A 72,089-nucleotide genomic window follows, 5' to 3' on the forward strand; every position below is an offset into this window, starting at 1 on the left:
TCTTATAGGCTAGGGAAATGTCTGTATGTATGTATGTCTGTATGTCTGTATGTCTGTACGTCTGTATGTCTGTATGTCTGTATGTCTGTCCGTCAACATCAAAAACTCCAAAACCGCTGTACATTTCATCTTGATATTTGGTGTGTACATGGATGATGGGCTGTAGATGAGATTTTGTTCAAATGAAGTTGTCATTGCCAAAATATGCAAATTAAGTGAAAAAATGTAAAAACAGTCAAAATTGAAAAAACTCAATAACCACTGAGCAGATTACATGAAAAATTAGCATGTAAGTACTTTGGGCTGACATGAAATGATTGTGCACATCTTGGGTCCAGTATCTTGGACTTGCTATTTTTCATGAATTTTTTTGTAATTTTCTCCCATTTTCGGTCAAAAAATCTCCTGCTCTGAAACCACAAGTCCGATTGATTTGAAACTTGGTATGGAAGTGCATAGGAGTGACCTTTCCCAAATTTGGGCAAATCGTGGTGAAATTTGCATATTTTTAGTTTACACGTCCATAGACTACCATGTATAAGGCAGATCTCCATAGACTCCCATGTATAAGGCCACGAAAAATAAAAATTTAGTTCATCATCATCATCATCATATTGCAAAAAGGATGCAGTGACACAATTTTTAGTCCCCACGGATGAAGTCCAGTGAGCTTATAGATTAGACATGTCCGTCTGTTCGTCCATCCGTGAGTCCATCCGTTCACGCAGATATCTCTGATATTTTGACAAAATGTCATGTGACCTTGATGACCTTTGATCTCAAATATACATATTTGTCCATAACTCAGTAACCACAAGTGCTACCACCCTTCATATATGGTATGATGGGACAGCTTATGACGCCACATATTGTACCTCATTAATTATGCACATATCTAATTTTGAGCGAGCCAATAGAGCTAGAGGTCTGATTTTTGGTATATAGGGATAACTTAGCAAAACAATTTTTTGACAAAATGTCACGTGACCTCGGTGACCTTTGACCTCAAATATACATATTTGTCCATAACTCAGTAACCACAAGTGCTACAGCCTTCATGTATGGTATGATGGGACACCTTATGACGCCACATATTGTACCTCATTAATTATGTGCATATCTAATTTTGAGCGAGCCAATAGAGCTAGAGGTCTGATTTTTGGTATATAGGGATAACTTAGCAAAACAATTTTTTTGACAAAATGTCACGTGACCTCGGTGACCTTTGACCTCAAATATACATATTTGTCCATAACTCAGTAACCACAAGTGCTACAGCCTTCATGTATGGTATGATGGGACACCGTATGACGCAACATATTATATCTCATTAATTATGCACATATCTAATTTTGAGCGAGCCAATAGAGCTAGAGGTCTGATTTTTGGTATATAGGGATAACTTAGCAATACACTTTTTTTGACAAAATGTCACGTGACCTCGGAGACCTTTGACCTCAAATATACATATTTGTCCATAACTCAGTAACCACAAGTGCTACAGCCTTCATGTATGGTATGATGGGACAGCTTATGACGCCACATATTGTACCTCATTAATTATGCACATATCTAATTTTGAGCGAGCCAATAGAGCTGGAGGTCTGATTTTTGGTATATAGGGATAACTTAGCAATACAATTTTTTTGACAAAATGTCATGTGACCTCGGTGACCTTTGACCTCAAATATACATATTTGTCCATAACTCAGTAACCACAAGTGCTACAGCCTTCATGTATGGTATGATGGGACAGCTTATGACGCCACATATTGTACCTCATTAATTATGCACATATCTAATTTTGAGCGAGCCAATAGAGCTAGAGGTCTGATTTTTGGTATATAGGGATAACTTAGCAAAACAATTTTTTTGACAAAATGTCACGTGACCTCGGTGACCTTTGACCTCAAATATACATATTTTTCCATAACTCGGTAACCACAAGTGCTACACCCTTCATGTTTGGTATGATTGGACACCTTATGACGCCACATACTGTACCTCAATAATTATGCGCATATCTCATTCTGAGCGAGCCAATAGAGCTGGATGTCTGATTTTTGGTATATAGGGATAACTATAGGAGAGAAATTTTTTGACCAAATATCATGTGACCTCGATGACCTTTTACCTAAAATATATGTTTATGTCAATAAATAAGTAACCACAAGTTCTATGTCCTTTGTATTTAGTAGGATGGGAGACCTTATGACAACACACGCTTTACCTCATTAATTATGTACACATCTAATTCTGGGCAAGCGAATAGAGCTAGAGATCTGATTTTTTGGCATATAGGGATAAATTAGCAATATAATTTTTTTATTCAAATGTCATGTGACCTCGATGACCTTTGACCTTGATTATACATATATATGCATATTTCAGTAACCACAAGTTCTATACCCTCCAATTTTGATAGGATATTAGACCTTAAGATGTCACATCTTGTACCTCATTTATAATGCGCATATGTATTTCTTGGCTGGCCATTACTGCTAGAGGTCTGATCTTTTTTCCCGATTTAGAACCATAACTTAGACATGCCTCATGTGTTTCAAATTGGGAACAACGACATAGACCTATGTGCCCATAGATCTCAACATATACACTCCAGTGATACTTCTTAATGACCACATTTTCCTGCCCCATCAAGACTAATACTCCTATTACAAGTGGGGACTATGTCATTGTAAATGACTTGTTGAGTTAATGGTTGTATCACAGTATTCGATATATCTAATTCTGTATTTTTTCCCTTTTTATATTCTGAATAATTACATTAAACATATTTCACTGTCTCCAGTACATTTCATTTAAGTATTTTCACTTCATGCACTTTATCCCTTTCACACATGTTCAAATATCTGACCAGAGAACAAACACTAAATAGTCCAGGATGGGAGCTACAGTGTCATTGACACTATTTTTTAATGTGATATGGCAGAGTTGTCTTGGTTACCTTTTCAAGGGCATGAACACTTTCTAAAATGCATCTGTATACCCCAAAGGACATTCTTTTGCCTTACTGCACTTTTTCTTCAAGGATGCATGATCTCAAATATCGATAAGTTGCACATATACCCTGCTCTGGTGTTTTAATATACCGTGCATTTATTACAAAAGTGCTAAAATTGTAATGTCATTTCTGCCCAAAACATAACTAACTTTATAATTACTACGACCTCATCAAGTTAACTAACGTGATGATCAGTCGTAACATCGCCAGTTGACGTTGATAAATCAACGTCGGAATGACGGAAAATATAGAACTCTCACTTTATTACCAAAGACCATTTTGTTAATAGGTTGCGACCAAAATTATTGTACTGTCGCATTTTATAATTTGGTAGGAACGACCGTTATCTTGACAGCACTTGGTTAACAAGCAGAAGATGTGGCATCGAGGTGCAGCACTCCTGTAAAAACAACTTAAAAAGCATTCACTGTGTTATTATCTTTGTGAAGTATACGTACACATGACGGTTAAAGATCATAATAATAAGTATGATTTGTATAGCGCCTGGTATCCACTATAATAAAGTGCTCACTGGCGCTGAACAATGAGTGGAAATCACATATACGCTTTCTGGAAAAGTAGTGTTTTGAGTCTGGATTTGAAAATGGTGATACTGGGAGCAGTACGGATAGTGATTGGTAGCTGGTTCCATAGGATTGCAGCGGCATAACTGAAGGAGCGATCTCCATAGGATTTGAGTCTAGTTCTTGGTACTTTAAGTGTGAGGCCGTGACTTGAGCGCAGTGATCTGGGAGGACAGTTAATATTGACGAGTTCAGCAAGATATTGGGGGGCAAGTCCATGGAGTGATTTGTATACGAGAAGTAATATTTTGTACTGTATTCTGTATTTTACTGGAAGCCAATGGAGGTGCATCAGGATAGGGGTGATGTGATTTCGTTTCCTTGTCTGTGTGATGATGTCTGCGTCATTCGATTCGTAACTTTTAAAACTTACCATTCGTAATAGACGAGACCCCGGGATTATATTGAGTCTGCGCATTTCTTTGCTCACATGCCTTTTCCAACTCAACATATCTGTCCGCAACCTATTTTGTTATAAAGAGTCTCGGCCTAAGATAATGATGATATATGCAGACTTACCCAAAACACTAGCACATTAGCACAATCAACCCGAGGAGCATTGGCCTATGGGACTATATGCTGTATGCAATACTTGTAAATTTTCGTGTGATACTCCACGAAAGCGTCTAGCTTCTGATCGACGTGTACGTCGTCAGTGTTGTTATTACAATTCCAATATTTTCTGAAGTAAAGAAATTGCATCTCTTGTTACGTGCAGAGAAAACGAACAAAAGGGTGAACTCAGCAGTTAACGTTTAAACAAAATTTATTACGAAAATAAAACTAATTGCTAAGTCAGGGATAGAGTACAAGCTTTAAAAGTGTACAGACTACTTATCTCAGCTGGGACGGCAAAGCTCCAGTCTCAGAGTTGTAACAGTCAGTCGGATGAATGAACAGTCCTTTGGCTTGCAGGCTTGAAGCTGCACAAAGTCCACAGTATAAATCCAGCGTTGGCAGTGAAGGTCTTGGAAAGTCTTGAGAATGACTACTGCTGGAGTTTAGTAACACACAAGAGACACGATCCCAAAAGTCTGACTGCAAGCCTGCTGTCCCAGTATTTATACTCATGTGCTTACATAAGCATATAAGAACAATCTAGAACTTTTATTGACATGCTAATTACTGTTCTAAAATTATCTCTCTTACACAACTAATTAAATTTCTAGAACATTCCAAACATGACTAATTGAATTCAAGGTTGTGAGGTCATTAAGGGCAGTGACCTTGAGAATGTTCTAGACTAATTGAACTCAGGTCATGATGAGTGTGGGGGAAATGACCTAGATAACTCTCTAAATGACTAGATGGGGTACCTTAGAAAGCGTAGCTTTAGAATAAAAGCAACAGTTTTGACACCGTGAAGGATAGCTTTGCTGGAATGGAATCCGTAAGTTTGGTCATCTAAAACGATAGCTTTGAACATGTTTTGATGTTAATGGCGTAAACAAGATGGCTGACAGCAAAAGCAATAGAAGCGGTGGTAAGTATTTTACCCATTTTCTCAACAAAATCACCAATTCTGTTGTGTACGATGCCGCGTTCAGTGATGTTCAGGTTCGATAACACTTCTGTAAAGTTTCTGCCCCATTTTACAATACTTGCAGAGAAATCTCCGTTCCCGTTTTCAAACTGAACAGGCTATCAGAACGTTCTATTCTAAAACAGGCTATTGGGACGTGCTATTCTAATACATGTACAGGGATTAGAATGTATATGATAGTGTAAAGAAGTAGTCATTAGTGTTGGCAATGTCTGATTTCCAGAGTTAAGACTTTTCAAGATTTCAAAGTTAGCTTCAGATAAGATGAATAGTTATCTGCTCTACTTTCCATGTATGCACGAGAACTTTTTCATACACTATCACATAAATAATCCATGTACATATATTAGAATAGGACGTCCCAATAGCCTGTTCAGTTCCAAAAAGGTAACGGGGATATCTCTGCAAGTATTGTAAAATGAGGCAGAAACTTTACAGAAGTGTTATCGAACCTGACCCTCACTGAACGCGGCATCTTATACGACACAACTTTGTGATTTTTAGCTCATATTTGGTATGTATATAAATACCAAAAAGGGCTTCAATATATGGTGAGTCGGTGGCGTATGTATGTATGTATGTATGTATGTATGTATGTATGTATGTATGTATGTATGTATGTATGTATGTATGTATGTATGTATGTATGTATGTATGTATGTATGTATGTATGTATGTATGTATGTATGTATGTATGTATGTATGTATGTATGTATGTATGTATGTATGTATGTATGTATGTATGTATGTATGTATGTATGTATGTATGTATGTATGTATGTATGTATGTATGTATGTATGTACGTACGTACGTACGTACGTACGTACGTATGTATGTATGTATGTATGTATGTATGTATGTATGTATGTATGTATGTATGTATGTATGTATGTATGTATGTATGTATGTATGTATGTATGTATGTATGTATGTATGTATGTATGTATGTATGTATGTATGTATGTATGTATGTATGTATGTACGTACGTACGTACGTACGTACGTATGTATGTATGTATGTATGTATGTCCGTCACACGCAAAAGCTCCCAAACCGCCACACCTACCATCTTAGTATTTGGTGTACAGTTAGACCCAGGGGTTGAGATGTGACGTTGTTCAAATGAACATGTCATCAAAAATATGCAAATGAGGTAAGAAAAAGGGGAAATCCTGCAAATGTGCATGAGTGGTTGCAGTAACTGAAACAGCCCACACATCTGAGTAAGAAGTTTATGACCTTCAACCTATTTGTATGCAGTGTACCTATTATTTGTAGGAGTGGTGGCAGTAACTGAAACAGCTTATGAGTCATTTCCTGTCATTGTTCATGAACTGTTACATATTAGCAGACCTACTCAAAGACTGCATTGAATCATTCCTCTGCTATGCATGTTGCTAAAGTTGACCTCCAGTACCTAAAGTTTCAGACCTTACTTACTTTTGTCATTCTTGTTTTTCCGATTTAAATATTTCTTGAATGGACCAATTCAAACGGTATTTTTTGTCGAAAACGGGTAAAATATTTACCGCCACGACCACTGCATTTGCTGTCAGCCACCTTGTTTTATGCCCTCAACATCAAAATATGTTCAGAGCTATCATTTAAGATGACCAAACTTACGGATTCCATTCCAGCAACTATCGTTTCCCTACGCATGCTATCCTGCACGGTGTCAAAGGTGTCGTTTTCATTCAAAAGCTACACTTTCTTAGGTACCCCTGGATTACATGACTTGTTTTATAATACTGAACAAATACCATGTTGTAGTTAGTTGTCTGAGTTTAACAGTGAGCTCAGAGACTTTGTCTGTCATAGTTCTTTGTTCTCTGTCAAGCTTGGCATCTTACATTGCACCAATTGCAACTTGTCTTAAACTCTTCCAGACTAATTGCCAGTCAATGATATGTAACACCAGCGCTACCAAATCTGGGATGACATGTGTGACAATGGAACTGAGAAATACATCAGCACTTCTGAATGCTGTTACAAAATAAATGGTTAATGATATATCACGCTGCGATCACGTGATAGAGTAGGACACTTTTTGCCAGGGGTGCCACTCCAAGAAAAAATCTTTGTACGCGTTTTAACAGGGCCTACGTCATTAGGCAGTTTTGGTCTTATAAGTCATCATTTCATAGCTCAGGAAAATCTGAAATGAACATGTACCTGTTTCAATAAAAGTAAATAAGACTTACATGGAAAATTTCTCGCAGTTTTACCTTCGTTATATCTCATCACAACTCTCACAGAGTTTGACACCCCCGGACATCAGGTAAGAAGATCCTCTCGATTCGGAGATGATGTACTGCAGACAATAAAGATTTCTCTACACCTGGTACGCTGCTAGTAAGGCAACGCCCGTTGGTTTAAGAAGACTACTTTTAACTCTAAACAAAGTTCTCTCTATATTACATCTAAATTTTTGACAGAGACTAAAAACTTCTTCTCGTTGCCAATGGCCAATCTTATTACTGTATTTATTTCCGCCACTTTGTTGGTGGTCTCCCACAGCCACTCAGACACAGATCCATTCCACGATGTTATCGGCTACTTGGAGAGTCTCGAACCGAAAACGGAGAAGAACATCACCCTGCAGCAAACCGAAGAGATGAAACAAATCTTGTGGGAGAGGGTCCAGTGCCACAATATAGACTTTAAAGGAATAACCACCTGTGAAAAAGTGAGTAAATTAGTTTTGAGTTCAGTCTTTCAATTGGTTCTTAACTGACTACTAGCTCGTTGTTTAACCTGCCAAATACCCATTGCTGACTGCAAGAGATATCGCAAATTTTAAAACTATAAATGTTGTCGTAATTTCTTTCCAGACTAGGTGCGATTCGAATCGGTGCGCTGTTTGGTTAATTGACAATCTTTATAGTGCGGTGATGGCTGACACCCGACCTCTATGCGCTCACAAGGTCACGGATGAAAAATTAATCGTTTTCTCTGGTACTTTTCTATTCTAATTCAAACAAAAATGAAATACGGTTTAGCCAATATTAATAACTTTTTTAAATTCAAGAATCGAGAAAATCACCTTTATCGTCGATGAACGCTGGCATGTTAGGAGTTAGCTTTAACGATGTATGCATTGCCGAAATGAGCTCAGTCTTTCAAAAATCAGCAACCAAGATGGCAGACGAAATAGACCTACATGGTGAAACATTCCCGTTATTTTTCCTGCGTATATTCATGTTCTTTTGCAGTGCTTGCCAGTTGAAAGCTTGTTCGACGTCATCGGTGCTGATGTAAACTATGGTTTGAATGAGGCGCAATACGAGAGAGCAAGTGTAGTGCTGGTGTATTATTTGTCAGACTTGGGGAACGTGTGCAAAACGATTAGCGACCCGAGTGCAAAAGATTACGACTTCTTCGTTGACGCGATGCTCGACTACGATGGTCACAGCAACCCAGAGAGGCACACCGACCATGACTACGCACACCTCCTCTATGACATCAATATTACATACGTGGCTGAAAACCATGCAAAGGTAAAAAGAAAAACGGAAAAAATAAATATCTTGATAGCTATTTTGTTTGGACTTTGACCGATCGTACGATCGGCAGCTAGCACAGATTAAGTTTAAACATTTTAATACATGTACACTATACTTGTACGGAGCGGCCATGTCATGAATAAAGAGACACACATGACCTTTACATGTTTTCATGAAATCTGAGAAAAAGATCCTTTTGGATGCTTCAAAGTCAGAAAGTATATGTTCTGAAATTGTCCCCCTCAAAGTTCCAACATTTTATTCGATCGACAATGACATAGCCCTTCCGACAAACAGCAATGCATTTGGCGAAATTGACACGAATACATCAACTTAGTAAATGCAATTTGTATAGTGTAATGTACAAGTGAACAAGTAACGGAAAATGTCTCATCGGCGGAAATACGAATTGTACACAGAGCCGAATTCATTGACCGATATTTACGAAAATACAACAAGTTATGAGTTTGTTCACTGAATTGAGATTCAACTATGAGAGCAATATTTGATATGAGTTTTGAAACCTGTTCACCCCCATATCCGAGTAATCGGAAAGATTGGCTAGGTCTACACTGATCATTGATAACAATAGGTTTTGGCGAAACTATTGTAATGAAAGGGTAAACCAAGAGAAGGAAATGATCAGAAGAACGAACTTAGTGTAGAATTGCTGTTATAGTAAAAAGTACATAGATTTAAAATGAAAAAGAAAAAATCGAAAGAAAAAATCTTAGAATCGAAAGAAAGTAAGTAGCCAAGAGAATGGGCAAATATTTCAGTTTTTGTTTAGCTGAGAGATTAAGATGTTTAAATTTCAGAAAATCATAGTTTTCAGAGTGCCGGCAAAAGCTTGAACCGACATAGCGATTTTTCGAATTCGGAAACGTCGCCATTTTCTTAGCACACACGGTGCACTGATACTAACCACCACTCACACCGATCGATCTACTCGGAGCTGCCAAAACACACAGATCGGATTTTCACGGAGGAGTGAACTGTTAATGGAAAGAGTTATTCGGCATATAATTTGGTCGGCCAATGTCAGTTTTCAGTGAAACAACAGAAGAGTACGATTATTTCTCTTTGAGTTCTATGATTTTCACTTTAGCAACCAACCTTAAATATTGCGGTAATTAATTACACTCCAATGCAAATGAGAAACGAATAAACAGTGTAGGAAGTTGCATTTAAATTTGTGGCTGTATAAAATCTTAAAGTCAACTGAAATGGTTAAATTCCAGGTAAACCATGCTATGTCGATGGTTTTGGTGAGTTGATACGGTACGGCCATTGAGTGAGTGAGTCAGGGTGGAAGGATGTGATCACGCGTTAGTTATTGCTTGTGCATTTATTGCAATCACGTGCTTCCTGTTCATGCAATACTCCACGGTCCGATACTCGAGGACCACGTTATAGGTCATGGCGTCAGAGTTTTGATAAAATTCAGACTTAAATGTCCAATTGGTGTTACTCAGTTGATCAGAGATTGTCGTATTCTGACCGCTGGTATGTGCGTGATTTTGCGTTTTCAAGATAGGCCTAATATTCCCCCGGTCAGAACCCATGACGTCAGCAAGCCTAACGCATTATAAACTATGCACTTTACTTTGGTCTTGACATGCTCTTCGGCACGCCAAACATTCCACATTATGGTAGCAACGTATACGGTATGATACGAAGAGTAGATAAAAGAGTCGGGGCTGTAATTTAAAGGTATCACCATTATTGAACTTTGGCAATGCCGTACAAAGGGCAAAAAGCGACCCTAAAACCTCATAAATTAAACCAGTCACGCAAACAAAAAACATGTTTGGTCCCAATATGAAGATCCATTGAAATGTCTACTAAAGATAAAATTGATTTGTGAGAACTATACAGCCACAAAGAAAGTATTAAATTATTTTGAAGATTCTCAGAGGTTGTCTATTACCGAGAATTTCAACAAATAACGGAGCTTGCATGATAAACACTCAAGTCATAATTAACAAACAAACAAACAAGCAAACGGGGCTGAGTTTGATTCTGACCCGAGTATCCGAGTTGCGACCTGGGTAGCTTATGTTGGCGTCATAGGACACTATTTAGCATGCGCGGAACTGTGACCCGGGAGATGCGAAACGAACGACATACCCGATCAACCCTTTTAAACAAACATGGCAACAGAGTTGAAAAAATTTTAATTTTGCGTAATTATTTTGAAGATTTTGACGAAGACTTAGACCCTTGTATATTGTTTGATATCGGATAAAAACTGTCATGTTTTTAATCGATTATTTTATCAGCAAGTCAGGTCTGCATATTATTTTCTATTCGTCAGAGCAACATTTTGAAAACTCCGATGTGACGATGTAGAGGGACCGTGTTCTAACGTTTTGCATATTTCTTATATCGCCAGCTGAACGATGTGCAATTTAAGAGCATAGAAAGGTACCTTTCACTAAAAAATTACGGGAAATTGGCAACAGCTTAATGCAATAACTACAGGTAATGATATTATTACTTTTATTTGCTGAAACTTACGTAAACGCGTAAAATATATTTATTTACTTTATCTGTTTGGCGGCCATTTTGCCGAGTTGCAACTCTACCAACCCAGCTTCCGACGAGGGAGAAGTCCGAGTAGGGTTGAAAGGTCAAATGACGTAATTTGCGTCATCAGAGTAGCTCCGCTGATTCGTTCGACTGCAACTCAGGTAACTCGGGTCGCTACTCGGGTTACAATCGAACACAGCCCCAGCCTACGAAGAGGGGAGCGTAGAGAGCGCCCTCAAGCGACGAATCTTCCAGTCTACTCCGTACCGTCGCCCACAGTATTTTATACTGAGACTTTGACTTGAGATTGAACGAGCATTTTGATTTTGAATACATCCTCTTCAAAAGAAGCATGCCTGCAAATTTACTCCAATGAAAACGCACAATACATTATTTTTGGTGGTTTATTGTTGTTAATTAAACGCTCCAAGCTGGCAGCAATACTGTGACGAACCTCACAAAAGGGAGGGAGAATGAGAGATCGGAGAGATCTGATATAGATAAATAAATAGACAGACAGACAGATAGATAGACAGACAGATAGATAGACAGAAGATAGATAGATAGATAGATAGATAGATAGATAGATAGATAGATAGATAGATAGATAGATAGATAGATAGATAGATAGATAGATAGATAGATAGATAGATAGATAGATAGATAGATAGATATTCGATAGTGCGTGACAGTGAGAGGAATATTGTGCGCAGACAGGTGAGTAGAGTGTGTCGGAGACAGTATGTACGATAATAATAGAATTAACGAAAAAATGATTGGCATTCTTCATAAGCCAACAGGAATTTTAAGCTAAGTTAAACGTATTCAAGGGCAGATAACAACAGCAATGTTGGAGTTCCTGTTCTAAACCTAAACCCAACATCAATAATTTTTCATTAACTTGCAAGTGCAGGCGTGTAGTTTGTATTGGCATTATACACGGCCTTGATTTAAAGGAATCTTGAACCGACTCTTTATTTTTAACCACTGTATACCACGATTGATCAATTGGTTCCTTCAACAGACTATTCGTTTGTCGTTTTCCGCAGTGTTTTACCTATCAAAGTGCATCCATGAAGTTCACATGGACAACCACAGCGTAGGTGCGGACGCGGATGAGTTGGAAGAGCTCTCAGCCCTAACAGTTTCTTATCTGTTGTTCGGTTACTGCATCGGTGAAGCAACAGAAACCGACCCGGATTCCTTTATACACGAAGTGTTTGATCTCTATGACAACGATGAGGGCTACATATCATTGCACTGTAAGTAGGTAGATAGATGCACGGTTACGTGATGTGATCTTCCTGCATGCCTAGCGCCACGTGACCTATGGAAGAGCGGCGATTTTTTGTGATCTCTCTGCCCTCTTATATCAAGTGGTTGAATTTTGACAAATATCGGAAATTATTCATAACACACATTCGTTACGAAGGCTATGGACTGTAAATTTAATTTTTTGCAAATGTGATAATACATATATATTGAAATGTGGCATATTATTGTATTTCTCTCGGATTTTTCCCTCTATTATCCACCAAACAGCCTTCGAGCACCTGTTGGACGACCTCGGGATTGGAGGAGGAATGGACGATGGCCATGTGCATTCCCTTGCAATCGAACACAGCGGATTGGATACCGATATGACGATAGGGGCGGTACCGGTCAAAGCTGTTGATGCTATTGAGACGGATGCAGAGGCTGCGATTGATGAGGACGGCCACGATCACGGATACGATGACCACGACCATGACCACGAACACTCCGTTAGTATTAGGGAGCGTTCAGTTATTATGGCCGGGGGTGGGCCGGCAAATTCTTCCTGCGCATCAGTCAAAATAAGTGAACCCCCTACCCATTGTACCAAAAAATTGATGAACCCCCCTTTCAAGATGACAAAAAATTCATGACCCCCCCCCCCCCCACATTGCTTGAGTAAATTAGCTGCACACACAAACACCTCAGGGGTATGGAGTGATAGAATCCCCCAAAAAAGAGCTTAGATTTTTTCTTACAAACTCAAAAGATGTTAATGCTCAGATTTCCCATTCTTACTTGTTATAATTTTGAAATTACCCCTCAAAGGGGTTGGACAGAAATTACTGGTGGATCGCAATATTTTGCGCATGCGTTTGTGTACTTATTTTCATTTTGGATTTAATTAAAAATCAGCTGTTGATAATGTTGATTCACTATACATAGTATACATATATTTTCTCATACATGTATGTGGAATCTATGTAATACTTTCTCAATGCAAAACTATATCTATGCATTTATACATATTGATAATTTACATAAATGTACTTAAATGAAATAGGGTTGTTACAACTGGCATGTGGACAAAAAGTTTGACCTTAGAATTTCACCAATAATGTTCATCCACTATACATGGGAGTCAATGATGAAATTGTGTATAATTTTTTTCAATGAAAAACTTGGTATACTTGTGCATATACAGACATTCACACTGCATGAAAACGCAATAATACAGATAAATTCACATTAATGAATTGACTGTATTATTGAATAATACACGTGAATTCACATGAATCCACGTGAAACAGGCTAGCTGAATACAAGCAATGGATTAATGACTGTATTCACCTGTATATGCACTCTTCAGCTAAAATACAGGCAATAATACATGCAAATACAGTAAGAATTATTGGCTATTCATGCAGTGTCAATAATTAACATAATTGTACTTGATTAGAATATGATGATTAAAGGTGCATATTATGTGTACAAGAAATCTGATTATGGAATTTCACTGAAAATGTTCATCCACTATACATGGGAGTCTATGAGGAAAGTATGAATGATTTTTTTCCAATACAAAAACAGGTAAACCATGTATTCATGTACTCTCGATTATTGATATCAATGTACTTGATTAGATTAGGGTGGTAACAAATGGATGTGTTCGCCAGAAATTGGATTTTGGAATTATACCAAAATGTAGATTCACTGTACATGGGAGTCTACGAGGAAAATATGAATAATTTTTTTCCAATACAAAACTATCAAAATCTGTGTATTTATAGACATTTGATAATTCATTTTAAAGTACTTAGTTAGCCTAGGATGGTTAAAGGTTGATATGTGTGCAAGAAATTAGATTTTGGAATTTCACCGAAATGCTGATTCATTATACACTGGAGTCTATGAGAAAACTAAGAATAATTTTTTACAATGCTAAACTAAATTAATTTGTGCTTTTATAGGTGTTTGATAATTGATACAAATGTACTTGATTCAAATAGGGTATTTAAAAGTTCAGATGTGGACAACAATTATGATATTGGAATTTCACCTAAAAGTATTATTTAACTTTTCATGGTACTAGTAGTCTCAGTACAGGTAACTTGCTGTATCTCTAATATGTAAGTAATAGGAATTGTTCATTGCCCTCAGTGCAGTGAGCTTGATTTACAATAAGACAAGCCTCAGAGTTGTCAAGTCAAGATGTTCATGTGACAGATAATTATACTTTTGTTCAGATTTACAGGTGAATAACTTCAGAGAATGAAATCATGCAACGAATCATTTTTATCTCCCAGAATATTTCTGAACACTGAAACTGCTTTTTGACGTGACGGATACTTATGAAAATTAAGTGACCCCCCTCTGAGCTGTTTGAAAAATACATGACCCCCTTTGCAGTTTTCAAATTTGAGGTGACCCCCCCGGATTTTGCCGGCCCACCCCCGGCCATAATAACTGAACGCTCCCTTAGGGACAATCCATACAACCTTCATAGCCAGCGATTATTTATTTGAAAAATGTTTATGGACATCCATTCTATCTCGATTTTATTACTTTTTAACGTAAATGATTTTCCACACACTTTAAGTAACGTCGTATGTCTCAAGTCAACTTTTATAAAATGTACCAAAATTTACAATTTAGAATACCCTCGGCTTTTGTTTCTGTATTCTTGTCCCATTTAATCATTCGAAAGAAATTAATCTTTAAAAATGGATTATTGTAGACAGATAGATGTACATGTAAATTAGGACAGCTCGCCGACAGTCACTAACTTAATACAATTCAGTGTGAATTTTGTCTTCTTGAACATAGAAATATGACATTAAACTGGTCCAATAATCATTTCCATTCAAGGTAATATATTACCAGGTCCATGGGACAATTGTGATTTACAAATTTAGACTCTCATTTCCTTTGACAGTGTTACAGTGCTGAGGAATTATTTCACATATTTAGCGTCGACGAGAGTGTTGGAGCAAGTGAAGATGAGTTCATCGAGTTGTGCCCTTCATTGATACAGCAGATAGTAAGCCATGCGTGCCATGATCACGCCGAACCGGTAGGACCGGCCCCGGCAGAAGGTAAGATACCTGCTTGATTTCTTTGACACGGATCTTCAAGGTAGAATGCGGTAAACACCGGTAAATTTTAGTCAGTTTGTTGTTTCTCTTATCTTAAGATGGGGCACCGGTATCTTTTAGTGTGTTTGCTATGGGTGTGTTTTCAATCTTTCCCTTGACTTTTGAGGAAAACGCTCGGCACACATTTTCGAAATGCGGAGAGACGTCAAAAACAAGTCGCGCTATCAGCGCGCGCCCGGTGACGACACCGATATGCAAATTAAGTAGCTGAAAGTTCAAAACCCTAATGCTTTTTAAATCTTTACATTTGAACCAAAATACTTGCCCAGGGTGTTATTTAGGGAACCCGGCTAGGACTTGACGTATTCCTTTTCCGAACGGAATGATTTGATGTTTCTTTTTCACTGGGGGGCACCCTTGCAAAAATCACTGATTTTGAGCGTTTCGGGACCTACATTTTTCCCGATCGTTTCATTGATCGTGTATATAACCGAGGTCAAATATATGCATGGTCACCCATTAAATTCAGTATCTTTCAACATGTCGAACAATATAATTAGTATCTTGTATCGAACAAGATTCATGATAAATGGCCGACTTCATCAATTCAAATTAATAAACGAGTGTTTTCGATGTGCCTACTAGAAGTCCGGAACACGTACGAATTTCACATCCGAAGTTGTCCAGTGTTTTTACTTCATTTTACCATAGACATAGAATTGCTCCAAGTCTGTGGGCATATAAATATCAAAACAGAATAAATTCGGAATGAACCTCAGCAGACTGAAAGGCTATGTGCAAGGCTGGTGCTTAGATCGTGGAGTGAACACCTTGGCCGGACAGTAACTGTTATGGGGAGACAAGCCGAGCGACTGGGGGCCAGTCTACCATAGACAGTCTTCCCCTCTACTGTCTTTGATTTTACTTGTGTGCTGTTGTGTAGTATGATATAACTCCGTTGCCGCGTTGAGGTCAACTCGGTGACCAGACTCAATATCTGATGATAATCCGAATCACCTGGGGATGGCTGATGTGCCATGGCTGTGACACGTTATGCTGATGAGCATTGCTATGAGGATGTCTTGGTCGTAAGCGGGGATAAATTGCCGTATATACCAAATCTGACAGAATATATGTACTTTTCGATATCGAATTGTAAAGTAAAACATTTGAATCAACCTCAGTTTAGATTTTAATTGCACTACTACACACAAACACAAATGAGTACACAAGTCAAAGTTTTGATGCACCATTGTCCTAATTTGCAATTACATTTCCTATGCAGATAAGATTGTGCAGAAGGAATCAATTTCTTGTTTTAAACTTTTTATATTATGTTACTGTATGGTAACGGATAATGTGTTTTCCAAGTCATATTCAGCAATATTCTTGTTTTTTACAAATTTCAGATGCAGCTGGCTTAATTATTTCTGATGATCAAGATCATTTCATCACAGCTGCAGAAGAAAATGATACAAGTAAGTTGCACATATTTTATATTTCTTGCTATAAACATGAAATTTATTTTCTACACTATACAAATGATTGCTGGCTTTTCTTCTGTTATGCTCTTAGCTTATTATAATATGATATAATGATTTGATTGTATTCAACATGTTCTAGATCCTAAAGTTCCCACTTTAAATTGAATCAACCACAAAAAGACAAAATTTTAAAATTCAGGTCTAGATATTCTGAGTTATCTGACCTAAAATTACTATTTCACAAACACTAATACTACAATGGATTATGAAGTATATAATTATGTGAATTTCTACTCATGGAGAGAGATGTACATAAATTTGTAAGTATTTGAAGTTGTTCAGACAAGGATAGCATATTTTACTATACAACTGTAAGGAGTCAGTAAAACACGGAAACATGGACAAAGAATGTGGATGTTGTCCTCATTTTCTGATCAACAAAATCAAGAATTTCTGTCATTATTTTGCAGATATATGATGCATAGTGGAGTTAACCTTGAAATCTACAGGAGTATCAAAATTATCTGCCGTATCAGGAAGCTTCAGATCTTGTTGAACCGGACAGCCTACCAAATGCCCCATAAGATATTTATGTCGTTGATGCTTTGAAACATAGACCCTAGGGTCTATATTTTTGAAATTATAATTTTGTTTTATTTTGTAATTACAAAAGAACACACCTGAATGTATGAGAGGCATGTGAATAAACAAGTAAGGTATCACTTAAAGAGTAATATATATTTGTGACGGAGCCTTTTATTGCTATTAAAGCTTACTCAATGTGGATTTAACTCATTGCTACTACACTACACATAGGTAAAATTGTCTGAAGTCTGCTAGTATTATGATGTGAATAAAGCATTCTCAATTCAAAATATTCACTTTTCTCAGTTCTATACGACCTTAAGTAGTTTGTAGAAGTGAGTTTTGTTAATCTCCATTCTGGAACATGCCACTGTTTTTCTGAAGATAACATTCTACAGAATGAAAGGTTTTGTAGATAGTTATGATACAAAACACGAATGATAAGACCAGGTGACCAGCAAACACATTCATAAATACTATCACAGAAGAAATAACAAAGAAAATATTTTCACCTTTATCACGTTTTACTAAGATAGTTGGCTCGTTCATAAGTATAGACTGAATTTCAGGATTCATAAAAATGGAAATAGAAGGAAAGAAAAAAAATTGAATGTGAAAGTAACTTTGAATGGCTATTAGAGGGAGAAAGGACATCTTATGAAATAAAGTGTGAAATGAATCTGAAAAGTGACCTCTGGATCATAACACATGTAAGTTTGTGTGTGTGTGTGTGTGTGAGAGAGAGAGAGAGAGAGAGAGAGAGAGAGAGAGAGAGAGAGAGAGAGAGAGAGAGAGAGATTTCAAACAATTCTTGTATGCCATCATGTCAGATAATGTGCTGCATAGTTGTTGTTTTCTGGTTTCGAAGAAAAACTCACCCCTGTCAAAAAGCTGCTACAATGTCTATATGTTACAAAAGATCAGTTTATTTTTAGGTGCCCTGGGTATGTGACCATGATCAGGAGAGCTGAAACAAATGCTATTGACTGCGTACAGGTCGAGGTCTCTGTTTTCCCAGCGTTATACGGCCTCCACCACAGGCCGTATAACGCCGGGAATACACAGACCTGTACGCAGGGCTACCGCCAAAGTTGAGAAATACTAGTAAAAATGTGTTAGAGCCGCGGTGATGAGGGAAATTTGGTAGGTAAATTGACTGCATGTTCATCTCAAATTTTCGTAAACGAAAGTTCATCAAAATACATTTTACATAGTTTGTGGCAAAAAAAGAAAAAGAAAACATACCATGATGGTATAATGACGAAACTACAGTCGACACTCGGTGGAGGTCCTCTCACCGTACACCACCAAGTGTAATGGCAGAGTAATGAGCCGGATGATCGCGAAGCTGGGCCCGTAAGCTTCGCTGTGAACCAATGTAAGTACCACAAAGGGACATGCCATAAAATTTTCACTAAAATCCCATAGCAACGGGGAGGCTTCGATGAAGGTGATTTGCAGAGTTATGTACTGTACAGTTTGTCGTATCTCATAAGTAATTGCGTATCTAGCCGTGGTGTTTTCAGACGGGATTCCTGCCTTTTACGGGCTGGTTTGTGGCGGGGTTAAAATCATAAAAGTCAAAACCAGCCCGTAAGGCAGGATGAAAACACCACAGCTATGATGGACCCACAGCTATTGCGTATCTAGCCCTACGAGTATGGCGAGTGTCCGGCTTTGGCTACGCCGCCTCCCACCTCCATCGGAGGACACTCTCGCCATACTCGTAGGGCTATTGCGTATTCTGCTCTGCACCGCCGACGTACGGCACAGTCGTTTGGTGAACTATTCTGCTCTGGGACTATTCGCCCCATAGACGAGTGTACAGAAGCGAGAAACACCTCAAGTCTGGAAACAGGATTGCTATAAAAATCACGCCATGTCACATTCCGTGTCCGATTTCACTGTGAAAATTAGCAAGTTCATCTATCATGTAACCGTCGATCGTTCCCTAACATTCTCAAAATTCGTACCTTGTACTTAATTTGCTTCAAAAACGCTCGTTTCGTGTGATTTTCGGCCGAATTCGACGGACACATTGCTAAAACATAAGCGTGAGCAACATTCCGGTCACTCACAGTGGACGTTGGGCACCTCCACTTTACTGATGTTAGCGCCGCGTACCCATGAGGGTGACTGGAAGGTTGTTCATGCCTTATGTTTTTGCGATGTGTCTTCTGAACTCGGCCGAAAATCACACGAAAATTCATACCTGATACTTCATCTGCTTACAAAATGCTCATTTCGCGTGATTTTCGGCCGAGTTCGAGAAATCTCCGTTCCCGTTTCAAACTGAACCGGCTATCAGGACGTTCTATTCTAAAACACGCTACTAGTCCTGTTTCATAAGTCAGGTCCATGACATATGTACCAACATCAGTGATTGGTTCATCTGGTAATTTAAGGTTCATTTGCGTTACGCTGATTGGTGGGACTTCATGCGTTAGGTCTCATTACTATGTATTATTCAGTTTACAGCGCCCTGATTGGTTAATGTGTAGGTCCGGTCCTCCAGTGTTCACTGCCTCATTATGCAATGTCCCATGCGCTTCCTGGTTACCGCTGAAGTAATACGTTGTTCGTGATGTTTACGGATCGGCCGAAAGTTACAACGAAAAACGCCCGACAAACCTTCATGCGTGTCCCTTTAAGCATTACAGGCATGCTGGCTCTTTGTTTTCCAATTGTTGGTTACCTACAAAGTTAACGCTTTTGATTTTCATTTTGATTTGACGGGGGCATTGGCCGCATCGACAACAGTGAGGGCTGTGAATGACAAGAGGAAACAATAGAGCTTCAAGGCATTACGTAACAAAAATTACGTAACGGTTTCAGGCGTCAGTAGCTCATTTCAACCATCTACCGCAGGGAATAGGACAAAATTTCTCCTGGCAATATTTAATTCATGTATAATTCACAGTATCACATAAAATGCCATGAATAGTGAAGGAACTCTCGAACAAGGTCAAATCTAACTATATATTATGACAAATACTCGGCATGAGTACCTTTCTTATACTTGAATCGAGCTGCGACCACGTGCAGGCATCATCCAAAAGTACACGGGACATTGCATAATGAGGCAGTGAACACTGGAGGACCGGACCTACACATTAACCTATCAGGAAGCTGTAAATTGAATAATACATAATATACATAATAATTAGACCTGACACATGAGGTCCCTCCAATGACTGCTCCGAAAGTGGACCTTAGAGAAGCGGATAAACCAATCAGAGCACAGGGCCTCATAAGTGCCTATTTAAGTCAATATTACAGCGTTTTTCTTTCTTTTTCAATGTTACAAATAATCCAGCTGAAGAGCACAACACTTGTGTAGCTGTCTTTTGTGTAGCGTGTATTGGCATGTATAGTGCGTCCTCGTAAATGTGACCTTTAGTTCCGTGACCTCTAGGCCCGGCTCTAGCCATGCCTACTTCCTGCCCTGCCCTCGCTATGCTTACTGTACTAATTTCCCAAGGGAAGCAGCTCTTCACCAAGCCAAGACCATCAGCGCCGCTAAGTACCTGGTTACTTAAAATGCATCATAAATATTCATATATTTATGTGGGCGAGTCTGCATTAATGAGCGTCAAAAAGCACCAGGGCTACCGGCGACCTCAAGCATGGAGCAACATGTTACGGCTCTGGCGACTGTTGTTTTGGCAAAAACGCAGAGCAAAGAAAGTCCGGTAAGTATTCAGTGCGTTGTACGCGCGATCGAGCAAACATCGTAGAAGCCGTCGATGGCTCACGGGAAACATGGTCGAAAATACGTGTTCTTATCTTCAAGAAAGTTAGCAGGCGTACAGAATGAGTCTCAATCGTATAGTACAGTAAATACAGCGACGTCTGTACACGTGGCCAGAAGGCATGGCCAGAGGAATTGGCTAGAGGTCACGGAACTAAAGGTCGTATTTACATATGATCACATTCCCCATTGAGGGCGCACTATACATGCCAATACAAGCTACACAAAAGACAGCTACACAAATGTTGTGCTCTTCAGCTTTATTTGTAACATTGAAAAGAAAGAAAAACGCTGTAATATTTACTTAAATAGGCACTATGAGCCCCTGTGATCAGAGCATGCAGGACATGTGTGTAGGACGTGTAATGTAGGTCATTTTGAAACAGGAATAATGGGACGTGCAATTCTAATACATGTACAGGGATTAGAATGTATATGATAGTGTAAAGAAATAGTCATTAGTGTTGGCAAGGTCTGATTTCCAGAGTTAAGACTTTCCAAGATTTCAAAGTTAGCTTCAGATAAGATGAATGGTTATCTGCTCTACTTTCCATGTATGCACGAGAACTTTTCATACACTATCACATACATATACATGTACATATATTAGAATAGGACATCCCAATAGCCTGTTCAGTTCAAAAAGGTAACGGAGACTTCTCTGCAAGTATTGTAAAATGAGGCAGAAACTTTACAGAAGTGTTATCGAACCTGACCCTCACTGAACGCGGCATCTTATACGACACAACTTTGTGATTTTTAGCTCATATTTGGTATGTATATAAATACCAAAAAGGGCTTCAATATATGGTGAGTCGGTGGCGTATGTATGTATGTATGTATGTATGTATGTATGTCCGTCACACGCAAAAGCTCCCAAACCGCCACACCTACCATCTTAGTATTAGGTGTACAGTTAGACCAAGGGTTGAGATGTGACGTTGTTCAAATGAACATGTCATCAAAATATGCAAATGAGGTAAGAAAAACGGGAAATCCTGCAAATGTGCTTGAGTGGTTGCAGTAACTGAAACAGCCCACACATCTGAGTAAGAGGTTTATAACCTTCAACCTATTTGTATGCTGTGTACCTATTCTTTGTAGGAGTGGTGGCAGTAACTGAAACAGCTCATGATTCATTTCCTGTCATTGTTCATGAACTGTTAAATATTAGCAGACCTACTCAAAGACTGCATTGAATCATTCCTCTGCTATGCAGGTTTCAGACTTACTTTTGTCATTCTTGTTTTTCCGATTTAAATATTCTTGAATGGACCAATTCAAACGGCATTTTTGTCGAAAACGGGTAAAATGTTTACTGCCACGACCACTGCTTTTGGAGTTTTGCTGTCAGCCACCTTGTTTTATGCCCTCATAATCAAAATATGTTCAGAGCTATCGTTTTAGATGACCAAACTTACGGATTCCATTCCAGCAATTATCGTTTCCCTACGCAAACTATCCTGCACGGTGTCAAAGGTGTCGTTTTCATTCAAAAGCTACACTTTCTTAGGTACCCCTGGATTACATGACTTGTTTTTATAATACTGAACAAATACCATGTTGTAGTTCATTGTCTTAGTTTAACAGTGAGCCCAGAGACTTTAATTTGTCTGTCATAGTTCTTTGTTCTCTGTCAAGCTTGGCATCTTACATTGCACTAATTGCAACTTGTCTTAAACTCTTCCAGAGTAATTGCCGGTCAATGATATGTAACACCAGCGCTACCAAATCTGGGATGATATATATACATGTGTGACAATGGAACTGAGAAATACATCAGCACTTCTGAATGCTGTTAAAAAATAAATGGTTAATGATATATCACGCTGCGATCACGTGATGGAGTAGGACACTTTTTGCCAGGGGTGCCACTCCAAGAAAAATTCTTTGTACGCGTTTTAACAGGGCCTACGCCAGCAGGCAGTTTTGGTCTTAAAAGTCATCATTTCATAGCTCAGGAAAATCTGAAATGAACATGTACCTGTTTCAATAAAAGTAAATAAGACTGTTACATCGAAAATTTCTTGCAGTTTTACCTTCGTTATATCTCATCACAACTCTCACAGAGTTTGACACCCCCGGACATCAGGTAAGAAGATCCTCTCGATTCGGAGATGATGTATTGCAGACGATAAAGATTTCTCTACACCTGTTACGCTGCTAGTAAGGCAACGCCCGTACGCTGGTTTAAAAAGACTACTTTTTAAATCGAAACAAAGTTCTCTCTATATTACATCGTGTTAAATTTCTGACAGAGACTAAAAACGTCTTCTCGTTGCCAATGGCCAACCTTGTTACTTTATTCATTTTCGCCACTTTGTTGGTGGTCTCCCACAGCCACTCAGACACAGATCCGTCCACGATGTTATCGACTACTTGGAGAGTCTCGAACCGAAAACAGAGAAGAACATCACCCTACAGCAAACCGAAGAGATGAAACAAATCTTGTGGGAGAGGGTCCAGTGCCACAATATAGACTTTGAAGGAATAACTACCTGTGAAGAAGTGAGTAAATTAGTTTGAGTTCAGTCTTTCAATTGGTTCTTAACTGACTTGCTCGTTGTTTAACCTGCCAAATAGCCATTGCTGACTGCAAGAGATATCGCAAAGTTTAAAACTATAAATGTTGTCGTAATTTCTTCCCAGACTAGGTGCAATTCGAATTGGTGTGCTGTTTGGTTAATTGACAATCTTTATAGAGCGGTGATAGCTGACACCCGACCTCTATGCGCTCACAAGGTCACGGATGAAAAATTAATCGTTTTCTCTGGTACTTTTCTATTCTAATTCAAACGAAAATGAAATACGGTTTAGCCAATATTAATAACTTTTTTTAAATTCAAGAATCGAGAAAATCACCTTTATCGTCGATGAACGCTGGCATGTTAGGAGTTAGCTTTAACGATGTATGCATTGCCGAAATGAGCTCAGTCTTTCAAAAATCAGCAACCAAGATGGCTGACGAAATAGACCTACATGGTGAAACATTCCCGTTATTTTTCCTGCGTATATTCATGTTCTTTTGCAGTGCTTGCCAGTTGAAAGCTTGTTCGACGTCATCGGTGCTGATGTAAACTATGGTTTGAATGAGGCGCAATACGAGAGAGCAAGTGTAGTGCTGGTGTATTATTTGTCAGACTTGGGGAACGTGTGCAAAACGATTAGCGATCCGAGGCAAAAGGTTACGACTTCTCGTTGACGCGATGCTCGACTACGATGGTCACAGCAACCCAGAGAGGCACACCGACCATGACTACGCACACCTCCTCTATGACATCAATATTACATACGTGGCTGAAAACCATGCAAAGGTAAAAAGAAAAACGGAAAAAATAAATATCTTGATAGCTATTTTGTTTGGACTTTGACCGATCGTACGATCGGCATCTAGCACAGATTAAGTTTTAACATTTTAATACATGTACACTATACTTGTACGGAGCGGCCATGTCATGAATAAAGAGACACACATGACCTTTACATGTTTTCATGAAACCTGAGAAAAAGTTCCTTTTGGATGCTTCAAAGTCAGAAAGTATATGTTCTGAAATTGTCCCCCTCAAAGTTCCAACATTTTATTCGATCGACAATGACATAGCCCTTCAGACAAACAGCAATGCATTTGGCGAAATTGACACGAATACATCAACTTAGTAAATGCAATGTATAGTGTATGCACAAAGGAACAAGTAAAAGAAAATGTCTCATCGGCGGAAATACGAATTGTACACAGAGCCGAATTCATTGACCGATATTTACGAAAATACAACAAGTTATGAGTTTGTTCACTGAATTGAGATTCAACTATGAGAGCAATATTTGATATGAGTTTTGAAACCTGTACACCCCCATTTCCGAGTAATCGGAATGATTGGCCGGGTCTACACTGATCATTGATAACAATGGGTTTGGGCGAAACTATTGTAATGAAAGGGTTACCGAGAAAAGGAAATGATAAGAAGAACGAACTTAGTGTAGAATTGCTGTAATATGGTAAAAAGTACATAGATTTAAAATGAAAAAGCAAAAATCTTAGAATCGAAAGAAAGTAAGTAGCCAAGAGAATGGGCAAATATTTCAGTTTTTGTTTAGCTGAGAGATTAAGATGTTTAAATTTCAGAAAATTAGTTTTCAGAATGCCGGCAAAAGCTTGAACCCACATAGCGATTATTCGAATTCGGAAACGTCGCCATTGTCTTAGCACACACGGTGCACTGATACTAACCACCACTCACACCGATCGATCTGCTCGGAGCTGACAATAAACACAGATCGGATTTTCACGGAGGAGTGAACTGTTAATGAAAAGAGTTATTCAGCATATCATTTGGTCGGCCTACGTCAGGATTTAGTGAAACAACAGAAGAGTACGATTATTTCTCTTTGAGTTCTATGATTTTCACTTTAGCAACCAACCTAAATATTGCGGTAATTAATTACACTCCAATGCAAATGAGAAACGAATAAACAGTGTGGGAAGTTGCATTTAAATTTGTGGCTGTATAAAATCTTAAAGTCAGCTGAAATGGTTAAATTCCAGGTAAACCATGCTATGTCGATGGTTTTTGTGAGTTGAAACGGTGCGGCCATTGAGTGAGTGAGTCCGGGTGGAAGGATGTGATCACGCGTTAGTTAGTGCTTGTGCATTTATTGCAATCACGTGCTTTCAGTTCATGCAATACTCCACGGTCCGATACTCGAGGACCACGTAATAGGTCATGGCGTCAGAGTTTTGATAAAATTCAGACTTAAATGTCCAATTGGTGTTTCTCAGTTGATCAGATATTGTCGTATTCTGACCGCTGGTATGTGAGTGATTGTGCGTTTTCACGATAAGCCCGGTCAGAACCCATGACGTCAGCAAGCCTAACGCATTATAAACTATGCACTTTACTTTGGTCTTGACATGCTCTTCGGTACGCCAAACATTCCACATTATGGTAGCAACGTATACGGTATGATACGAAGAGTAGATAAAAGAGTCGGGGCTGTAATTAAAGGTATCACTATTATTGAACTTTGGCAATGCCGTACAAAGGGCAAAAAGCGACCTTAAAACCTCATAAATTAAACCAGTCACGCAAACAAAAAACATGTTTGGTCCCAATATGAAGATCCATTGAAATGTCTACTAAAGATAAAATTGATTTGTGAGAACTATACAGCCACAAAGAAAGTATTAAATGTTTTGAAGATTCTCAGAGGTTGTCTATTACCGAGAATTTCAACAAATAACGGAGCTTGCATGATAAACACTCAAGTCATAATTAACAAACAAACAAACTAGCAAACGAGGCTGATTCACGCGTGAGGCTGAGTTCGATTCTGACCCGAGTAGCGACCTGGGTAGCTTATGTTGGCGTCATAGGACACTATTTAGCATGCGCGGAACTGTGACCCGGGATATGCGAAACGAACGACATACCCGATCAACCCTTTTAAACAAACATGGCAACAGAGTTGAAAAAATTTTAATTTTGCGTAATTATTTTGAAGATTTTGACGAAGACTTAGACCCTTGTATATTTTTTGATATCGGATAAAAACTGTCATGTTTTTAATCGATTATTTTATCAGCAAGTCAGGTCGGCTTATTATTTTCTATTCGTCAGAGCAACATTTTGAAAACTCCAATGTGATGTAGAGGGACCGTGTTGTACTAACGTTTTGCATATTTCTTATATCGCCAGCTGAACGATGTGCAATTTAAGAGCATAGAAAGGTACCTTTCACTAAAAAATTACGGGAAATTTGCAACGGCTTAAAGCGCAGTGGTCGTCGCGCTGCGCATCCTCCTGAGGGGGTCCCCCTCTGTTGTAAACAAATCCAAGAACGCCGCACATGTTACGGGTTGATTGTAATGTTTGCGATATTGCCGCTTGTTAAAATGGCGGCTGATCTGTCAAAAGCATACCAACTAACCAAATGTAACATGCAATAAAAGGTCAATTAATCTAAGTTAAATATCTGCTGAATATTGAACAATAATTGCACGCTGGATTGAGATCACATTCGCTCATGATTTTCTTGAATCAGTTGAATGGGGCTCGGCTACTGTTATCGCTCGAGCCATAGATACTTGTAACAAAGTGGGGGACTGCTCCCATCTCACTCCTATTGAAGTTGAGAAGACTTATGTTTACAAAAATTTATGTTTATCAACAAAAAAACCACGCAAGCGCGGCGCGACGACCACTGCGCTTTAATGCAATAACTACAGGTAATGATATTATTACTTTTATTTGCTGAAACTTACGTAAACGCGTAAAATATATTTATTTACTTTATCTGTTGGCGGCCATTTTGCCGAGTTGCAACTCTTCCAACCCAGCTTCCCCAGGGAGAAGTCCGAGTAGGGTTGAAAGGTCAAATGACGTAATTTGCGTCATCAGAGTAGCTCCGCTGATTCGTTCGACTGCAACTCAGGTAACTCGGGTCGCTACTCGGGTTACAATCGAACTCAGCCCCAGCCTACGAAGAGGGGGAGCGTAGAGAGCGCCCTCGAGCGACGAATCTTCCAGTCTACTCCGTCGCGTCGCCCACAGTATTCTGTGACTTTGACTTGAGATCGAACGAACATTTTGATTTTGAATACATCCTCTTCAAAAGAAGCATGTCTGCAAATTTACTCCAATGAAAACGCACAATACATAATGTTTGGTGGTTTATTGTTGTTAATTAACGCTCCAAGCTGGCAGCAATACTGTGACGAGCCTCACAAAAGGGAGGGAGAATGAGAGATCGGAGAGATCTAATATAGATAAATAAATAGACAGACAGACAGATAGACAGACGGACAGAAGATAGATAGATAGATAGATAGATAGATAGATAGATAGATAGATAGATAGATAGATAGATAGATAGATAGATAGATAGATAGATAGATAGATAGATAGATAGATAGATAGATAGATAGATAGATAGATATTCGATAGTGCGTGACAGTGAGAGGAATATTGTGCGCAGACAGGTGAGTAGAGTGTGTCGGAGACAGTATGTACGATAGTAATAGAATTAACGAAAATATGATTGGCATTCTTCATAAGCCAACAGGAATTTTAAGCTAAAGTTAAACGTATATTCAAGGGCAGATAACAACAGCAATGTTGGAGTTCCTGTTCTAAACCTAAACCCAACATCACTAATTTTTCAATATAACTTGCAAGTGCAGGCGTGTAGTTTGTATTGGCATTATACACGGCCTGGATTTAAAGGAATCTTGAACCGACTCTTTATTTTTAACCACTGTATACCATGATTGATCAATTGGTTCCATCAACTGACTTCTCGTTTGTCGTTTTCCGCAGTGTTTTACCTATCAAAGTGCATTCCATGAAGTTCACATGGACAACCACAGCGTAGGTGCGGACGAGGATGAGTTGGAAGAGCTCTCAGCCCTGACAGTTTCTTATCTGTTCTTCGGTTACTGCATCGGTAAAGCAACAGAAATCGACCCGGATTTCTTTATACACGAAGTGTTTGATCTCTATGACAACGATGAGGGCTACATATCATTGCACTGTAAGTTCCACCTATGGAAGAGCGGCGATTTTTTGTGATCTCTCTGCCTTCTTATATCAAGTGGCTGAATTTTGACAAATATCGCAAATTATTCATAACACACATTCGTTACGAAGGCTATGGACTGTAAATTTAATTTTTTGCAAATGTGATAATACATATTGATGTGGCATATTATTGTATTTCTCTCCGTACTTTTCCCTCTATTATCCACCAAACAGCCTTCGAGCACCTGTTGGACGACCTCGGGATTGGAGGAGGAATGGACGATGGCCATGTGCATTCCCTTGCAATCGAACACAGCGGATTAGATACCGATATGACGATAGGGGTGGTACCGGTCAATGCTGTTGATGCTATTGAGACGGATGGAGAGGCTGCGATTGATGAGGACGGCCACGATCACGGAGACGATGACCACGACCATGACCACGAACACTCCGTTAGTATTAGGGACTATCCATGCATCCTTCATAGGCAGCGATTATATATATGACAAATGTTTATGGACATCCATTCTATCTCGATTTTTATTACTTTTTAACGTAAATGATTTTCCACACACTTTAAGTAACGTCGTTTGTATCAAGTCAACTTTTATAAAATGTACCAAAATTTACAATTTAGAATACCCTCGGCTTTTGTTTCTGTATTCTTGCCCCATTTAATCATTCGAAAGAAATTAATCTTTAAAAATGGATTATTGTAGACAGATAGATGTGTAATTAGGACAGCTCGCCGACAGTCACTAACTTAATACAATTCAGTGTGAATTTTGTCTTCTTGAACATAGAAATAGTCTCATTTCCTTTGACAGTGTTACAGTGCTGAGGAATTATTTCACATATTTAGCGTCAACGAGAGTGTTGGAGCAAGTGAAGATGAGTTCATCGAGTTGTGCCCTTCATTGATACAGCAGATAGTAAGCCATGCGTGCCATGATCACGCCGAACCGCTAGGGCCGGCCCCGGCAGAAGGTAAGATACCTGCGTGATTTTTTTGACACGGATCTTCAAGGTAGAATGCGGTAAACACCGGTAAATTTTAGTCAGTTTGTTGTTTCTCTTATCTTAAACCTGCACAATGACCCATTATACAGTGATTATAAAAGAGACTGATTTTTGTTAGTTTGTTTTAAACGAATATTACTTAAAATAATACAAAGTATTTTGTTCACTTACTCATCTTGCATCTTTTTTTATTTATTTTTATATAATTCTGTTTGTTTTCAGTGGGCATAAATTACATTCCGTCAGTATCATAACCAAACACTGTATTCAAGTTCTGTACCCGGTACTTAGACAAAGTTTTCATTCAAATCTCTTTTCAGCTTACCTATGGGGTACCTTAGCAGTGTTTGTAATTTGCTTATGTTCTATACTTGGAGTGTTAACCATTCCGGCGCTGGCAAATCCGTTTACAATAAACTGATGCAGACCCTTATTGGATTGGCTGTTGGTACCTTGGCTAGCGATGCCTTACTTCACTTAATTCCTCATGTAAGCATTTACCTAAATTTATTTTTTCCTTGAAATTACTTGTAATGCAGTAGCCAAGTGATAAGATGAACAAAAGTATCCTGCACAAGACATCTTGTTATAAATACGTAGATATATCGTATGTATGTATGTATGTATGTATGTATGTATGTATGTATGTATGTATGTATGTATGTATGTATGTATGTATGTATGTATGTATGTATGTATGTATGTATGTATGTATGTATGTATGTATGTATGTATGTATGTATGTATGTATGTATGTATGTATGTATGTATGTATGTATGTATGTATGTATGTATGTATGTATGTATGTATGTATGTATGTATGTATGTATGTATGTATGTATGTATGTATGTATGTATGTATGCATGTATGCATGCATGTATGTATGTATGTATGTACATATGTATATATGTATGCTATAGTTTGGTGGGTGAAGAGCGAGGGAAGGTGGGCAGCTTGTACATTTGTCTTGTCTGTACACTGCATGAAAACCCAATAATTCAGATAAATTCACATTAATGAGTTGCCTGTATTATAGTATAATACACGTGAATTCGCATGAATCCACATGAATACATGCTTGCTGAATACAAAAATGGATTCTTGACTGTATTCATCTGTATATGCACTCTTCAGCTAAAATACAGGCAATAATCCATGTTAATACAGTAAGTATTATAGGGTTTTTATGCAGTGGTAGTTTTTGAAGCGATTTACGTCATATTCCACAGTCCCTTGGTCTGCACGCCCACGATGATGGCCATGGTCACAGTCATGACCATGACTTGGATTACCTGTGGAAGATGTGTTCGGCGCTAGCCGCAGTTTACTGTTTTTTCCTGATGGAGCGATGCATGACGTTGATTCCAATGAAAGACGTTGATCAGGTATGACAATATGTATATAATAAAAAATGAAGTTTATAAAGCTATTGTGAGTAAACAGTAGAAACGAAGGGGGTCAGTTTGGTACTAAGATTTTGCAATGATGAGCCATGGAAGGTGTACAGACTAACAGAGAAAAGTACAAAATTATGGTAAAAAAGTACGTCAATGACAGACGGTCGGACAGACAGGCAGACACTGAGATGGACCGTGCGCTCATGTATAAAACAATGGCGCCTCTCCTTCCATAACACTTAATTCATATTACACAGTAACCCATATCTTTATGTGTTTTTTCCCCATTCATACTTCTTTATTCATCGTAAATAATCATAAACTGCACCATTCTTTACATTTTCCTCAGGCTGATGTCGTTAATTTGACCACAGTCCAGAGGGACTGTGATTTGACGTCAGTGAGTGGTCATTATGGACACACAGGTGGTAATCATCACATTTCTGATGAGCCACCTAAAACATTGGAAGAAGCAACGCCCAAGTCACAGTCAAAGATGAATTTGGTAGGTACAAGTTGAAGGCAAATCTGTTTAAATATCAATAAAGACGCACTGCCAGGACAGAGCGACAAAGAATTTCTTGGAGTTGAAATGAACATATTTGTCTTGTTTTTTTATTTCAGAAAGAAAACGAGGACGTAGAGATGACGGCTGGGTTGGAAACGAGTGACAAGAAGTGGTGGCAATGTAAGTTCACACAAAAACTTGACTGCTCTAGAAAACCATCATGTGTTCAATTTAAAATGTGGCTTATTGGTTATCCTGTGATATCTCGTGTATTATGTTATACAATATTGTGCTTATTCTTAATTCGCCCCCTATGTATCTTTGATGTGGTGTCAAGTTTACGCAAAAAACTCGAATAAAAAATACCGAACAAATGCCTGTATCTCTTTTTGCTTGCAATGTTGCTACCAAACCGTTTGTCCAAATGAATCACAATGTCATATAATGTACATAAAATTATATTAATCACTTGTAGATTTGAACAGTCTTGCTCTGATGGTGATCATTGGCGATGGTGTCCACAACTTTGCCGACGGTTTGGCGATAGGGGCAGCATTCTGCATTGATCTGGCGTCGGGTATTTCAACAAGTATAGCCATTTTTTGTCATGAACTACCACATGAGTTTGGTAGGTTATGTTGAACATATGGTGCAATAACAATAGTGTAACTTTTTAGTATCAGAATTAAAGGGGAAAATAATGAAGCTGTCAAGAAAGGATCTGAATAACGTGGCAGTAAATATTATTATTATAATTAAGTTCATGCTCGCTTTTTATCACTTTGTTTCGCAACTAAAGCATGGAAATAACAATATAGAAATAGCTCATAGAGCTTACAGGTTGACGTTAGTCTTTTAGCACTTATGGATGTTTGCAGCAGTATAAGCTAGAGTCTGTACCTGTTCTCCATGCTAAATTGTACTACACCATGTTATTTTCTATTCAAAATTATAGTATATAATTTTACTTTGTGGCATTCTTTTCATCAGGGGATTTTGCCATCCTGTTGTCGACTGGTATGGGTTACAAACGAGCAATATTTTGGAATTTAATGTCAGCCCTCATGGCATTCGGCGGTCTGTATACCGGCTTGGCTGTGGGCAATATCAATGACGCCAGTCAATGGATTTTCGCCATCACAGCCGGTATGTTCCTGTATTTGTCGATGGCCGACATGGTAAGATATTGACGTTATTTAAACTCTCATTTGTTTTAGATAAGAGTCACTTTAATACCTATATCGTTTCTCTAATGAAAGTTACATGAACAAAGTAAATTTGATGTCTCCCTTTCGCATATCCCCACAACAAGTCTAGTACGCTTTCTATACCCATTGATTCTACGGCTTATGTCACCTGTTGTGTAGCCTTGAACTCATTCTCATAAAGTTGCTTACTTTTTCAGGACAAGAACGCTCTCTCAGCCCCAGTGAATGAAGCTAAAGTAACAGCTTGACTGAAACACATCGGCCCCTCTCGATAGAGTTGAATTCGTACTTTTAAATTTAGAAACATCGGTAACAAACATGTATCGACAAGGAAATATGGCGATCACTACGCTGCTACTGCTGCTTATATTGATGATGATGATGATGATGATGATGATGATGATGATGATGATGATGATGACAAAGCCGCTGCTGCAGCTCCTGACGATGATAGCATTAGCGAGAGGGGGGGGGGTAGAAGGAGATTAGAATAGCCAATTTGCCAATTTGTGTCGTCATCGTCACCACCATCACCATCTTACTAAAAACACAGAGAAACATAGACAGAGTGGCAACGCTTGCATGCCTTTTGTTCCATGGTCGTCTCGGTAGACTATTGGCTTTTCATATTAAAATGAGCTTCAAAGGTGTTAAACATTTTGGAGGCTTTGTTTGTGGTTGATAATTACACGAGATTATGCGAAAAATACGACGAGATGGCATCGTACTGCCAGTCGCGTAGCAACCATAGTTACTTTGTGAGCTCTCAGGCCAGAAACACTGCTTCACGCCAATCAAAACATAACACGCCAGCAGTTTCATAAACATGTCCTTCCTTGACGCACGTGTAAAAGACGGTATGACTGACCGTAAACCATTGAGTAAAACCAGACAGTATCGATAAAAGACTTTCAAATTTGGTTCAAACACACTCATTATATATATTCATAAAAATATGAGAGGAATTTTTAAAACGGTAAAACTCACTTTCCTGAAGCTCAAAACACTCCCGTTTTCGCCAGCACGTCAATTCCGCTCAGCACCACACGACAACAACAACACAAACTTTGCCGAACATACTTTCGCTTAACAATTGGCGAAAATCCGAAAATTGACGAAGGATGCATGGTCGGCACTCTTCGGAAAAGAGAGGCGAGAGCAACCTGAGGCGAGGCGAACATGGATGGGTTACGCAACCGCTTCACGCCTTAAACAATACCCGTTGCCACTCTGTCTATGTTCCTCTGTGCGAAAAAGTAAATACTTTATGGTTAAATTCCATCTATCAAAACGATGTCTTCTCTTTCATTCCCTCAAGTTCTTACACAATTAAAAGGTAAGCTCTGTAGCCCCGAGAAACTGACTTTTGCGTGTACTATTTCTCCTATAGACCCCCCAGATGATGTCACCGAATGTGAAGAGTGTCAAAGATGCCTGGCTAGTGTTTCTGTGGCAGAACATTGGATTACTGACCGGAATACTCATCATATTCCTGTTAGCCTACTTTGAAGACAGTTTTCATGTCTAGACACATCAAGCCTTAAAATATAATCACATTGGCGTCATAGATTACTCAAAATTCCTTCTAAATTAGACAACTCTTAAATACTCTCGTGATTTAGGCTTTCCACTATGTATTATCAAATGAAGTTTCTTTTCTTTCCGAAGAAGGGGGTTCTAAAGGACACTTGATAAAATTTTCCCTTGAAAGAGGATAATATCAATTATGTGTTGATCGATGTCTATAAATCGCAAAACAATTGTGAAAGAGGGCATGTACAGACGATACACAATCTTTATAGTTTGATAGATTTTGCCCCCGTTACATTTTACAATGAGTAAACGTCGATTAATTTCGATTGCAGGAATCTGACAAACATGTAGAATGTAAAGATTCAATTTTTTGAGTTTGTATTCTGGTCACCCTAGCAATGTCCTTAGTTCCTACAGCAATCCAGAAGGATTGGGACGAGTTTTGTTGCAAAATGAGTAAAACCAGATGAAGGGTTCGGCCAACTTTCTCATTGCCTTGTTCTTTAGGTGCATCTTCGGTCAAGTCAACTTAAAAGGGACGCAAGAAACGAGCCTAAGATAGGGAAACAAGTCGGTTGCAGTAAGGGTATATGATCACTTTAATAAATACATACAAATTTGGTTAGGTATCAGGCTATTGTTGTCAAGGTACACTAAGATAATCACTATGTTAGTGGTAGGTTTTGTTATGCCTAATATTTGCTTCGGTAAATACTCGACGACATCAACGATGTGAATATACACTTCTTTGTTCCTCGGTTCTTTTTGTCAAAAATGGCTAAATTTTGAATCAAACTCTTTTAAATATAATGGCTATGTAAAGCTTTTTTCATGTGCATAAACGTTCAAAAGCATTGTCTGTGAAATTCCAGTGGTGGCACTCACGGGAAAGGCTTGGTACAATTATTGTTTCGTAAGATTCAAAACACCCTGTATCTGTGATTTTCAACAAATAAGACATCCTTATTATTGACGATAGGAGAAAAATAAACCAGGAAAACCGCCCAAGTGATAAACTCAGGGAGAGGGCGAGGTAATTACAAATACTAAACCGAGCTAATGTTGTATATGGAGCAATGAGACTGTCTGGACACATCAATCTAGTCTTGTTGTTACAGGTACCCGATTACCTCTGCTACAGTCTGGGTCACCATCATGATAACTTTGTTGGGAAAACGAGCACATATGATGGCGTTCTCATTAAAATCTCATTTTCAGTTTAGCGCTGACATGTCTGTATGTCAAAGACAATTATTTATCAGATTTCAATGAGGTACGCTAATCCTTTCACAGATCAGTTTTTGCTTAAAGTTCAATTTTAGCTCACATTTGGTATATCAATGTGAGGTAATCGTATAAGGTGAATCAGTTCATTTGCATCCCATTTGCATGTCTGTATGTATGTATGTATGTATGTATGTATGTATGTATGTATGTATGTATGTATGTATGTATGTATGTATGTATGTATGTATGTATGTATGTATGTATGTATGTATGTATGTATGTATGTATGTATGTATGTATGTATGTATGTATGTATGTATGTATGTATGTATGTATGTATGTATGTATGTATGTATGTATGTATGTATGTATGTATGTATGTATGTATGTATGTATGTATGTATGTATGTATGTATGTATGTATGTATGTATGTCCGTCCACGTCAAAAACAGCTAAACCGCAGCACCTACTGTCTTAGTATTTGGTTTACAGGTGCACCTAGGGGTGGAGATGTGAATTTGTTCAAATGAACTTGTCAGTGTCAAAAATATGCAAATGAGGGGGAAAAAGGAAAAACCCTGCAAATTGCTAAAACTCTGTAACCGTGGTCAGATAGGGTTGAAACTTGGTGTGCAGGTCCTGTAGGTATTCTAAAGTAGGTGTTTAAAATTTGGGGTGAAATTTGCATGTTTCTATTTTTCAGGTAATTTTTTCAGTTTTTAGTCAAAAAAATCATTAACTGTGAAACCACTCATCTGATTCCTTTGAAAATGGTTATACATGTTCCTCAGGATGACCTTAGACAAGTATATACAAATTGAATTAAAATTTCATATTTGTAATTTTGGGGCAATTTTCCAAATTTTTGGTCAAAATTTTTTTTATTGAAAAATTACTAATCTGATAGCTTTGATATTTGGTATACAGGTTACTAAGGTTGATCAAAATCAGTTTGATGAATATCGTGAAGATATCTTGAATTTTATATTTTTTGCTGAATTTTTTGGTTATTTTTCTCATTTTAAGTAAAATTTATTCTTCTCTGAAACCGCTTGCCCGATTGCTCTCAAATTTGGATTTGACGTTTGCAAGGGTGTTACCCTTCTAATTGTTGAAATTACGACAAAATTGGAAATATTACTGTTTTGGGGCAATTTTTGTCATTTTTGGTCAAAAAATCGTAAAAAATATTTCATTTTAAAGCCCCTGGACAGACGGCTTTTATATTTGGTGTACAGATGTCCAGGGATGACAATAGTCAGATATGTGGAAATTGTCCTGAAATATACAAATTTGTATTTTTAAGACAATATTGTCATATTTGGTCAAGAAAACTTGTTCTCAAAATTACTTGTCTGATAGCTTTGTAATTTGGTACAAAAGTCCCGAGGGATGTTATTAGATAAATTTTCTGCTCAAAGTGTTGGGAAACCCCCAAATAGTTATATTTTAGGTAATTTTCTTTTGTGACCTTAAATGACCTACACCAACCAAGGATTTGTTGTGAGACAGTTTCGAAGACTGTGAACATAGTATTGTAATATTTAATACCAATTTGTAGTAAAATTTGATCCAGAAAACAAACCTGAGGTAAATTTTTTCATTGCGAACCAATTTTTGCAACTTTCGCATGTAAGACACACAAGAACTGATGAGAAATTTGGATCCAGGATGATTCCAGATGTCTAATTCCCCCCCCCCACAGTGGAAGGAATTTCACTATCTGTAACTGATTTAAGTGCTGTTTACATTTGAATGATAGCACTCATAGCATTAATTAAAACATCCCAAAGTTGTAAATATACTGCCAGCTGGTCTTATGTAAACATGGTCAACCAAGGGGTGGAACATTTGATATTCAGGAGGGGGTAGGGGATAGAAGATTGATGAGGTAGCATTCCTTTTAAAAAGATCCCTTTTATATTTTTTCCAACTCTTTTTCCCCCTCTCCAACCTTTTCTTTTTGTTTAGCTTCTCTAGCTAATTTTTTTGCATTTGCTTATGTATGTAGGATCTGCTTGTCCCATTGCTATAGAAGTTGGTATGCATGTTTCTAAAGTTTACCTCCAGTACCTAAGTTGCAGACCTTACTTGCTTTTGTCATTCTTTTTTTTCTGGTTGATCTTTGGTACCCATACTGGTATGTACCAATTCCGATAAAATGTGAGCGACACCGTATAATTGCGGTATTTTCATAATTTTATGGTCTTAGATGATTAAAGATAACCTCTTCCATGTTGTTGTTAACACGCATGAGTACCCATTTTCTATGACAGTGCTACCACTTGGTTTTAAATATAGAATATCCCCACAGTATTCAGTTTAGTGTTCTCAGTGGGCAGTCGGTATATTAATCATAATTGCAAACCGTCAATCCTAAAAGCTTTACACCTGCCTGTATAGTTATTCAAAATGAGTTTGATGAATGTCCAACTCATTTTCTGACAATAAATGATGTGTTTGTATTGGTAAAAGTCCACTAACAGGACAGTCTACTGAACTCATCCAGTTTTGTTTTTGTATTGCATTTGTTATGTATCTTATGCCGAATCTTTGTTGATGAAAATAAACACAAAAACTTCATTTTTACTCTGCAGAGTGTAACCACACGTCTACATCTGATTTTTTTTTTTTTTTTTTTTTTTTAATGTCACACAAGCTGAAAGATACAGAAATCCTTCCAGTTCTTGATTATTTCCATTTATTTAAATTCACACTTTTCACGCTTTGCTTCGCTAAAGTTTGTGAGCGATGTGTGCAAGTGAGGGTACGAACGTGAGTGCTTCACGAACTCTACAGTGTGTGGAGAGGTCGCAGTCAGAAATTGTAACAACTTTAGCACGGTTATTGAACCAATCTTTTTTGATATTGGGGATTTACCTGAGCGGATTTATCTGTGGCTTCTCCGCTAGGTGACTCGGTACCGTACGTTGTGAGTTCGAACCCGATTGAAACCACCGTATTTCCTGAAGAAAAACTTTTAGTCCGTGACCTTATCTAGGAAATGTAAGAAAAAAATGTAATCAAATAAAAGTGAAACAAACTCTCAACTTCTGAGGCATTTGAATATCATTTGAAAAGTAAAAATAGGGCAGCGTTAAGAGAAAAATATGATTAGTATGTCTACTAACAAGAATGTATTCCTTGACTCAGGTACATGTGATTGAAACTGATGAATATTGTTCATGACTGATACTGCTATGCAGTTTCTGTATTAATGTAAGACAGCACACTGACCTTTGAATAACTGCATAAACTGATATATTATCAAGAATGCTTTGATGTCTCACAGTTAAGTGCATCTTCCAAAATTGTTGGGTTATTTTCTGCAAAAATAGTATTTGCATTACTGGTTGTCTATTTGATCACAAGAAAATTAATGTTCATATCATGACACATCCATGACATTAATCAGCCTGTTGTATGGTGTTGAAACTTCAGCTACTACTTTTGAAAGCCAGTTTTCCAATCTAAGTATGGTACACTAGAAAGATGTTGATGCACAAAGCAACTGTAACTGAAGGGGTAGCAGCCATATTAGTCTTTCTCTAAATGATCCTTCACTGTGAGATGCAAAATCAAGTTTCACAGCACAATGGACAAGTTTACAATCTCACGTTGTAATGGAAAAAATTCTACTCAAAGCACTCTCTGAGTGTTTTGACTCTAAATGATTTCTTTTCATGTCAAATTATCATTTACTTCATTTCACACTGGATGAAAAGATGCTTGATGATTGGTTAACGACAGGAAACCGTTGCATTAAAAGATATGGTTTACAAGAATCAGATCTAAATTCTCAATATCAACGAAATGAAACAACAAAAAGGTTCATCATAGTGGGAGTACAAAAAGTAGAATAATTTAAGCATAATAATTCAGGTTTGCTTTCTTTTTGGCCTGCAATTCTAATATTCCATCCATATAGTCTTCGTGTGACAATTCTATGGCTTCACGTCGCAGTGCAATCATTCCCTATACAGGAATGACAAACAAAAATCTTAGCTATCTCTCAATGTGAAACCTACTGGAAGGAATGATATTCAAATGCTTAAAAACATCTTTTTCAGTCATTGAAATAGAAAAGATGCTCTCTCTCTTCATAAAATGAGCTTTGATTAAAACTTAATGTGATTAAAAGAATTTTAAAACACAGAGGTTTTAATTTCCACTAAGACTTTGCCAAGGGCGACTAATTTCGAAGGTTTCTCCTTAAAAATCAATAAATTGAAATAATAGGGCGGTGCAAATTTTTGGATTAGGAAGACATCTACTCTATATTTGTTAATATTTAAGCTCAATTTTAAGCTCAAGGCCCCAAAATACACATCTAACAAGTCATTGACATTGACAGAGTCCCCACTTGATAATGGGAACTTTCATTACAAGTCCTCTGAGAGGAAAGAGTCCTCATCATTTATTAGGTCTGTGATTAAAAATACTGTGATACAGGTGGGGCTTAATGGCCTGAATGAGTTCAATGGTGGTGAAAACATAAAACCAATGTAAGCCGCCATACTAATTACAAAAGGTCATTAAATGAATCAATTACTACTTAATTGACAGGATGCTGCCAAACATTTTTGCATCCTATCCTAACACTGACAGATTATCACCGGTACCATATTTCATAAAGTTTGATGCAGTACTTTGGACATTCACCCTAAAACAAAATTCCATTATGTAAATGCAAACTAGCAATTAAATTATATATATATATATATATATATATATATATATATATATATATATATATATATATATATATATATATCTGGTTGTTGTTGTTGTTGTTTGTATTGTTGTTTATGCTTATTAGTCGTGTTGTTGTTGACCAATAAAATTCAACGAAGATAACTGTTGTGTTGTGGTTGTTTCAAATGTAATGTAGATGTCATAAGAAACTCTACCGGGACACTCTCATTCTTTGACCCGATGTAACTCTATGCAAACGTACACTCTCTTCATAGATTTAAACCTCTCTTTCGTAGCAAACGTTGTCACAACAGATATGCCATGAATCCTTTGCCAGTTAACCCTCGCTCGCCTTGCAAACATCCCTTTTATAGAAAATGTATAAAGGAATAAGGAAGCCGTCATTGTTGAAGGCCTGAGGGTCGGAGGAATTTCATCGGAAACTCTGAAATTTCGAGTACCCGCCTGTCTCTTACCAAGAAATTTTGACTGACCCCGTGTACTTAGGAAAGTTAAATGTCAATACAATGTATTTGTATTATTAACAAAAATACAGAAATAGTAAAGACCATTCAAATCCTGGTGTACCCTGCTAGATATCATCGGTTACTTCATGACGGTTGAAAGAGGTGAAACCAAAAAAATGAAATTCAAAGTCACAACAAAATATAGATATATATGATCACACTATAACCATTATACAATCACATACAGTATCGATTAATTTGGAAAGGGATCATTGGTATTTCACTAGGATATCTGACAGGACAGTATTTGAATGTACAGGGTGGAGAAAAGGCGAGAGGCTGAGGGGGAAGTGTCAGAGGGGTGTCCTCTCTCTTGCATGGAAAAAATTGAGAAATTTATGTGTGCAATGATGCAGTCTGGTGCAATCTGAGAGGTGTTTTCAATTTGTTTATTCCTAAGTAAATTTGTTTTAATACCCAGAGCGCGAGAGGGGGGCTCCTCTCATGATCAATTTTTGAGAAATTAATGTGTACGATGGTGCAATATGAGAGGTGTTTCAATTTATTATGCACCAAAAATTGAGTGACACCTTCTTTCTCTCATCATTTTGAGCAGCTCCGTAGTTTTCATTTTTTTTGAGTGACAGCCCCTGAGATTGCTCTGACTCCCCACTCCAGACCGTAAATAATAACAGCTCTCTAAGAGGATGAGATTTTCTAAAACCTGTTGGGCAAGACGTTACCAGCAACCTGTCGTTAGCGCAGTCAAATCAACCAACTGCAAGATTGAGATATTTTCAAACTTTCTGTCGCCTTGAGTCGTCCTACTACCTGTGCCCGTAATCTAAATCTACTCACTTCTAATACGAACGCTTGTTAAGCCCTAATTGTGCACCCGTAGCACGATTTTCGCTATCTGGTGTTCAAATTTACAGACTTTCAGTACGACACGTCCTTCAACTTTTAGCAGGCACGACCGTCACCCGATCCCTTCATCAAACGTTGCTTCCAGAAACAAGAGTTTGCTCAACCTTCAGTGGTTCCATCAGTCGCTATTTGCCGTTACAGGTATAAAGAGTTTAGTTCCAGGTATATTTATTCAACGATCATAACTGTCATATTTTTTCGATGTGTGATAAAATATTGACGGATGTCTCGTAAGACTCACTAAGGAAAACCCTAGACAAATATAGATGTGTCTATGGGCACAAAGTGGCCCATTGGTTGTGCCTTGGGGCCTTCGAAATTTTGACGTCGAGAAATTATATATTTTTCTAGTGATTTCGTTACTGTAAATTTAAATGTTGGGTGCATTTTGTTTATTCTATGACTGAACTCTGCCAGTCGGTTTCGTGTTCCAGTAAAAATTATGAAAATGTCATTTCTGAATCTTTTTCGAAAAGTGAATCACATTTTGGTATTCAGAGATGGTTTCCATTTCCAGTTTATGAAATGCAATCATAACAATCTTCAGCAATGCATTTTAGCCCACTAGACAGCCACATATTTGGCGGTAGAATTCATTGTTGAATAGCCCAAAGGCATGAAAGAAAGTCTTGCAAAATACTGGCGGGAACTTGAAAAGGACGAAACATTAAAAATCCTTTTCCCAAACCACCCAATAATAACCCACAAAAAGAAACAAGAACATAAAAGACACACTTTTCAAAACAAAGTTTACGAAAAGAGACAAAACGTTAACAATATCTCAACACAAGATAAAAATATAGAAATATTGATGTCATTATTTGAAGCCAATAACACATAAAAACATTAACATCATCAAGTATAACAAAAACAACAAAATATCTGACACAATAACTTAAGAAAAAGACAGAACTTTGCGACTGAGGAGAAACCACACACTTGGGTTTCATAACAGACTTCCGGATCACCATAGCTTTCCCTTAACAGCCAAGACACAATTGAAATTTCATCAAACATTTATAATACAGCCTTATAATGCAAACAAAGGCTTAAAACAGAAAAACAATTTTAAGGGATATAAATTCTCCCCTTATATACATCACTGTTGACATAGATCCGTAACGGAGCCAACTCTACTGTAGCACCATGATAAATAGTCAAATGTGCAACCACTTACTCCCCTTATATATCGCCATAGCTTCCCCTTAACAAACAACACACGACTGAAATTTCATCAAACACTAATAATACAGCCTTTTAATGCAAACAAAGGGTTAAAACAGAAAAATAATTTTAAGGGATATAAACCCTCCCCTTATATACATCACTGTTGACAGAGATCTGTACTGGGGTTAACACTACTGCAGCATCATCATAAATAGTCAGATTTGCGACCACTTTCTCCCCTTATAATATTCAAAAACACTTTTTCTTTTGTTTTTAAAATGATTTATTATGGTCTATGAAGCTAACTTCAGATGTCAGGTGAATTTAAATGTAAATGCAGTAAAAAGTGGTTAACCACTTGTAAGGTGTAGTGTCCGTGACATGAAGCCAGTTGCAAATGGAAAGTGGTTTAATGTAAAAGTAAATTAGTTTGTTAAGTGTTATGCCTTAATTTCACTATAAATAACATTTCTATCTTAAAGTTATATTGGGAAGTAACTGATATCATTATTTCCGTTCCTTTTTTAAACCCCTATACCGTTATTTCATAGGAAAGGTTTTTAACATTACAATCTTAAAAGGTATAGGAAAAACAATTTTCACTGGTTTAATACATTTCATTTGATTTCTTACTCAAATACTAAGTTACTCTTTTATAAAAATGTAACTTCAGCTGGTAAGCAATAGAATTACCAGCTTAAATCACTGTAACAAGTAATGTAAGGATTTTGTGTCACGGACACTACGGCAGTCACGGACACTATATTTGGCCCCTTTTTGATATACTGAAACAATACAAGTGGTAAATGGATTATATTTTTATAACACATAAGGAAGGCAAACAGGGCCACTGTGGCTAATGACATCAGATCTCTACTATCTGAATATGGTTGAAAGTTATGAGGGTGTCGCGGACACTACAGAATTTGGGGACAAAAATGTGGGCAACTTTCATGATTTGTCATTCATAATCAATACGTTGACCCTATGAACATTTAGTACCAACTAATCACAGTTGGTCTTCCAATCAAATAGATGTTTAAGGAAACATTTTAGGGTAATGTTTTCCAAGTGATAATAGAGAGATAAATCAATGCTGTTGTCAAAATATATAAAGCGTAACGACACACCAATTTGACTTGTTATCACGCCATTTCCCAAATCCATGTATTAAGATGAAATAACTTGCAAAAGAAAGAAGAAATGCTACGTGATACTTTAAATATTCTGAATAATCAAAAAAATTAATCTAACAGTTTCAAAAAGTGAGTTAAAAATGTGCTTTTTCAGATGAAACAGCGTAACGCCCATTTTGCCCCATTTTGGGGTACTTTTTTCACTACTCAGCTCAAAATCATCAAAAAAACTCCATTTTTACGAAGGGGCCTGTTTGGTTCTACTGGTTGTTTCATATTAAGAACAATGTTGCATTAAATTTTGCACGACATTGTTTTTATAACAGAGCGTAATATGTCGAAATCTGTCTAGAGCACCCTGATTATGACTGACCCGACAACAAATGGGGAGGCATAGCGCCACTACTCTCGCGAGAAAACGTGAGGTAAGGTCTTTCTATTTAATGCAGTACCGATCAGTCTGGTATCTTTTTATTTGCGAATTTCACGTTTTACAAATCTCTTGAAAGAATAAATTTCGTATCTTTGTGTCAGGTATTTAGCCTATCAAAACATTCTGGTAATCTTCTGTACATATAATAGGGAAAGTTACTGATCCGCGTCTTTAGGAACAGCAGGACATCTTTCAAGAGTTACTGGTCCGGCATGAAAACTGCTGGTCTCGGGATATCGGGATAGCGTGAATTTGACACGCTGGTGGTCTATATCAAACACTTTGGTTTTAAATGTTGCCAAGTTGTTTTCAACATTACATACTAGTAGCAAGTACTCAGAGTAAGAAACAATATACCAATAACATACAAAGCGGGATGTGGTCATTGACTGGAAAAGTTGTCTCACTTTTTTCAGAATTACTCTCCCATAGATGTAAATGAATTGAAAACTTGGCAAATGTTTGACTGTGGCAGGTACTGACTTTTAAGGTGGAGGACTGCCCAATACCAAGAATATTGTCATTTTCTAGAAATCACATATGTTGTAGCTTGTAAAATGGATGTTCCCAATCTACTATTTGGGATAATTTTCATTCATTTTGTGTGCACTATACTGACTGCAATTCAATTACTTCCCATGAAACATTTCCAATTCAAAGGTCACCGTACACTTACTTATTTTCAAGCGAATTTCACACTAAAAACGACTTTAAACAACATTAATGTGCTATAGTTGTTAGCTCTATATTTGTAAGTAACAAAAATGTTTATTTCTTTAAAATTTTGATGTGTGGTTTTTTATGCAAAAATCTTAATTTAGTAATGTTTATTTCTTTAAAATTTTGATGTGTGGTTTTTTATGCAAAAATCTTAATTTTTGAGTCATCGACTTTAAAAATTTAGGTCATAAATGGCTATAGCAATGGGAGACTTATTAATGGCAATCAAAACTTCTGCAGACTTGCGAAAATATCGTTTCTTTCTTTTTCTTTGTTGACTTTTTTTTCTCGCAATTAGCATCAATTTGAAAGTGCAACTATGGAAATCCATGAATAAATTAACTGTACCTTGACTTTAGACTAGACAGTTGTATCAAATTTTTGCAAACGATTTAAAGCTCACACTGCAGTGGCATATTCATACAAGATGTTGTATATAGGCTGTTTGTATGTCTGTCTGCCTGTGTACGGGAAAGTGTTGGTCCATCTCCTGGCTGTAAAAACTTGCGAACAGTAATGTGGGAATACTTCACAAATATTTGAAAATCATAAAACGTCTGCTGAAGTCATGTTCTTATTTGAGATACAATACTGCAACCTGTATTTTCCAGTAAAACTGTGTACCTTTCCATCGACATTTTTATAAGTAGATTAGATTCATATATTCAGCTTTCTGGTGAATGTATATGCAAAGGGACGTTCATTCTGTCAACCTGCAGGTCTTTGAAAAATGACAAACAAAGTTCCATGCTCAGTTACAAATATTGTAAAAAGCATAATCAATCAAAAGTGTTGAATTTATTTATCTTGTTTGTCCATATACTAAATTGATAATTTCCATGGTGCATGTCATTTCATGGCAGGGAGCTACAGTGCCTTTAGTGATATTTTCATTCATTTATTCACAGGATTGAAGAAGTTAAAAGAAACAGTTGATAAAATGACAAGAAAGGCCAGGTACTTGCTGCTGGTGTTGCCTACTCACATCTAAAATCATATCACCAAGCCATCAGTGTGAAGAACAAAAGTGAATTTACGGTGAAGATGTCAATAATACTAAGGTATGTCTCCAGACTTTTGTTGGATGTGAGATTTCTGTGCCTGCAGCATTCAATATTTTGAAAAAGTGTAAGATTCAATTTGAGACCCATAGTTGACAATGTCAAAAACTCAAGACTTAACTGTTGCCATAAATTTGTTGCATATGCAAATGTAATGGGATGCAGAATCGATGCAATTTTGATACTCTGCTTTCTAAATATGAACAACACCAAAGATCGCCAGGCTCATAAATTAAATGAAGTCATATGACATTAACATCGCCCAATAATTACTTTTATAGTACCGATTCATTTTTATCAACATTGGGCAATGCAAGTCAGAAATTTTATAAGGCTTCATAAATGAAACCATGATAGATTGGGTTGATTCTATCAGGATGTTTTTTTTCTAAATCAAAGGTTTTCAGAGTGAGTCGGCAGTATTTAGTCTTTGATTCTCTCATTGTTTCGCTAATTGCATGTCATTTAATGCGCCATGACTACCACAGCTATCACTACAGCAGTCAGAAAGAGAGGTACTATGAGAACCAGTGTCACAAGATGGTCAACCACTCTGTGACGTAATTTCGAACTGGCCGAAAAGGTGCGGGAAGGAACTGAGTATTGACATAGAGAAAGACAAACACACGTAGGTTATGTTTGAATTGGTCAAAAGATCTATAATATCAAGTAGATACAATTACAAAACAAAACTTGAAGTACAGAAATTGAGCTACACACAAAAATAACTAAAACGTTTTGTGACTCTCAGCGATGACAGGAGTGTACTCACAACTCAGAACTATTGGAAGTTCACAGTGCTTTCATCTTGGAATATCAGCAATATCGGCGAGTACCTTAGCAAAGGAAACTTGCTTGTAGACTGCTGCACAGATGGCCACGGAAAGTCATGTAGCTGTAGAAAACTCGATGCATGCACATTCAACTGGCTGGCGCGTTTCAAACACTTGTAGCGTCAATGTCCAGATTATGTGTGAAAAGCTGGTTGATTCAAATACAGCGTTCTTTTCAAATTGTTACTTCACTAGGTTAACCGGCAAGGTGATCCTTCAGCTGGAGTATAGGAGAGACCACCTAAATCCAAGAACACTATATTTTATACGTCAAACACCATGTGAACAAACAACACATGATAATAGTTGAGAACCAAGGTGCACACATCCTAAAATGCAAACGATCGACGGAGTACTGAGTACAACCACCTGTCATTTATAAATTAAAACAACGTGACCTACGGTTCACTTGCAAGCCTAGCAAAATCAATATTGTCAAAGGAACAGTACAGAAATTAATGACAAAAATCATCTCTTGACAACCTGGTTCGATGCTTGATGACTAGCATATCAATGCAGCCCAGAAAGTTCTCCGCCAACAGTTCAAAAACGTAAAGGTGTTACAAAATTCACCGCTCGGTCATGTGCTTACAGTTCAAGCCCAAAGACGGTGACTCCTTACAAATTCTTTTCATGGCAGCGTCACAAATTGTGCACTTTCGGGGCAGATTTGCCTTTTTGACAGCGCACCAGTTGCAGCAACGAGCAATTTGCAGTGCCAGATTGCTAAACCGTATAGCCATTTCAGCAATAGCACTCGATTTATTACAGTGAAGCATGCGCAACCATTCACTCAGAGGCAGCAGGTTGGGGAGAACGATTGCGCCCTTTTTGCGATAGCAAATGCTGTTGAAACATGCATCGGCAATGCCCTTCAACTACCTCATATGAAGTTTGAAGAGGAAAAAACGAGGGCACACCTGATGACATGTTTGGAAGCGGGTCATTTAACACCATTCCCCAAAGTTGCGGTGTCTTCAATCACCAGAAGAGTATGAAGAGAGGTTCTCAATAGTCCACTTGTCTGTACGTACAATCTGCCAGAGTCATATGATAACATGATATGCTGTGACAGGTGCGAGCAATGGGTCCCCTACAGATGCACAGGAGTATATTCAAGAGACATACCACAAACATGGGCCTGAAAGAACTGTTCTTAAAAATTAATACTGATATATTTTGATATGGATACCTGAAATATCTTCAATTTTATATTTTTGTGATGTATTTCCTAATGTTTGACAGAAATAATCCGCTGTGTTGATTTGAAATTTCTTCTAATGCTGGTTGGAAATTTGGCATAGAGGTTCCATTGAGTGGTAGTACCATAACTTATTCAGATTGTTGATGTGAACAAAATTGATAATTAGGGAGTGTTAAGAATTTACTTCAAGAGGGCCTTGAGGATTTTCTGGGGGCACACATTTTTCTCAAGAAAAATTAGGGGGGGGGGAGGCAGACAAAAATACCACAGTTTTTAGGGTGGGGGCGGGAACGAAGGAAAAAACACATCAATTAAATATTTGCCCAGAAGTCCTGATCTGTAAAATTATGCATGGCTGTCAAAAATAGCTGGTAAAAATTTACAAATTCGCCAACTCCTCCTTTCCCATCATTCCGTCTGTGCATCCAGAAGATCATTAGCATCATGCTATGGTGCAAGCTTTGAAATATTGATAATAGCATTCTGTGTAGGGTAAATAACTTGCTTTGAAACATTTCTTGTTGCATTCCCGGTGTTTGATGGAAGGAAAGCTGCTGTCGGGTGAAATAAACAAATTGAACTAATTAGAAGTAGCTGAGAGATTAGGATGACTTGAATAATAAATAGATGTTTTACTGTCACTTTGGAAACCGCATCAGGCCAAAGAAATAAAATAAATAAATAAACTGTGCTGTTCCGATGACATGGTTTTCAAAATAGGGTAGGTAGGTCGGCAGGATTTTTTTTTCCCCAAAATATTTTTATTTTTAAATATGCCTTGTTCAGGGCGGTCAAACATTGGCTACAACATTCCCAGAAAAATTCATCATTCAGATAAAGGGAAAAAAACAAAGACATCCTCGTTCAAGCAAAAATCAAATGGCAAGTAACGAATTTTAAGGGTTTTTTCCCCTTTTTTGACTTCCGTGTTTACTTAGCTCTTAAGAAGTTTAGGGTCGGCAGGTAAAAAATAGGGTGGGTCGGGTTATCAGAACAGCACAATTTATTTCGTTCGGCTTCATCACCTTCAAGTGTTTTATCAGCGTTTTCAAGCTTTGGACTTCAACGCCTCCTACCATTTCTTCAACAAACACTATCAATATTTTTGTTTCATCATTGTACTAAAATTTACACAAAGATAAATGTGCAATTTTACACCTTGGAACCACCAATGATATAATATAAAAATATCACCCCTTCTTGATTTGAGTTTTCTGGCTTTCCTTTCTTTATTTTTCAATGTTTTCAAACAATATATTTTTGCTGGATTATTGAAGTGCTTGGTACATTGCTGTTGCAATAGTGGATGTATCTGTTGAAACTTTATTTTCATGCAATGTCTGAAAATACCAGATTACTTTTGCCGTATGATAGTATTTTTCTATTTTGGAGACGTTTTGTGGTATTAACTTACATGTATTATCACATTTTGCAAGGTAGTCTCTGAGTTTTATTCTTGATTTCGTAAGGGAATGGGTAAAAGTTTCTCAGACTCTGATGTAAGGAAAGTTTCAGCAAAAGTTTGTCTTTCAATTTCGAGGCGTACACTACCTTAATGGATGCAGAAGTAAGTAGGTTGCCATTGCGATAATCCAGTAATCACCTTATGACCACGGTTATAAAAAGACATGAACACTCATTGGTTAATTGCTTCCGAGATTATTATTACTTATACTGATTAATTACCATTCATACGGAAAGTTTGAGCAAAAGGTTTAAGCCTCTCACTTTCGGGAGGAATACATTGTATTCGGCCTCTCAGACTTTACAACACTGTTTTGATGCATAGGGCTCGTTTTGAAGACCACTGATCAAGCTTCCTCCAATACAGGGAGGGTGGCCATTTTGAATTTCATGAGTCGCGAAATATTAGGCATTTGTTAATTCTCTGGTACCAAATTCAGCAGGGTGACCCCTGATTTGATTTCGAAAGCATTAGGGAATGATTGAAAGTTTCCTTTATACTAAGAATCCAAAAGTTTAAGCCTACTTTCGGGAGAAATGCATCGTATTTGGCCTCTCAGACTTTCAAGTTCACAACACTCGTTTGATCTACCATGGGGTTCCTTTCTGGTTCTGACTTTATTTTTGGTAAATATTAATGATATTTGTAATTCAACTGACTATTTTAATTGTAGACCTTTTTGCAGATGACACCAACATTTATAAATCTATACTTACCCAGAATGTAAATCTAAATCAAATTAACGCCATATTTAATGAAATTATCAGTTTGTGTATGGCCAACAAACTCACAGTCAACGTTGACAAAACCAATTATATGATCATAAAGACACCTCAGCGAAACACCACATTTGACAAAAATCTGTCAATTGGGAATGATAGAATAGAACAAGTTTCTTGTGCCAGCTATTTAGGGGTTATAATAGATTAAACTTTGTCATAGAAATATCATATAAGGAAGGTTTGAAGTAATTACACCCAAATTTGGTATTATTACACGACTAAGACAATGTGTTCAAAAATCCATTCTCATTCAACTATATAATGCGTTCATTTTACCTCATATAATGTACTGTTTGAAAATCTGGGGACACACATTTTTGAGTCAATTTTTCGCCTTCAGAAACGGATTTCTCGCTCAATTACCTTTTCTCATTTTGTTGCTCATTCCGACCCTCCGTTTTATTTATTTAATTATTTATTTCACATTAAAGGATTTCCCATTTACATACTCAAACAGGGGTAAAGACTCCTATAAGGTTGTAATCTACCATGGGGTCCTACATGTTTTACAGACTGAATATTTAAGATATTTATAAACTGAGAAAATAATGTACTTGTATGTTTGTCTATGACTTGAATAATAACAATCTTCTTCAAACAGTTGAACACTATTTTGAGATTCCAAAGCACTCGTATCTTACACCTTAAACACAAGTTGAACATTTTCGTATCCCAAGCTCAATTTGACACTATTTCACAACACAATATTAGGTATTCAGCTGTGAAATACTGGAATTCCTTGCCTGGCTATCTCAAACAATTGTCAAGTAGACAAGTTTTCAAGTCCGCATTGAAACATCATTTACTGAATCTGCATTATAACTGTGTATGTTTCCATTCTCAGTCACACTTAAAGGGTGGTGGTCGTCGCTCTGCGCACACGCGACTTTTTTGTTGATAAAGATCGGAGTGAGATGGAAGCGGTCCCTCACTTTGAAAATGCCTCTGTAATACTCAAGATCATGCAACAGTAAACTGTTAAACTCGGAAACGAACTTCAGTGGTGTATTTAGGCTACGAATATTAAGACAATACACTCGGCACATGATGTCGCTGAGTTTACTGCTTGCAGTGACGGTGAACAAATAGGGTTTCATCACGCACGGTTACGTTAGTTGTACAGTACGGCAATAAAACATCACTAAAATGATCAACATTGGATATATATTTAGGGCAGCAACAACTAGAATGTCTAGCACAAGAATTACACACCGTAATCGGCAAGCTAGAGCAGGACACGGAATTTGCTGTTGCATCGTGAAGGTAGAATGATCACCGCGTTGCTCATAGACAGTACTTCAATCTTTACTGTCTATGCGTTGGTGTACACTGAAATACGAAAATCTGGCCCAGCGACAGACTTGACCCACGACCCATTGTTGATCGCCATTGCTAACTCCTTCTAGTAATACGTGGCAAGAAGTAGTCAAATGACAGAAAAAAAGACAAAACCATCGGGTTTTCGCGGCATTTGACGGGAAAATCACACGGCTACTCATAGGGACGTGTCGAGAGATCCTGTGACTACCAACGGTCATGACAGTGATCGAACGGCCTAATGTTGGTCTGCCGGTGCTACGCAAACTTTACCTCCTGATTGCTGCTTGTTCAAATGCGATAACCCCACGAAAAAGACACATGAAAGGTCCTTCACTTGACTTGATCCTTGTACTCGGAATTCTCGGTTGCACCACAACACGGGGAAAAACTTCATCGTGGAGTCGGATTCTCCACAGTCGAGCGCCACATGGAGCGCGATATACCCAGGTTCTCTTGACACCATGGAACAAATTCTCCTTGCTCAATTGCTGCAGCTGGCTTTGCTCTGCGAGCTATATATTTCTGTCGCTTGCGCTATTGTCGACTCCTGTTGGGCCTCTGGAAATAAAAGCTCCCGTCATTGCTCGCGATGTGGTGGAGCCCGGTCATTTGATAGTGTGTTGGCACCGGCAAGTGTTCTCAAGTACCCTCGAGTGATAACAGCAGCCGAGCCCAATTCAAGAAACTTATGATCAAATGTGATTTCAATATAGCGTGTAATTCCTGTTCAATATCCAGCAGATGTTCAACCTAGATTAATTGAACTTTTATTGCGTGTTAACTCTGGTGAGTGGGAAGGAATCTTTGTGACAGATCGGACGCTGTTTTAACAGGGGCAATATCAACCCGTAACTTTGTGTGACATTCTTGGAAAGGTTTGCAACGGGGTGGGGGACCCCTCACGAGCGTGCGCAGGGCAATGACCACTGCCCTTTTAGCTTGTACTGATTAATTATTAGTATATTCAGGGGCCATGAACTCATGGTCCCCACCAGATTGTAAAATACTGCAATGTTCTTTCTTTTCTTTGATTTTGTACAACTTCAGTAACAGACCTTTTTCTTTTCATTTTATTACTGTATATACTGTGAAGCATCTGATAAAATAAAGCATTTATTCATCTAAAACTTGAGCAAAGGTTTCAGTCTTTCAACTTTGAGGCCTGTACTACCTTAATCCACAACGTATAGTTTCACAAGGATTTTCTCCAAAATATTCACCGCCTTTATAGATTTCATGATTATCTGTATATGAGCATCTATACAATACAACCTTGAGATACTCTCACATTTGGTTCTAGTTTCACCAGCTCACTTTCAAAATCGAGAACAAATGTCGGGGGTCACCATGCCAATTTTAGTGCCAGAAAAACAAATTACCACAGGCTTAGAATTCCGATATTTGAAATTCAAAGTGTCCGCCTATCTCTGTGTTACTTCTATGGAGGGATATCGAAAATCGATTTTCATCAAAACAAACACGATGAAAGTTTTTCTCACTCCAAGGGCTTCAAAATGAGCCCCAACAAGAAACGTTTGACAGTTCAAATATCTGTCCCCGAGGCGTATTCCATCTTAAATGTTTTGTATCGAGATTCACAATGTTTATGACTGCTGTAGTCTGCACGTTTCCCGTTATGATCTGAGTAGAATAGTCAACTACTAGGAAATGTTCCTCACTATGAATTAGTGCTGTGTCATGACTAGTTCCTCACTATGAATAAGTGCAGTGTCATGACTAGTTCCTCACTATGAATAAGTGCAGTGTCATGACTAGTTCCTCACTATGAATAAGTGCAGTGTCATGACTAGTTCCTCACTATGAATAAGTGCAGTGTCATGACTAGTTCCTCACTATGAATAAGTGCAGTGTCATGACTAGTTCCTCTAGTTCCTCACTATGAATAAGTGCAGTGTCATGACTAGTTCCTCACTATGAATAAGTGCATTGTCATGACTAGTTCCTCACTATGAATAAGTGCAGTGTCAGACTAGTTCCTCACTATGAATAAGTGCAGTGTCATGACTAGTTCCTCACTATAATAAGTGCAGTGTCATGACTAGTTCCTCTAGTTCCTCACTATGAATAAGTGCAGTGTCATGACTAGTTCCTCACTATGAATAAGTGCAGTGTCATGACTAGTTCCTCACTATGAATAAGTGCAGTGTCATGACTAGTTCCTCACTATGAATAAGTGCAGTGTCATGACTAGTTCCTCACTATGAATAAGTGCAGTGTCATGACTAGTTCCTCACTCTGAATTAGTGCAGTGTCATGACTAGTTCCTCACTATGAATAAGTGCATGTCATGACTAGTTCCTCACTATGAATAAGTGCAGTGTCATGACTAGTTCCTCACTATGAATAAGTGCAGTGTCATGACTATTTCCTCACTATGAATAAGTGCAGTGTCATGACTAGTTCCTCACTATGAATAAGTGCAGTGTCATGACTAGTTCCTCACTATGAATAAGTGCAGTGTCATGACTAGTTCCTCACTATGAATAAGTGCAATGTCATGACTATTTCCTTGAATAGGAAACAGTAGTCCTGCTTAACTCATAAGAGGTACATCGGCATCGTTCTGGACTCCATGTATACTTTAAGTAATCATATCGATCTCACTGTATCTTGATATAAATCGCACTCCTCGTCATTCGTTTGTTCCTCTTTGTACTTGTCTACAAAAGGCTTTTCAAGATGATGAAATAACGTCATTGAACCAATCACACCTCGTCTGAATTTTAAGGTAGTATGCGCCTCGAAAGTGAAAGACTTAAACTTTTGCTAAAACTTTCTTCAAGGAATATTTCAATTATTATATTTCAAAATTAAGAAAAAAAAGTCGGGGGTCACCGTGCGAAATTTGGTAATACAGAAACAAATTACCCAAGATTCAAAATGGCCGCCATAATCTCTGTGTTAACTCTATGGGTAAAAATAAAATTTTCGAATTTTGAAAATGAAGATGGTGAAACTCTTTTTTTTACATCAAGAGCTTAAAAGTGAGCACTTATGCACAAGTGGTAGATCAGAAAAGAATTGTAAAAGTTTGAGAGTCTGAATATTTATCCCCGAGGCGCATTCTACCTTAATGACATTTACCGTCCGTAATAATAATTAATTACTGTTTCAATCTGATAATAATAAGCATACTTCATTATATGTCGACAGGATTCCAGTGTTGATATTTATCATATATAAATATAAAGAAAACAGAACTCTAAACATTTATACTTGACCAGATGTCTTCAGAAAATCGTAACTCTACGATACCATCAAGAGAAATGTAGTGCTTAGCCTACTTGGGGAAAAAATTAAAAAAAATATATCTAAATATTTTATTAGGTACATCAGTTATTGTAATGTCCTATATAGGTGCTGCGAATGTGTTTATTCACGTTCGGAACGGGGCGCCGTGTGCTAGTCGTCCGCGGGCCACCTCAGTGTTTGCAGCGGTGTCTTAACGCCCTGTCTCGAACTCGCCATCTTCCGAACCGAAGTCTTCACGCTAATTAATTAATCTGCCACGATATTTCTCCCTCCACCACCCTATTTTACAGAATATTTAAATTGACTTGTGTGATTCGCTTAGCTTTTCAGCTGCAGGACATATACCGCGAATTTTTTCCAACGTTTTTGAAGGTTCAAGTTCTTGATGACGTAACATGTACAAATTTATATTTTCCTTACTTTCATGTTGGTGAGAAATTAGAAAAGATTTGTTACGAATCTGTAAATCCTATTCGTTTCCTCGGTACCTTCACTGTATCTTCGACTTTCAAGATTGAAGCCGTTTTGATCTCCAACTATTTTCAGAATTTATGACAGCGACAACTTACGACAACTTACGTGGCGGTTGAACCGCCACTTCGTCTCTGCAAACTTGTCATATTTTGTGCGTTTTCGATCACCACTTCAATCAATATTGAAGTAGCATCCTTGTGAATACTTCAAGTGACTGTGGAAAGCCCTCTTTGCTAGAATTGCCGAATGTAAGGTGGGAAAATGTCTTTCTGATTTTACTACTGAATGACAACCCTGGACAACAGAACATTGATGAAGGCTTGATGAAGGCTATTGTTTTAATGCAAATTATTGCTTAGTAAACAATGCAGAGATGCAACAACTGTGGGAAGACATCTGGTGTTAGCTTTTCCCAAGGGGATTTATTTCTGTGTAAAAAATGCAAGGAGAAACGTTTGTCATCAAAACCGAGTGCAGCGATACCATTTCAAGAAGATCAGACACCTAGCAACAGCAGCGAAATGGACCAAAAACAAAATGAAATCAACAGACAACTCGCCTGCCTGCCATATGTCGTCAAAGATATTCAGGAAATCAAATCATCGCAAACTACAATTAGAAAGTCACTTGAATACTTCAACAATCTTGTAGAAGAAATGCGAGTTCAAATTGTCACCCTACAAAACGACAACAAGCGATTACAACAACAGAATGACGAACTGATACAATAAATGTCAGAACTTGAAAAAAGCCAAGAAGATCAAAATCAGTGTAGTAGGCGCGAGAACATTGAAATCCATGGCATCCCGGAGACCCAGAATGAAAACACTGAGGGCATAACATTATCAGTTTAGAAGTGCGTTGAACCAGGTATAACAATCGACGACATAGAAGTAACACATCGAATTGGAACTCAAGATAGGAGACAAGACGAACCACGACATCGACCTATTATCATCAAAGTTGTGAACAGAAGAATGAGAGACAAAGTATACAACGAAAGAAAGAAGTTCAATGACAATACTACGGACAAACTAGGATACTCAAGCGGAAATAAAGTATACGTCAATGAAAATCTAACACCCTGTAAATGTAAAGTGATGAAAACTGTAAATGACAAGAGGAAAGCGTTAGGCTATAAATATTCATGGACAGTCAACGGTAACATTTACGCAAGGTCCCTCCACAAAATTTTGTGGACCGTGATTTAGGTCAAAAAGGAACATCGTGCTGAGTCTGTCGTCATCAGAAATGAAGCTGATTTAAATTAAATCAAGTAAGTTTGTGTAAAATTTAGTTGAGAAAAAGTAAGCTATTTTAATGAATATAAAAGCTCCAGATGTAGATCTTTTCCAGGTATCTAGCGATACGTACTGTATTTCTTATTTCAATGAAAAGTTTACTAATAGACACAATGCTCTGTCAGTCTCAAATGTTAATGCCAGATCTTTAAACAAACATTTCGACGACTTCACTCAAGTATTTCAACAGGGTATTAAAACACTTTGAAGGTCATTGCTTTGACCGAAGTCTGGCAAATTCATCACAAGAACGTATAATTTGCAAGAATGTAACTTAGAATTAAGATGCAGAGATCACGGTAGAGGTGGAGGGTAGGTTTTATGTACATTCCTCATTACAGTATGACATCGTTCATGATATTACAGTCCCCAATGCCGAGTCATTGTGGTTGACATTTATACAAGATAGCAAACAATACATTATTGGTTTTATTTACAGACCACCAGATGATGATACAGCTTTGTTCATAGAAGGTCTTGAGAAGGTTTTGTGTCAAATCAATCGTAAATACCAAGGTCGTGTTTAAGGAGGTGATTTCAATATTTCAATATTGATATCAACCAATTCTCTAATACTGCTCATAAGCTCTTAGATACTCTTTAATGTTTATACTATAAACATTAGAAACCCAACTCGTGTTACTCAAACTTTAGAAACCATAATTGACCATATTTACATAAAATATCTATGATAGTCATATTGACGCTGGTGTAATTTTTGCTGACATTTCAGACCATTTTCCAGCTTTTCTATTTTTTGAAAACATTTGTACACCATCTTCAAAGTCAAGTTATACCCTCTCAAGGGATTTCAACCTTTAAGAAAGATGATTTCATAAGGGACCTTGGAATGGAATCATGGGAAGATGTTCTTTGCCATGAGGATGTCAATGCATATTAGATTTTCTGTGTAAAATTTTGTGACATCAATTCAAAGAATGCACCATTTAAGTCTGAGAGTAAAAATAAGAAAATGAAGAATAAGCCTTGGATTACAGGGTAAATTCGTAAGTTAATACGTATGAAAAAAATTGCATGTCAAATTAATTAAGAATAATTTTAAGGAACCTTTTAGGTAATTATAAGAAATATAGAAATACTTTGGCAAATACTTTAACAAGAGCCCAAAAGTGTTATTTCGCAAATCTTCTAATGGCCATAAGAGTAACATGAAAGAAATGTGGGGAGTTATCTATGAAATCTTAGGTAAACAGACTTACAAGAAACTCGGAGTTCCAAATCAAATCACTGCTACTTCTGAAAGTCATACAGTAATATTTTCCTAGCTGAATGATATGGTGTAGTATTTTAATGATTTTTTTGTTTAAATTGGTGAAAATCTTGCTAGCAAAATAGATATTGCTGCTGGCACAAGTTTCACGACTAATCTGCACAGTCCGGTTCAGCATTCCTTTTGTCTTCACCCTGTAACTGAAAGTGATGTTGTCAATGCCATTTCCACCATCTCGCTGTAAATGTCCACCATGGAGACAAGATGATTTTCTTCTATCCATATGTCGTGATATAGAAAAATGTCGTGATATAAAAATGGAAAAACCTGGGAAGAAAGCTAAGAAAGAATGAACTCATCTTTATTTTGAAAAATACCTCAGGAAGCAAGGGTTATTCCACCATGTACGACGAACTTATCCGAAAACATTCTGTTGATGTCCTGCACGTTGATTCGAAGAGGCGCTATTATTTAAGAAATAAGCAAACGACTTGCATATTTTTTGATAGAAAGACAAAGTAGAAGAGCTCAAGGCTAAGTATGATCTAGAATTCAGGTTTATTCTGCAGCCTCAATGGACACAAATGGCTGGCGTATCGACCCGTTTTCTTTGCATACATGTCTGCAATTTCTGTATTACTGGCTTCCCGCCTCAGAACTATGGCGATTACATGGGGACGCACGGGACTATGGTCGAAAACACACGACTGCAATAAACTTTAGTTGCATCAATAACGAACAAATCCTTCACAATTTAAAATTTCACGACCCGGACGAATACTGGCCGGTAGCAATATTTTATGAAAAAGACAGTAGGCATAACTTTGCATGTAATATTGGTAATTAATGGTTTTGGGAAACCCTGCTTTTTTGAAGAATTCGTCGCAAAATTACAAATCGACGGGCACAGAGTATACATGTTCGGTGACTCAATGTTTACGGACAACGTTCTAGCATGTAATATTGGTAATTAATGGTTTTGGGAAACCCGGCTTTTTGGAAGAATTCGTCGCAAAATTGCAAACCGACGGGCACAGAGTATACATGTTCGGTGAGTCAATGTTTACGGACAACGTTCTTGCTCCCAAAGGCCTTTGACCACTCACAAACGATGGTTTTAATGTATTTATCAATGACAACCTTCAGTCGAAAGCAGACGTAAGCCCTTCAAGTGGACTTCGTTCAGGCTTGAATAAAGCTTTCAATAGGGAACACAGAGAGTCCCTAATTCCAAGCATTGATGTCAATCAAATAGGAGTTTGCATCGACCATGCTATCAGCAGAATAGTCGAAAAAATAATTACCCTGCGTATAGTTAGATCGACACGACTACAGTCCGAAATCCCTGGAAAAGACGGTATCGAGAGGAGACACGCGAGTATCAAACACCTTATCGAAAATCTGAGGAGGAGAGGTGTGAAGAGCGGTCATTTCGACATAGCATTGGATCAAAAGGGCAATGTCAAGCAGCCAGTGTCATTTGACAAGTCGGACGCTAGGGTTATAATTGCCGATTCTGAAGATTTTGGAGAAGGACTTGAAATCAACGAAGTTCTTCAGGGTGTGGCTTCGGATGCAAACCAACGACCCATAGACGGCCGACTTAGGAAGGAAATTGGTATAGATAGTGACGTATATTGACGGAAAAAGAAATAGCGAAACTCATACTGCACAACCTAAATGAAATGTATAAAATTGCTCGCGAGGATCCCAAACCGAAATTGAAAAGTGGCGCTAACCCGTTTTCAATCAATGCAAACGACTACATTTGGGGACTCGAAGAAGGAGAAATCGAAAAGTACATTCACCACGCGAACATTTTTCACGGACTGTTTATTCACCATCATGGCGCACATCATTTAACACCATACATGATGAAGATGATTGATGTGGTACCAATCTCTTCTTAAATCCCTTCCATTCAAATCTGTCATGAGACTGTCAACAGAGGGTGGCGAACGCACAAATTACTCGCACTCTGAACAATTCTTTCAACGTACACCAAGGGGAGTCGGCCATCCCAAAACGGACACAATATATTTGCTGTTCAAACTCAGGTACCGTCAACTGCGACATCGAATGTCAGCGTACGCAAAAAGTGGTAATCCCGTCGAAAATTGCGTTAGCTAAAAAATTTGAAAAACACTTTAAACGAAATGTGGCAGCAGCCAAAATCCAGCGGTATGTTCGGAGCTTTTTAGCCCAAATCGACGACATTATGAACCTCAGGCTGTCAAACCGAAGCTTGATGAACTTTTTTCGAAATATAATTTTATCCTTCATGGAAGAATACAACCAAAATTACGGATGAAGAAAGAAAATTTGACATCATTAATCGAAAATCACGGTGGCAACGTTCTTTCCAGCTGTCCAGCCAAGGGGTCAAAATTGACGTGACGGTCATACACATCCCAATCGGAGTTATAAAGAGAAACCCGGAGAATTTTTTTGTACTGCTTATAGAAGAGGTTGGCCTTTAGCCGTCCATGAATTCTTTCCGACTCCATCAAGAACCAGCAAAATTCAAAACATTCAAGAATATCAGCTAAAACACAAATGTTGTCTAAAGCCCTACTAATCAGTGTTGTTAGTGTAGAAGAGATGACGCCAGACCAACTTCACTTTACGTGAGTACACTATAATACTCTAATAGAATTGTTTTATGGATGAAGTCCTCTTTATCTGTCAATAAGAATAGGAAAGTCTTACCATTAGACCTTGTATTCAAGTATGAGAAACATCATGGCATAATCAGAACTGTGATGGAATGTTTAAGTCGGAGAATATGTCAATTAAAACAACAGTCAACGATAGTAGTCGTTGTTGTTTTTTATATTATTATTATTATTATTATTATTATTATTATTATTATTATTATTATATATTATTATTATTATTATTATTATTATTATTATTATTATTATTATTATTATTATTATTATTATAGAAAAGAAGTATCTGGGATATAACGCATTCGGAGAAAATTGCAGTTAGTCAAAAGACGAAGACACAGTGATGCAAATACAGATATCATAGGAGATAAAGAGAATGAAGGTGAGAAAATGCCTCGATCATGATGACAGCCATTTAGTGTTCCGATCTCTTTCTGTATCCGATTTAGACTTATGGTTGCCTGTTATACTGTAATAATGGGTGGAAAGAAAAACAACAAGAGGGCTGAATGAACTTAGTTTTTTGCGAGTATATTGTGTAAATTGACTGTACTATTTTACAACAGACACAAGAATCTTACTATTTTGTGTTTATTCTTCAGAGAGAGTACGAGCACGAGAGAGGAAGAAGAGGTTTGATCCGACTAGGTCTCCAAAACGTATGGCGACATACTCATTTTATGTAAAGCAGGTCACTGCCAAGGTTAGTTTTCAACTGAATATTTTGTGACATTGAAAGAACATCATTTTTGAAACTGGCCAGATACTCTGAGATAAAAGTTATTAAAGTAGTAAGTTCACAAAGAACTATACCAACGGTGTTATTCACGGTCGTAGACATTGACATTGGAGTATTCCAACTGTTCAGGTTGCTAGGATTCTTTCTTTCATTAATATTTGCGATTCTTTTCAGCTTTTGGGGAAATATCCGGAAAATGTTCGCGTAGTCAACGGAACACAATGATTGGTAAAATGTGGCAATCGTTGTCACCGGAGGAGAGGGTGACAGTTCACCTGCATGCAAAGAAAGACTGTCAACTCAAGAAAGCAAGAAGCATTGCAGCAAAGGCTAAGCAACGACTGCAACAAAAAACGAAACTGCAGCCAGGCAGCATGCATTCATATACAAGGACGCCATTTCCAAAATGTAGGAAGGTGTGTACCATTTTCTCCTACGTCCATACTGATTGTTATGTTCACGATGCCCAAACAGTAATGAAAGCCGCACCGCTTGCCTAAAGGGGACGCGGCCAGCACATGCATGATGTTGATCGAATTTGCATAGAAAAGGTTAACAGTGTGAGAGAGAGCGAGAGAGAGAGCTCTGTAAAAGCCTGTGAAGCACTCAGCAATAGTTTAGACGCGCTTCCATGCTCTATGACCTTATTGATATTCATCGAATACTGTTTCAACAAAAAATACACGACATTTTGGTCGCATTTTATTGGCAGAATCGATCCCAGATAACATTAGAGCTCCGAGACACTGGTGAGAGAAACAAGGTAGAATACATTGAGCTGCAAAGCTACAAGACCGGCGCCATACATACAACGACCCCATGAACAGAAAGTTAGTTTTAGAAGACGGCAACGTTGTCCAATACGCTGATATCCTGAGTGGTCAGATACGCGTACAGAGTGAAGCCAAACGGAGGAAGCGAGTCAAACAGAGGAAGCGAGTCGTGTCAGAACATGATCATGAATCGACAGCACAACGTCATCCCCGGAAGAAACCAGTGAAGATGGTGAAGCAGAATGGCAACATAGCCAAGAAGCCACGCAGCACAAAGAGAAAAACCGAAGGTACCGGAAGAAGTGGCCCTGTGAACAAGTCCGCATACAAGAAAAGCCGACAAATCAATGATCGTTGTCCTACTGCCTTGAAGGACAGTGACACAGTACGATTATTTGCCGTCACCGTCAAAGTTATTTCAGTCCATTGTGGCTCCTTCCTTGAAATTGATGGCAATGTTCTGTTCGTCAACTCTATATATTCGTCCGACGGCGAAACATTCATTTCCGGTCATAAAATTCGTGTTCTGACCCGTCAGTTTATTTCACAGATCGGCAATGTTGAAATTCCTCTGTCAAAGTTACCGAACAATGTTTATGAGCAAAGGTGGAATTTATTTATATTTCGCTTAAAGATGCAATTTTCAATCCCTGGTTAGTAGTGGCTAATATTGACTTTATGTGATTTTAGTCCTTCGTTTTCTTTTGAAATTCGTGCACAGTTAGTCAATTTGTTCAGTGATAAAGCTGATAGAGGCCTTGCCCCTTTGAGGCGTTGAGGTGTAGGCTTGGAGGTAGTTTACTTTGATAACGCCGATCTGAAACCAAATTTGAAACGAGAGCTTCTCAATTTCAAAAATGGTATTATTTTGACTGATTTGGCCGCGTAGATATCGAATTCCTTCATGTCCTTACCTTTCTACATTTACAGTTTCTGTGCCCTGATATGCAAGATCCCTACATTTGAGAAACTGTTTTGCATTTGAAGTTGTACTTTCATACGACTTACAGATGAGCACAGGAATATGTGAATTATTCTTGTTGCAGACACTCCTTCTAAATAATGAAAGAAAAGGGTTCCTACACAAGTGTATGTCACATTGCAGCTCTTTCATGACAATAGAATGGCCCGGCGTGTTCAATTCTCTGCTATTTGTAGTTAAGTCATATTTACATTTGCAGATTAAGTCACCCAGTGTAACGCAATCAATCAACAGCTGCCATTGCCATTGCCATGTTTCTGTCTTTTCTATGGACAGCACTCATAGATTATAAAATGCATGACGCAGATCATGACAAGGACAGTAACTATTCCTATGCTTTTATATAAAAATTTTGCTTTCGTATTCCCTGATTCAACTATTATGAGATAGGGCTACTTTTTTTGAAGTGTTGTAATATGGCCCAGAGAACAAAATGATCTTTAACATGTTTATACGATCCCCAAAATATACTGTATACTGCTTTCATTTAGATATTTTGAAACGTATGATTGCCCTGTTAAATGAAAATTGAAACTTTGTGAGAAACAACAATTCTTCAGAAAATGACAAGCCGAGCTGGCTAGTAGATTTTAACGTTGGAAAAGTGAGTGTACAAGTAAATGCCAGCGATATGGAGGATTGACAGGATGCTATAATGAAAGTTTGTTGCATATATTTGTCAGAAAGTTGATTATGTGAAATTATGCCGGGAAAACACACTATCGTCAATATACATGCATCTTCAACATAATCTTTCACCAAAGGAAATCCCAAACTAGCATTCATTAATGTACAGAACGTTATAATATATGACGGGATAGCACCCCTCCATCTGTCATAAAATGTTCATGTTGGACAGGTAATCCTATTTTTCTAACTAAACATACTCATTTCTGCAAAACTTCAAAGTTGCCTCATCTACGATTCGCTGGCATTGTGCGGTACAACTCGTACGCTGTCAGTTTTACAAAAATGAAAACTTTCAAACGTACCACCTCCCTGCAAGCATATTTTAATACAACGCTGAACATTTATTAATTCACGAGCGATAAAGGTAAAAACCAATTCGATGGATTGCAGTTACTGTAACATTCAGTAAATTTAAAAGAAGACAAAAAATCATAAAATAAACTGATTCTCACAACCCAGCCAAACTATAGACCCTAGAGAAAGAACACCTTTCTCTGTACTTGTTGTTGGCATGAGGCATAGGCATGTTCCTGGCCTTTGTATAAATTATATCATTCGATAAGTTACTTTTTATGAACAGTGCAGCTGCATCGACATAATGAATCGATAAACATATATCTCTATAAAGAGGGCAATTTCATGTCGGGTCGTCGTCAAGACTACATTTTGTGAACCTGCAGAAAGGTGAAGCCGCTGAAACAATGAAATTAGTTCTCGTCAGACAGTTATCATATACCTCCATACGGTATTACCGTACTTGCAAGCTTAAGGGTGACTCCAGAAACGTATTGAAAGTCGGGAAAGAAAGGCATATATCAGGGCATGGAGTACATACTAACACATTTTATAAAGTGTGTTTTTATTTGTAAAGATTTATCCATAAGATCACTTTACGCTTCTAATTATAATCATGACAGTCTGTGAAATCAATTCAGCTCTATGACAAGCGCAGCCTCTTCCGTCATCACGTGACAGAAAAAAATTATCCCGTAACCAGTCATTGCCTTGAATATTGTCCTTCATGTTCACTAACTTCGTCACACGCTTAATGTGTGTGACACCATGGAGTTACCAAACATGGTGACACTAAGGGCCGTAGATAATTAAAACACGCGCACGGTAAACGCAACTTCTGTGCTGGGGGAGGGGGTTGGCTGTATTTCAATGACCGTGCGCAAAAATCGCACTAGTTTTCCTATCGCAATATCTCGCTACACTATTTTCTGTATCGCAAAATATCGCGCTACATTAATATTGTTTGGTGTGTACGCACCAGCGCTACACCAGCATTCTTTAGACATACATATGAATCAGTGCACGAGTAAAATAACGTAACGATCATTTTGGAAACACTTTCATTCCATTCTATTAGTTGCGTCATTGTTGAGTTGGCACTGAACAGAGATTGATTTTAGAAGGGGTGTGCGGAGGGGGGGGGCGGCCAGTAGCGTATGCGTGATTTCATAGCAACGATGCAGGATGCAGATACAGAATGAGGCTCAGTTGGATTTTCGCACTTCAAAACTTTCGTTTAGGGCGGGGGTTGAGGACAAACGCTCTTAGTTTCGTTTATCGTGCGCATGTTTACTAATCCACGGCCCCTAAGACATATATACATGTAGGCAACAACTGTGTAACCGTACGTTTTCCATCAATATTCTACTTTTACACGATCATCTCTGGTCCAGTCAAAGATTTTTGGAATTTGCAGATTAATGACTATGTATGTTTGACTAAGTGTATACTTTCATCATTTCGCCGCGGTCTGTCACTCAATGCCTGTGTTATGGCGTAAAATACAGATGTAGATGGTAGTCACAAATTGCACGATCAACAATGAAAGCAAAGACGATGGGGAATCTTGCAAAAATGGACAAGTATTAAGAAAGGGGAGAGGTAAGACATATTCATGACGGTTCAACTAAACTGTCAGAGCTTGGAGAGATTGTACAGCCCAGAATGGCAATTGTATTATGGGTAACACACGGTGCACACACATAAGCTTCGGTTAACATCGTTTTGTTTGCAGTGTGAAGTTCAGAGTCTGTAGCCTTTAAAAGAAGACCGTAATTTACAGTATGAGACAGTGTTGACTTGACACCAAGGCAAAAGTGAGAATAGAGTAAATACTGTATACATTCTCGTAATCAACCAGCGAGAAATTAGTACGCGGATTTAATCCGTAACATTATTCGGTTAACCATTTTTTCACTCTAAAATCAGACAAGAAAAGTCTACATATGGGGAAATTTCAAGATTTCATCAGTTCACATGACCACGTACATTAAAATTGGACCAAATTTCGATCTTGAATTTGCTCTGTTAGCATTCTAGATTTCTGACATGTTCAGCGCGGTATCTTTTGCGGCCAATCCTTATTTGTAATAATAATGCAAATGGCAATATAATTACGAATTGGCCGAAATACTAAATTTGGTGTTGGTTTTCCTGAATACGAATGACGACGTCAATGACGAATATTCTAGTTATGCAACATGTTAGCCTAACACCAAATAGAAATTAACCAGATATGAACTGAATGGCCTCGCGTGCACATTTTGTAAAGTACTTCTTGGGGTATTGGCTTTTATGAAGAAGGAAAATGTGTCAATAGATGACAAAATTTGTTCCGAATTTCTCAAAATTAGAATAGTTGGACGATAAAATGTTTCAAAGTTATAATATGAATATAGAATGTAAAGTACAGCAGTGTGAGGGCGCTCCATATGCCTTAAAAAACAGAGCGCCCTCACACGACTGTACCTTACAGTCTACATGTATATATTGAACAGTGACACTGATTTTCATTGGCAATGAACAGTCAGAGGTTCTGTTCATAACTATTGAATGTTTGAAGTCGTGTGGTTGTATTGGTAAGAATGAGAGAAATATATTTTAGTGAGGTCAAAGGTGAGGGGTAACGCCAAAATTTGGCTGGTTTGGTTTTATACTGGTCTCCGGTGAATAAACAAACAGCAATGCCATAATATGTCATCATTAGAATTATGTGACAGAATCAGACATGATCTATGATGTGATAAACATTGGAAAATTTACAGAATTAAAACTTTTACAAATCATTTACATTACATTGTTTTTATTCCCGAAATTAATCCAATCTATCTAAATTTGACATTATCCCCACTGTATTACGCAATGAAAAAAAAGAAAAGAAACCATTTGAAAAATTATGATCCAACAATATCTGTCGATGCAAGTGCAAATGGCTGAGCAGGCCCTTGACTGGCAGAGGTCGCGTTTGCGTATAAATTCTGCATATTTCACATAAAATTGCCATGTAGAACGAGTTGACCTACTTCACAGTATCTCAATGCGCCAAAAACGATACAATCATCTGTGCCGCGCCGTGTAGCAGCAAAATGAGTTCGTGACCTTTGAAGTACGCGTTTCAAAAAATAAATACCCATGGGAACCTGCTCACCACGCCACGCAACTCATGTACAGCTGACTATGGTGCACTTGTCAGGCGATGGTCGATGATTCTGGTTATTGCCTATATTGTCAAGTTCAATGCCTAATTTACGGAAACACGAACTCTGTCTAGTGTATTCGAAGCTCTGCGTACAGGTTGTGCACACGGCCTCTACCACGTGGTGTCCTGTGGACAGTGTGGTACAAGCCGTCGGCCTACCACCGTACCGCCGGGAAACGCAGATATCGTACGCAGGAGCTAGCCTACTGCTGCTGATTTAACATCAATGCCAACATGGAAATCTCATGAAAAATTTGTCATTGTTGGTCTGTAGCTAATACAATCTTGAAAAGCAACTTAAAAGACACAGACTGTCAATACGTCGCCATAATATTATGCTGATCTCAGCGGAACCATGCCGGAATATAAATTCGCTGACACACACACAAGATTGAAAAGTGTCACTCTACATCTCATTCTCAGAGAAAAATGCATTGATCAAATATTATGACGCTTACCTTCGATAATCTAGCTTTTGGTTCGCTATGTCCAGAGTAACCCACACGATTCTTAAAGTCAAACGTCGACACGACGACATCAACAGTCAAAACTCAAGATTAGCGATCAGTGCGGCAAGTGACTGAATTCAGAAATCACTTAGTGTAAAATGTTTTAGTATAGCGCCCTCAAACATACTTATTTAGCCTCCCATAGACTTATACAGGCCACAAATTTTCTTTTACTCATAACTTGATAAATTCGCAAAGCACAACCACCAAAAACTAATCAGTTCTTGCAAATTTGAAGAACAAATTGTGTGCGAAATGTGATCGGAATCTGCCAAGCCGTTTTTGAGATATCGTGCTAACAGACAGACAGACACACACACACACACACACACAGAAACGCCTAAACCATAACCTCGCTGCGCGCATGCGCACGCGAGGTAAAAATTGGCTCCACGTGATTTCTATGACCATTTTCAGTACCATTACGTAGGTCCTTGACCCGATTTAGTTAAAGTTAACATAAGCGTGACAAAGTAAAGCTACCGGACTCAGGACATTAATGTGACAATTGTTTTGGAGGATGTGATAATTTTATGAACCTTATGCGAGCATTTTACGGCATACCTGTCCCCGGCAGCCGTTTGAATGCAACTGCAAACTTCGAACTTTTAAGTACGGGAAATTTGTCGCCCTTTCATTAGATATTACGAATTGGCCGAAATACTAAATTTGGTGTTGGTTTTCCTGAATACGAATGACGACGTCAATGACGAATATTCTAGTTATGCAACATGTTAGCCTAACACCAAATAGAAATTAAAAATTGGCTCCACGTGATTTCTACTGACCCATTTTCAGTACCATTTCGTACGTCCTTGACCCGATTTAGTTAAGGTTAACATAAGCGTGACAAAGTAAAGCTACCGGACTCAGGACATTAATGTGACAATTGTTTTGGAGGATGTGATAATTTTATGAACCTTATGCGAGCAATTTTACAGCTGTGATATTGCACCTGTGCTAGTGGTGGCTATCGAACGCGTCCGCAAGGGTCACCGCCACAGTACCGTTGCGAGCAAACCCATGGGATATTTTCGGTAGTTTACTATATGACACCGATCGGTGTCGCTGATTTAGCTAAATTCTGTCCCGTGGGCATGGCATTGTTCAACAGGGATTTCATATTTCCCCCCTCAGTAGTTGACGTCCATGCTGATAGAAGCTTAAGAAAGTCTCGTACTGCTCCTGAGTGGTCAAACCAAGTCTTGACAGAACGGATGTAAGCTTATGTTGCCGAGTATCGGGAATTATTCGATGAATGTGCTCAGTGAAGGTTTGGCAATACCGACCACTAAAATTGGCTAGGACTAGAAAGTTGGACGGCGGGAATTGCTGACAGGTCACGGGTGTATCTGACAAAGAACGGACAATTTCCCACACATAAATGAGTGAATAAGAATGTCGGCGGGGCCTGGATAACTGATTGTCCGCTAAAAGACTGACACAATCTAACGGCAGTGTGGAATGGCCTTCAGAGAGCAGTTAGCGAAAGCTTTACCCTAAAAAGTATTGACAATCTGCCGTACCTAAGTTCCATGAAATTGTATGATAGGTGCCTGATAAACAGCTGACTATCTTCCGCACCTAAAGTGCTAATGAAAGGGCGACAAATTTCCCGTACTTAAAAGTGCGAAGTTTGCAGTTGCATTCAATCGGCCGCAGGGGACAGGTATACCGGGAAAGAGGTCGGAATTTCCCGTACAAAAAGCGCGTAGATTGCAATCGCTGTAAACCGACAACAGACCACAGGTGTGCCCGCTAAAGGGTCGACATTTTCCGTACCTGAGAATATGGCTTGAAATAGTCTTCAGCGGGCATTTAGCGAAAGCTTTACCCGAAAAAGGATTGCCAATGTGCCGTGAAATTGAACGACTGTGGGCGGGCAGCATGCATAAAATACCCGATAAACAGCTGACTACCTTCCGTACCTAAAGTGCGATTATTCCAATAGTCATATACGGGAAGATGCTGACAAGTATGCCGCTGCAGTACTACCAACCTACCGTCAAAAAGACAAAAATATAAAAAAATTATTCTGTGTCTACAATTGCCGCATATTGGAACATATATACCTGCCTAAAATAAATTTTTATTGATTTTCGTTTTTAAACGAAATTTACCTTTGAATGAGTCAGCAAAAATTTAATGGCACAAATGCCTATTGATGTATGGGAGTGGCACTGTCCTACGGGGATTTTAATATCTTCCCTGGGGCAGTTGACGGCCGTGCTGATAGAAGCTTAAGAAAGTCCGGTAAAAGAGTGACAATCGTCGGTACCACAAGTACGGGTAATTGAATGTCGGATGGCGGCCATTGGACGACAGGTGTGCTAATTAAAGGGCGACCAATTTGTCGTACTTAAAGTGCGATGATTGGAATTGCATTGAATGGGCTGCAGGGGACAGGTATACCGGGAAAGAGGTTGAAGTTTCCCGTACAAAAAGCGCGTAGATTGCAATTGCTGTCAACCGGCAACAGACCACAGGTGTGCCCGTTAAAGGGTCGACATTTTCCGTATCAAAGAATATGGCTTGGAATGGTCTTCAGCGGGCATTTAGCGAAAGCTTTACCCGAAAAAGGATTGCCAGTGTGCCGTGAAATTGAACGACTGTGGGCGGGCAGCTTGCGATAAATACCCGATAAACAGCTGACTACCTTCCGTACCTAAAGTGCGATTATTTCAATAGTCATATACGGGAAGATGCTAACAAGTATGCCGCTGCAGTACTACCATGCTACCGTCAAAAAGACAAAAATATAAAAAAATTATTCTGTGTCTACATTTGCCGCAGATTGGAACATATATACCTGCCTAACATAAATGTTTATTGATTTTCTTTTTTAAACAAAATTTACCTTTGAATGAGTCAGCAAAAATTTAATGGCACAAATGCCTATTGATGTATGGGAGTGGCACTGTCCTACGGGGATTTTAATATCTTCCCTGGGCCAGTTGACGGCCGTGCTGATAGAAGCTTAAAGAAATCCGGTAAAAGAGTGACAATCGTCGGTACCACAAGTACGGGTGATTGAATGTCAGATGGCGGCCATTGGACGACAGGTGTGCTAATTAAAGGGCGACCAATTTGTCGTACTTAAAGTGCGATGATTAGAATTGCATTGAATGGGCTGCAGGGGACATGTATACCGGGAAAGAGGTTGAAGTTTCCCGTACAAAAAGCTCGTAGATTGCAATCGCTGTCAATCGACAACAAACCTCAGGTGTGCCCGCTAAAGGGTCGACATTTTCCGTATCAAAGAAATTTGGCTTGGAATGGTCTTTAGCGGGCATTTAGCGAAACCTTTACCCGAAAAAGGATTGCCAGTGTGCCGTAAAAATGAACGACTGTGGGCGGGTAGCTTGCAAAAATACCTGATAAACAGCTGACTACCTTCCGTACCTAAAGTGCGATTATTTCAATAGTCATATACGGGAAGATGCTGACAAGTTAGCCGCTGCAGTACAACCAACCATCCGTCAAAAAGACAAAATATAAAAAAAATATTCTGTGTCTACATTTGCCGCAGACTGGAACATATAAACCTGCCTAAATAAATTTTTAGATTTTTCGTTTTTAAACGAAATTTACCATTGAATGAGACAGCAAAAATTAATTCCACAATGCCTATTGATGTATGGGAGTGGCACTGTCCTACGGGGATTTTAATATCTTCCCTGGGGCAGTTGACGCCGTGCTGATAGAAGCTTAATAAAGTCCGGTCCGGTAAAAGAGTGACAATCGTCGGTACCACAAGTACGGGTACTTGAATGTCGGATGGCGGCGCTTGGACGACAGGTGTGCTAATTAAAGGGCGACCAATTTGTCATACTTAAAGTGCGATGATCAGAATTGCATTGAATGGGCTGCAGGGGACAGGTATACCGGGAAAGAGGTTGAAGTTTCCCGTACAAAAAGCACATAGATTGCAATGGCTGTCAACCGGCAACAGACCACAGGTGTGTCCGCTAAAGG

General features: G+C 38.2%; 1 protein-coding gene and 1 long non-coding RNA gene across 2 annotated transcripts; both read left to right on the forward strand.

Moving 5' to 3' along the window:
- The first annotated feature begins 21,229 nt into the window (after positions 1–21,229).
- LOC139118718 (zinc transporter ZIP12-like) lies at positions 21,230–30,145 on the forward strand. The gene is made up of 7 exons (XM_070682133.1): positions 21,230–21,295; positions 23,695–23,862; positions 24,495–24,668; positions 28,668–28,881; positions 29,103–29,323; positions 29,699–29,858; positions 30,114–30,145. Exons 1-7 carry the CDS (start codon positions 21,230–21,232, stop codon positions 30,143–30,145), a joined length of 1,035 nt encoding a protein of 344 aa, XP_070538234.1.
- A 1,496-nt stretch (positions 30,146–31,641) lies between these two features.
- LOC139118210 (uncharacterized) lies at positions 31,642–32,416 on the forward strand. Its single transcript, XR_011548632.1, has 3 exons — positions 31,642–31,795; positions 31,915–31,978; positions 32,274–32,416. It is a non-coding gene; the product is annotated as an uncharacterized lncRNA (long non-coding RNA).
- The last annotated feature ends 39,673 nt before the right edge of the window (positions 32,417–72,089 follow it).

This window comes from Ptychodera flava, chromosome 19 (assembly GCF_041260155.1).
Source record: "Ptychodera flava strain L36383 chromosome 19, AS_Pfla_20210202, whole genome shotgun sequence".
Taxonomy (NCBI): Eukaryota; Metazoa; Hemichordata; class Enteropneusta; family Ptychoderidae; genus Ptychodera; species Ptychodera flava.

Coding starts and splice junctions, on each gene's coding strand:
- LOC139118718 (XM_070682133.1), top strand. CDS start 21,230: ATGGAGCAACATGTTACGGCTCTGGCGACTGTTGTTTTGGCAAAAACG. Junction 21,296..23,694: donor CGCAGAGCAAAGAAAGTCCG/GTAAGTATTCAG, acceptor GGTCTCCCACAG/CCACTCAGACACAGATCCGT. Junction 29,859..30,113: donor AGGGCCGGCCCCGGCAGAAG/GTAAGATACCTG, acceptor GTTTGTTTTCAG/TGGGCATAAATTACATTCCG.